We start from the raw sequence: 70,088 nt of genomic DNA, 5'->3' as shown, positions 1-70,088 counted from the left end.
TCAGTGTTTGCTTCTGTTTGTCACTAAATTCGGTGTGTGGTTGTAGAACTGACAGGAAATAAAGTGATAGTGGAAACTTCAGAATGGTATGAATTATACTGGCCTGTTGAATGGTTTTGGGTGCTAGAAATGTTGTCCTGTATAGTGTTTGTTGTTTCAATCTTTCAAGGAACATGGTAAGGGTGAAATTATACTGTAAATCTGGTTCAATACTTGATTCTTCTTAATTGCCTCTTTAAGTTTCTCCCTCCGTGCACATGCATACTGGCCTCGGGATATGCGTTTGCATGGGTCAAACGTATGCAACTATAATACAGCTAACCAAAAATATTTTCTTTGTAAGACCAATCTGCTTAGAGCTGTAAAAATTTATGCAAAACACATGTTTCTTCCCTTCACATGGTAGCTTTAGCCTTGAGAGAACACGGTTTGAAGATGGTGACAAGTTTGTTTACCTCAATTAAGTTGAATATGTACTTTTTCCCATATCATCCTTGTGCTTAACCTCCTGTTCAATCTAGATAAACGCAAAGCAAGCACAGACAACATGATGCAACAACCACCACTCAAAAAACTAGCTACTGATGGTGCAGTGGGAGCAATGCCAATGAACTCCATGCAAGTTGACATGCAAGGAGCTGCAGGTGGATTCTCCACATCTGTATCAATGTCCCACCAGTTACCAAAGGAACACATGTTAGGAAGGGAGGTCAGTGGGAAAATGGTAAAGGGGTCAACAGTTCTTGCTCAGGCGTGGAAAGAGGAGACAGACGCAGGACATCTAATGGCATCGTTGTTCGAATATTTTGGGGAAAGCGTGTTCTCCTTTACACCCAAACCAGAGTTGTCTTTCTTCTTGTGATTAATTTATTGTCATCGGTATTAAGAATGTGTGAATCATTTGTTTAACTCCGATTCTTGTGTTGTAGTTAAGAGTCCTGTAGGTTATCCATTTGTATGCATACAGAAGTTTTTCGGGGAATCTCAGGCCCTTAAGTAATAGACAGATTATACTTGCAGAACTTGCTTGAAACTTTGGCACCGTTCGTTTGAAGTGATGCTGACCCGAGAAGCGCGTGATTGACGGTAGAGATATGTCCACAGAGAATCACAATCATAAAAGGAAAATACAAAAAAGTAGCATAGAACTGCTGTTTTTAGCATGAAGGTTATGTGCTCTTGGATGGTGGTGTTTTTAACGTTCCTTCTGTCTTGCTCCCTTCCCCCCTTATTTCCTGGAATTCTACTTAATAATTTAATGGTGGTTATTGAAGCCACCTTTTTGCTGAAAACACCTTCATATACTTTGAATTCGTGTATTATCTACTAACCAAAGCAAGCAAAGAAGAATCGAGGGTCATACATAAATAGAGGTATGCAAAAATTACTTCCCCTTAACCAAAGTCACTCATCCAACTTAATCATAACGCGTAAGCCAAGTTTTACTTAAAACTTCGTGTTGCTTTGCTCTCAACAGAAACGTTTAACAAATGAAGTGAGGGTCAGAGGAATATGTCCGTGCGAGTCATTTCTGTACGATTTCTAACGTTGCTGTCGAGAGTCATCGTCATGTTTTCAATACTTTTTGACAATTTGGTGAAGCCAAAGTTTGCGTTGCTCCCATACAAGTATGTTTGGTTTGGCTTGGAACGTTATCTTTGTTGTTTCTTGTTCGTGTATGACTTCATATGGAATTGGAGATGCAGTTATGTGTTTGTCCCTGAATTCCAATTTCCAATTAGACCTAGAGAGTGGATTTTACACCAACCTTCCAATTAGGGAAAACTAATCAAAACACCCAAAATTATACACTTTTAATTATCACGACATGAAAGTATTATATGATTCTCAAAATACTCATCAGGACCATCAAATCACCTAGACAAAAGCATAAAGTTAATCTTCCCCACACTAAAGAAAGTGGTCCAAGAAGACAAACAAAAGTTAACATGCAGCAAGCTGTGGTCCATAACAAAGCAAAAAGCACCAGAATAAAGAAATTTCACTATTGGCAAAAAGTTTCAAAAATAGCTAAATTAAAAAACAATGACATCGATAGTTACTTTCAGAAATAGTTGTAAATAATTGTATACTTTTTGAAAAGTAATTTGTAGCTTAGCAGACCAATTTAATTTTGTGTATACAAGTAAGCCTTCTCTCCTTCATTTGATACCACCACACCACCTCAACCAGCATGTGAAGAAGCATACAGAGCAAACATCCCAAGTTTCTTAGCATCATTTCCATCTTTTGTAAACACTTGTTGTAAGTATTTTCCCTTGTAATCTTTTGTATATCAGTAAAACGGCAAGTTTACATATTCAAGCACTTTTCCAATCTTAAGCTTGTTTTTTTTTACTTTCTTTCCAGTCTTATGTCATTCGCTCGTCAAGAGTTAATATCTATAGAGAATCACAATCCTCCGACACAACATTCGCAAAATATATGTGTAGACATGAATTTAGCTGATATGCTCTTCAATGGTGGCTTTAATATGGTTTATATCAACACTCTGGTTGGCTTGTTACGCAAAAATGTTCTGTTTTCTGGATGGTTTGATAATCCACACAAGATTTGTGGCTCAAAATCAATGATTTTGAGCCATTTACCTTTGCACCTGATTCCTGGATATCGCTTGTATTAAATAAATAAATAAAATACAAAAACGGGTGGTATGCATCTGCACAGAAATCCACATTGGGATCAAAACTCAAGCTTCAATCTTTTTATTTTTGTTTTCAAATATAAAATATCCCCGATAACTTTTCTTCACATTTTCATGACAAAAAAAATGATTGAAACGTGTGATGTGTTCACGTATATTTGAGAGACCACTGATATAGCCAATCTCGAGTTCGTGTTTCTTGAAATTTTGTTACAAAACGCAGTGAAAGTAAAAGGTAGGAGGTGAAATAGATAAAAGGATTTGACTGAAAATAGTGACATGAAATCTCATAGATTGGAGCTTCAGTATCATTACATGGCAAAATGCACATGAGAATCAGAAAAATACAACCTGAATTAAAAGAAAAGCTTTCTCGGAGACGGTTTTGATGAAATGGTGGAGGGCGAGGTTGAGGACTTTAGGGGAAGGGGAATCCCTCTGCTTTCTTGACCCCCAGCAACCTTGTCAAGCAGCTTTGCTGCCTTGGGGTCTGTTAGTAGTGTCTTCTGAAATGACTGCGAAAAGCCTGTTGCAATAATAGTCACATGAAGCTCTCCGTTGTAGCGATCATCCACAACAGCCCCAAATATTATGTTAGCAGAAGGATCTGCCAAACTCGTCACGACCTGAAAATTTACAATAGTTTGCAGACTTCATTAGGCCAAGGAAAGGAGCAAAGAAAAAAGGGCTACCAGCACCAACCACAAGCAATAATTTACGACTTCCCCCTCATCTTCGAAAATGAAAATGTAGAGGTAGGAGAATTGATTCCCACTATGGGGAATGGATGATGTAAATCCTGAGGAGCTGGTTCAAGCTCACTAAAGTTACTTTTTCCCTCGTTCCATATAACTGAAGAGACCACTTTTCAATATAGTCAATGCTCTCATTAGATTAATATGGAAGCAGAAAATTTTCAGGGTCCCTTTCTTCCTTCAAGATTAAAGCATAAAACCCAGTAATGTTACCTGAGACACTCTGTTGACTTCCTGCAGGGTTATGTCCTTTCCACCTGTGATATTATACACAACGCCAGTAGCTGATTGAATTGAAGATCCAATCAGAGGAGCCAAAGTCGCCTGTTCAGCTGCTTCTTCTGCACGGTTTTTGCTCGAGGAAACACCTACTCCGAGCATTGCAGTTCCTGAATTTTTCATGACTGCCTTTACATCTGCAAAATCCACATTTACCAGTCCGGGTATCTACATATAAAGGAAACAGCACTTTAATTTGCCTGAGATTATCAGAAAAAATATTGCGGTACTATAATTTGATTCAGTAGAAAGAGAATTAGATTATTCTGAGAAACGGATTAGTTTCAGCATCTTGGTCTCTCTGTATTCGCAAATTATCATGTACTTCACCAATGATAACCTAATTTACAATAGTGCAAGGCTATAAATCAAAATAGTTGTCAATATTTGAACTCTTATATGTTTCAGCATCTCAAGATAGTACTTACTGTAATTATGTCAGAAATTCCTTGCACTCCCTGACGTAAAACATCATCAGCAAGAAGGAAAGCATCTTGAAGGGGTGTCTGCTCATCAGCAATATCAAGGAGGCGATCGTTCGGTATCACTATTAGAGTGTCAACATTTTTCTGCAACTTTTCAATGGCCTCGAATGCCTGGAAGAAGCCAATGAATGCATGTAAGATTACTCCCAATCCACATACTGCTCATAAGAAAACTCAATGATAACCGAATAAATTCTAGTTTTACTTTTGATTATGTAAACTAATAAATTTTCAATTATGGTTCAGAGCTGGGGAACTTGGAAATTATTTTGTTGGACCTAGGGCTCACCACCAGCAACAGAAGTACTAAGGTCACTTCAATTTCGGTTAATTTTAAATTGGTCAAAATGTTATGATGATCTTTCGATTTTTTTCATATGCTATGTCCTAAATAAATGACTGTAGCCAATGTAAAATGCAGTCTCATAAAGCAGTAAAACAGAAGACAACGTTCCAAACCACATAAAAGTTAACTAACAAGATGTGAACCGTAAGTAGTAACTAATAAGCTCATGGTATCATTCAATTGTCTTAAGCATACTTGGGAAGGAAACATTTGTTTTTATATTAATTCAGGAAAAGTGCACAAAACAATTATCGACAGAGATCCATTTATGCAGCTACAAAAATTCAAGATATAAATGAGGACCAAATTGACACCTGCCTGCAAAGATCTTTTACGCCCTTCAAAGCTGAAGGGGTAGGTAACCACACCAACAGTCAAATAACCTGCCTCTTTGGATATCTGTGCCACAATAGGGGCAGCACCGGACCCTGTTCCTCCACCCATCCCAGCTGTTACAAAGACAAGATCTGAGCCCTTTAGAGCATTTGAAATAGCTTCTTTTGATTCCTCAGCCGCTTGCTCCCCCAAAAGCGGATTCCCACCGGTACCTGCATCTCTGTCAAATCCATTAAAATCATAGGCCTCATAGAGAATATAACAAGTCCTCATCAGCGATACCATTAACCCCAACATTTATAGGTGTAAATACTAAATGTGATACTAAACTATAGTATATAAATACATACATCATGCACCGATATACATGTACACAGACCACAAAACTATGGCTTTCCCAGATCGAAAAGAGTGTGCCTGACCTAGTCCACGAGTCAAAAGCTCCCCAATTTGAAGCGGGTACTCAGCAGCAGACTGCAAGAGTGCCTGAGCATCCGTGTTTATGGCGTAGAAATCAACACCCTAATGTCAACAGAAGCAGCACACTTTCAGTAACCAATTAATTGCAAGTAATTGTCAAAGCATTGCTAGTAATACATTCAGAAAAATTCCTTTTTTAAGTGTAAATCACCAATTTTCAACGGCTTACTAAAGTTCGTCTTCTCAGTAAAATCAATCCAGTACCAGCAACAAGTAAAGAAATTTAAACTTTCAAGTTTTTGGCAACTAAAATCACAATTGGCTTTGTAAAGTAAACACAATTATAACACATTGCAAAAAAGACCCAAGAATAAATATACATGTTAATGAACATATTTATGCAGATTTACAACTGGGATTCAAACAAAAAACCCAATTACAGTCTCAGAGAAAGAGAGAGAGAGAGAGAGAGAGAGAGAGAGAGAGAGAGAACCCACATGTAAACCGCTGCCAATCATGCGATTAACGGCATTGTTGCCACCTCCGCCGACCCCAACGACCTTAATCTTGGCCGATTCCGTGGGCACAAAGGAACAGCTGACGACCCCAAAACGGGAACGCTTCCGTGGGCTACTTCTCTTGCCGCTCAGAGGAATGTATGTTCCGAGGGAAGGCAGTGCCTTGTGGTGGTGAAATGCTGCGGCAATTGAGGACGACGTCGTCGAGATTAGGTCGTTCGGGCTTGTCCATGCAGCCATCGTCGTTTTTCCGTTTGCTTCTCAGTGTCTCACCGTCTCACAGATTTACACAAATGAGGGTTGGGGTTTTTAGGGTTTTACAAAATTAGAAAGGTTTTTTTTATTAATATCCCACTGATTGTTGAATACACCATACTTAATATTTATTGTTAGATAACTTATATAAAATGGCTATTTAAATCTTAAAAAGTAAAGAAAAACAATTATTTTCTTACTATGCCTCAAATCATTTAAAACGATCCTAACCACCCATAAATTATATATAAGTTTTTATGCACCTGCACTCATATTGTGAGGGTAGTTTTGATTAGTAAGAGGGGTGTATTAACATATTTTTTAGTTTAAAAAATAAATGTAGGGTGTTTTAAATATACGAGGTGTATTCAACAATATTTGAAATGCTAATAAAACAACCAAAACGAATTTAAACCACATTAAAGAAAAAAATAAAAAATAAAAAGGGCGAACATCGTAGCGTAAGCTTGTAACTAAAAGCATGCCATTATAATGATGGGTTCTTTTATAAAAGTCAAAGATAAAAGAATCTTAACTAAAAAAGAATCCAGAGCTGAACTTGCTCAAACTTGTTCCATTTACTTCGCATTTATCCGTTTTTGAATATCTTGACATTGAAAAATGAATGAGGGTACATATAACATTTAACATGACGTAATGTAGAGCAACAATGCCAAACGAATTCGACGTTTACACTCCAACATTTACATACAAATCCAACACCAGAAGATACTAAAAACAATCAATTCGACTAAAACTTGATGTTCTCTGGAGCCAATCCATCATCCAAGTGCGAAGTAACCAAATGAGGCGATATATGCTTTTCGAAAAGCAACTTCACTCTCCTTCATTTAGAATAGGGACTATGAGTGGTTTCATTTGTGCAAGATATACAATTGCCCACCTAACAATGCCAAAGATTACAAATATATGATGTCAGGTTGAGTAAAAGGGTAGAAAATTAAATAACCGAATGCCATCTCTTGAGCTACACAGTAAGCCAAAAGGAAAAATTGATTGATATCATCGAGGAAACTTCATCCCATGAGAATTACACACAGAAATCATATCAAAGTTTAGAAAACGTAAACTCAACGGGCACCAATTCATCTAGTCTTTATATCTTTATAGCAAGGCCGGAGTGCAAGAAGGTTGACTCAAATAGGCATTAACTTATCATGCACAATAAGTCGATCACAAACTCTTCCTACGCTATCACTGCACCACATTACCGTCACCATTTTGCAGCCAACCTAACCAGGGAATAAAGGAGGGGTTTTTTTGTTCATTTCACTTGGAAAGATGATAGACAGCACAAGTACACTACCATGATGGGACACGTTGTCACTAGTGTGGGTGGATTGGCTGTTGCAATGAGTGAATGAACATACAGGCTAAGTTCTAAAGCCCCTCTAAGGAGGATTTTCTGTCTGAGGCATCCAATCAATGAGCTACACAACAATATTCTCATTTTCCCCCTCAATCCAGACGACTTAGTGCAGAATTTATGTTGACAACAAAATGGAAATAACTCTCTCGTCGAGCATAACTGGTTGTTCTGGATCTAGAGTCTGGACCAAAAATCTTACGTCTCACTCACTACTGAATTATCAAAAACCTTGCTACTGATGACGAAGAGATATATATATACGATAATATGTTACAGAAGAACTTACATCATCCAACAACAGATCGTTGCTGTAATAACCAATGTTAGATGGAACCTGCGTAAGAATATAGCATTCAGTATTTTGCACAAACAAGCATGATTTTATATCAAAAGAAACTGCAAGGAATTTTCTCAAACCACTCTTTATTTTAAAGGACGGCATCATATTCGTAAGCAGGCAAAACATAAAGACTCAATTAAACTGTGAAAGACAAATATTAAGCTATTTTTTTCGCAAAGAAATAGTAAAGACTACTTATCCTTATAAATGCTATCATTTTAAACAACATTGGATAACAAAGAACTAACAATCCGAGGCCAGGGGTCGTGAAGGCCCACACGTCAGTGGCTTAACTCTAAAGATGATCCCAGGTGGAATAAAGTTTCTGAGTCCCATTTACACATGAACCGGTTAGTTCCATGACTGAAAGTCTTAGTAAACACATATAAACCATTGAGACTAGACTACCCAATGATACTCAAAAATTAGCAAAAAACCAACTAAACAAATTTAACCAGTTTTCATAGAAGTTCGCCAGCATCGAAAAGCTTGGATCTTTGCATTACGAGATGTGCATAGCTCTCCAACATCAGATATCAAAATGAATGAGCAGTGACATAACCAATTAACTTGTAGAATAGTACTTGTAAGCAAATTTACATGAGTAAAAATTGCTTAGCTCCCAAATACAAAACATTCCTTAGGATCTGTGTGATCATATACCTAATAAATTCAGCGGCTAGATACATTTTGGTAAACAAAGAAAAAAAAAAAAAAGACCCAACATTTTAAGGGATATAGAGAGCAAAAAGGTGAAATTGGATGATGGGGAAACTTACAAATTAGCAGAGGGTCCTCTGTTGCAGCAAATTCTGGTACATAAGGACGCAATAATCCCAATCACAATGAAAATTAGGGTCGTAACTAAGAACCCCATGTTGGATTTCTCTTCGATCTTGATCCCACAAACACAAAAGTTCAATTTCTGCAATACAAGATTGAAACAACAAGGAATTCGAACGTGATTTAGGGTTTAATAATTGTAAAGGCTAATTTAGATAAACAGGAAAAAAATAAAGGCCAATGATTCAGCTTGAAAAAAGTAAATGGAAACCAACGGGGCTGTTTGGCTGCCGAGAAAATGTGGAAAAATAAATCAACGGATAGAAAATATTGGGATCTTAAAGTCGATTTGATGAATTGGGAACGCTGTCATTTGGAGGAAAACGAACATGGACCTTGAGACCCAAAAAAAAAAAAAAAAAAGAACTCGGAGGTTTAAGTCCAAATATAACTCGGGCTAAAAAGTAGTCCATTTTTAAATGGGCTTTGTGAACTCTCCGATATGGCCATGCTCTCAAGTTTTTTGTTTGGATAAAGTACAAAAAATTACCTCAACTATTGATATCACGACATTTTCATACCTCATCTTTTTAAAATGACAATGTCATATCTCATCTTACAAATTTGTGCCAATGTCATACCTCCGTCAGTTTTTCTGTTAAGTGCTGACGTGGCTAGATACTGGGGCCACTCACTAATCCAACTAGATTAAAATATAATTAAATATATTTTTTAATAATTAAAAATTAAAAAAATTAAAAATAAATTTTTTTTATATATAAAATTGTGGATTCACCCTCTCCCCTCTCTCTCTCTCGCCTCTCTTGTCTCTCTCTGGACACCCACATGCATCCCCAAAACTTTCCCACCCTTCCCATGCATCCCCCCCAACCTTCCTCCCCCTCACTCTTTCTTCCCCCCGCTCCCATCTTCTCTGTGCAACCTCTCCCTCCAAAAATTCTCCCATCTAGAGCCCTTTGACCTCTCCGTCTCCTACCTCTGCTTCGCCACTCTCCCGCCCCGCCACCCCTCCCTCTCAATCACCTACCTCGCCGTTAACCACAACCTCTTTTACGCCACATCGGGCCACGAGAAATGACTCTAGATCTCCCCTGCGTCGAGCCTAAAGATTTGGCGGGACTCAGATCTCCGCTGCGTCAAGTCGGTCAAGGCACATGAGGACGCCGTGAATGCGTTGGCAGTGTCGAACGACGGGACATTGTACACTGGGTTGACGGATTGTCGGATTTGGGTGTGGTCCAAACAGTTCAGCCTGTTCAGGGAAGACAGAAGCTAGGTGAGATCTAGGTTGGGTGGTTCTAGTTTTAAGTTTGGAGCGGGGTGGGATCTGGGTTGGGTTGTTCTAGTTTTGAGTTTGGGGAAGACGGGGAGCGAGAGGAAGAAAGGGTGAAGGGGAGGAAGGTTGGGGGGGACGGATGGGAAAGGTTTGAAGGATGCAGGTAGGTGTCCAGAGAGAAAGAAGAGAGAGACGAGAGAGAAAGAGGGTGGTGGAGGAAGGTTGGGGGGGGACGGGTGGGAAGGGGTTTTGGGGATGGAGAGAAGAGAAAGAGGCGAGAGAGATGGGGGAGAGAGAGAGAGAGAGAGGAGAGAAAGATTTAATATAATTTTTTTTTATTTTTTTAATTTTTAATTATTAAAAATATACTTAATTATATTTTAATCCTGTTGGATTAGTGAGTGGTCCCCACATCTAGCCACGTTAGCACTTAACAGAAAAATTAACAGAAAAACTGACGGAGGTATGACATTGATACAAATTCATAAGATAAGGTATGATATTGTCATTTTAAAAAATGAGATATGAAAGTGTCGTGACACTAATAGTTGAGGTAGTTTTTTGTACTTTACCCTTTTTGTTTTTATGTCAAATCGTCCCAAGTCTTTTATTTGAAGATTGAATTTGTAAACAAAATTTTGTAAACTAAATGATATAAAAGTTGACGATTGGATTATTACTTAAGTGTTGATTAACGAGCTTATTTGATGAAAGGATGGCGACCAATTTAGAGCAACATAGCAGCAGATGCTAACACAAAACAATAAAGAGGACATGGATGATCTGTTGCTGCTCGAAATTAAGTTACACACCATGTTCTGACAAACTAAAATTTCCATGATGCAAATGGATTGGCTTGAATTACTTAAGGGTCATTTATTAACTATTTCGTTTCCGTTTTTAGTTTTTGGTTTTCAGCTTTCTTTTTTCAAAATTGAAATCTTGTTTGGTTACTATTTTAAGTTTTCAGTTTAAAAATGAAACCTGAAAACTCGTGTCTTCAGTTGAGTTTTTATTTTTATTTTTTAAACTGAAAATTAAAAAATACTACCAAACAAAATTTTAGTTTCCAAACAACCCTTTTAAGTTAATATTTGGATTTTTAATACTTGTGAACAACTTTTAAATGCAGAGCAACTGGCATGATGCATTCTGCTATGCCATTCTTCAATTAAAAAAGTTGTGAGATTTTGTCACATGAATTTGTAGTAGTTTGAAATGTTGGAAATTAGTTTTTATTACAAGATTTCTTACCTGTTAAGTTTAGGATTTATTGCATATTGAGGATTATGTTGTGGCTTATATTTAACTGACAAGGGAGAGAGAGAGCACGATAGAGTGAGAGTGGAGAGAGTGGAATTCGGCCCCATTATTCTAGTTTCAACTAGAAAATAGTTTATGTCTAAGATTCTAATCTTCCATAGGGGTGATAGCCTCCTGAAAGTTAGAAACCTTCATCTTGGTACTCTCCGGTTCATCCACCTGCATAAAGTTTGATTCAAACTTCTTACAACGAGAATGATATTTAGCTACAACCTTCTGGAGAGCATGGCAAACACAAGACCAATGGTCCTTTGAACCACAGCAATAACACATGTATGCATTCATGGTTTCAGGTGTTTTGCCCTTATTCTTGAAGTTTGGGGCCTTGGGAGCAAGTTTAGGTGCTTTTGGGCTCAATTTCCTCCCTCAGATGGGCCTTGGCTCTGTTGACCTTGACAGGGTGGCTTCTGGCCGCCCCTACCACGCCTATGTTGGCGTTTTGGGAGTTGGTTTGTGTTGTAGTGTACTTCAGGCATAGCAGTTGCCCCAGTAAGTTGAGCTTGATGATTCTTCATCAACAGCTGATTCTGCTTTTCAGCGAGAAGTAAAACAAAGATCAAATTCGAAAACTTAGTGGACTTCTGACACCTATATTGTTGTTGCAGGGCAATATTGGTAACAAATAAGGTCGAATAGGTATTCTCCAAAAGATCATCTTCAGTCAAGTTCTTGTTGCAGAACTTGAGAAGTGATCGGATTAACTTCAGAATTATATTCATTCACAGACTTAAAGTCTTGAAAGCACAGATGCTGCTAGTCATGTCTTTCTTTAGGCAAGAAGATGTCCTTTTGGTGATTAACGCGATCAACCAAAGTGACCTAAAGTGCTCGTGGATCTTTTTCAACAAGGTACTCAGTTTGCAATGCATCATGAATGTGTCTTCAGATGAAAATCATAGCAGTGGCTTTATTAGCTTCACAAACAGAGTTGTCCGTCTTATCTTGAATGGCGGGACACAAATTCTTTGCGGTGAGGTCAAGCTTTACATCTTAGACCCACTTGAGGTAGTTTCTTCCAAATACCTCTAAAATGGTGAAGTCGAGTTTGTTCAAATTCGACATCTTCCTATCACAAAATAAATGGACAAGATGTGGTTAGTGTAATGGAGACAAAAAAATCAATCCATTCACATAGGAGTAGAACATATAGGTTCTAATAGACATGTATTGGTTTAAATTTACATGAAAAAAACTTTGGGTTTTCATGGGTGATGTTTTTAAGGAAAACTTCAGGTTTTCAAACAAGGCATGTTTCTTGAAACTTCAAGTTTCAAAATAATTATGAACTTCAGGTTCATATGTTCATACAGACAAACACAAATATATATATATATATAGAAAATATGCAAATAGATCTTCAGGTCAAGAATTATAATTGAATTAATTATTTGAACTTCGGGGCTAAATTAAAGTGTTGGTGAAAAATTATAAAACTCATAAGGCCTAAAAAAATAGGCATTTAGACTTGAGGCCCAAAATGATGGGCCAAAGCCCACGAGTGAACTAAGCAAGTTAATACTGTGAGATCCAGGCCCAAAATTGGGCTGGAGTATGCACGGGTTGATCAGGCCCCAAAAGAATTGGGCTATGGGCTCATTAGCAGCAAATGGGCTGCAGGAATAAGCCTAAAAAAAATAAGGGGCCCATACGAGCACTGATCATGTGCTGCAATGAGCAGGTCGGGGCTGTAAGCCCACTCGGAGGCGTGCTTCGGTGCTTCACGGTGTAGTGCACCAATGTTCCAACTTCGAGCTAGAATTTGGTGCGACACAGACACAGATACACCAACGACAGGCTAGGATCTGGTGTGACGTGAGTAGGGGACTTCGTAACTTTCGGGCTGGTGTCATGCTAAGGCCGCTGCATGTGAGCCCAAAAGAGAAAAAAGAAAAAAAAATTCTCAGGCCGAGTAGAAACCAAGGCCCAACTGGGCTCATATTTTAGCCAAAGAACACCCCAGCTTCGCTAGGTGTGGTCATCAAGGACGAAGGCTGGCACCGCTGCTTCAGGTGGTCGTGTTCTAGTCAAAATAACTCAAAACAAGTTATGATTTTGACATGTAACCTAGATGGTGTGACAGAGAAGATGTCGACGTCCAAAAACTAGGAAAAATCCTAGGATTTGAATATGGGTTTTCGAAATCCAGGGAGATTCATATGAATCTCGGCCAAAAACAAGGTCAACGAAGACTATAAGTTATCGAGGATGGCAGCCATGGTGGTTGGGCATGGCTGCAAGCCATGAGTGTGACGCCTTGAAGGGCATCGGGGTTTTTGGGTTGCGTTCCAAGGGCTCGGAGCTTCGGGCTCTAGTTGTGATGGGTTTAGGTTCGAAGAACCCAAAATAAAATTTTAATTTTTTTTCAAATTCAATTAATTCAATGTATATTTAATCAAATAATTTAATGCATGGACATATATAAGATGCAATTCATGGCAATATCAATTCACATAATTCAACAATTATGGATATAATGCATACATAATTTATGTAGAATCTAAAATTCGAAAAAAATGTAAAGTTGAGTTATGCATTATGGTGAATGTTCATACTATCACGCTGCAAAAATATCGAGATCAAAATCGTTGTTTTGAAAGAACCTGATTGTGTGATGATATTGATGAAATTGTTTGATGTAGAAAACTTCCACATCAAATTCCTAAGTGTAGCAGTGGGAGAGTGATGATAACGTGTTGTGGCCTATATTTAACTAACAAGGAAGATAGAGGGCACGGTAACGAAAGAGTGGATGACACACCCAGACCATAGTCAAGGCATGCTAGCCGTCACCCTAAGATGACGTAACCAAATAGAGATGTGAAGCATGCAAAATAAGGGTAAATTTAAACCAAAACTAACAATTAATTATTCTGAAGTAGCGAATGCGCAGTACTGGGAAGAACCCATCAAGCACAAATTTTCAGAGCTTAGATGACATAAGTAGTGCAGTCGAAACTAGTTAAGTACTTAATTTACAACTGAGAAAAATCCCTACATTATTTATGGATATGTCAGAACCGCAGGATATTCCTTGTACGCCACAAAATAAATTAGCTAACTAAGACCTGTAGGGGCGAAAAACAGAAGGGTGAGTGGGCAAAAACAAAGATTTATAAAACACATTTATTTTCTGAACATACTAACCCCTCGCCGTAAAACATGTATAATTTCCAGAAAATCATACTACATATAAGTATGAAATCAAATGCAAATCAACAGTAAATCCAGAAGTATGCCAAATCATAATATCTCAACACTAGTATAATAAAATCAGGTGCTCATCAATCTATGCTGACATATGAGTTCATGCAGAGGATTTCTGACATGAACAAGACTGAGTGTAATCATAATATACGCTTTAGTGATACAATCATGTGAAGACTGACATTATTTGCGGTCACATACGAGTCGAAGTTGCCTATTACAACCTGTACGACAGGACTGGCACCTACTTGGATCCAAGGCGAGCGTGTGGTGCGGATGTGAACATACATATGAAAGACTGGCCCTGGCCCTGGGCGAGCACTAACACCGGGTGTAACAATGTATGATGAGCCGGTAAAATGCATATGAACATGCCATGACAGTATATAAATCTCAACCACAAATTAACATTTCTAAAATTAAATAAAACATGGCATGATAGGCATAAATCAATCCAAAAGCATATGTGGAAACTATAAAGTTTACACACACACACACACACACACACACACACACACATGAAAATAAATGCCCACTCATTGATACGTCGATGGATCGTAGCCTCCTAGCCTCGCTTGTCCTCGTACCTCCTTGGGGTAATTCTCTCTTATATGTGAAACAACTAATAATAATTAATTAATAAGGACATATGCGAAAAAGCTAGGAAAACCCCCCATAGTTTGCTCAAACAATATACAAAAACATTCTCCATGAAGTCAAGGACCCGTACACGTCAAGCACACGCCGGCTAAAGGCAGGACGCTCCCTCACGTGGCACCTAGCCCATGGCCACACGCGCGTCCATTCGCAGGTTAAAGCTGATTAAACCAGGGAATATTTCGTCAGACTTGACGGAATATTCTGTTAAATAGTAATGGAATCTAACGGCGTCAGAATATTCTGTCAACTTTGATGAAATATTCTCCTTCTTCTTCGGTGATCCTCCGTCGTTGGCCGTCGTCAGCTGCCGGCAGCGCCACCGTTTGGTTTGTCGGATTCTGGAAAAACACGCCGGTTTCTGGAAAAAATATCAAAGCTTCATATCTTGCTCATTTCTCAACCATTTTCGACGCACTTTATATGGAAATGAAGCTCTTGAAGAGTAGAACAAGTTTGTACCTTTCAAAAGTCCAAAAAGTTGATGGAAATGGATTGAAATTAGCTCGAAGCTCTCGGACCAAATTTCGAATCCTTGAACCCGCTTGTTTCGACATTGACTAAGCTTTAACTTTAAACTAGGGACCTCGGGGAGTTGTGAGGATGCTTCCAAAACCTTGTAACACAGCTGAAAAAACATCGCGGGAAAACTCACCAAGTTGGAGCTTTTGAGTTGTTCCAAGTTAGACACTCAAAACTCGTCCACTTCGCGATTGATTGGTACGGATGTGTGTTGTGGGGATGAGAGGAGCACGATGGTAGTGTTTTAAAGGTCGATCTATGAGGTTTGATATTATTGTGTGTGTGTTGCAGAGGGAAAAGAGTCACAAGCGAGGGAGAGAGAATGAGAAGATGAGAAAGAAAGAGAGACAACTTTCTGATTGGGCAAAGAGAAGAGAGAGGGAGTTATGTTTGATTGGTTGAGAAAAGTGAGAAGAGAAATTGATTGGTGAGAAAAAGTAAGGCACGGGTTAGATTTTTAAAAAGAAAAATGATAGGGTCTTGTACAGCGGAAATCATGTGAAATCTAACGTGCCTTGTAAAAAATAGTGGTTTTCAAACACTGAATAATTAACACGCACGTGTACAAAATCTACCCATTGTTAACATAATTTAACTAAACGTAACTTTTTGGTTACAAAACCGTTTTGGGTCTAACTTGAGCTCACACGATCGTAACAATAAGTACTAATTAATTACAATAGCGAGAAAAATAAATTAAAAGCCGAATAAGTACGTCCACGTCAGTTTCCACTTTTGTCAAAAATGGCATAAACGTCAATTTACACACTTGGGGAGAAAATTACATAGAAAATTAGGGACAGGTCGTCACAGTGGAGAAAGATGTGTTTGTAGGGTTGTGTAGAGGATGTGTTATTCCCCCTACGCAGTGCCTTTATTTATAGTAATAAGGGAGAGAAGAATCATTCTCCTCCAAGGAATACAAGTCCTAACAGGGAAGAATAACTAGAATAAAATCTAATCTAAAATTTACACAATCACACTTAAATATAAAGTTTATAATAGATTAGGGTTTGTTTTGATTTATTTCATAGTATTGCTCATTTGTATTATTATAAATGGTTGTGCTACCTATACATCCTTTATACCTTCCACATACACTCTGTTAATTTCTATCATTTGATTCTCTTCAATTTATTCGATTCAACGGATAGAAATTGAGAAAGATGTGTAGAAGGTAAAACCGGGTTTGTAAATAACATAGGGTTCTCCATTTGAAGAAGAATAAAGAGTGTGAAATACTTTGTTTAACTTGATATCATCAGGCCACTTCATACTACGGTTTAGTGGTATTCCTCTTCACTTGTAAGTGAGGTTTTAGATTCAAGTGCAAAACATCCGTGATAATTATGATCTAGAGTTTTGGTTGTTTTCAATGCTAGGGAAACCAAATGTTTAAATTAAATTTGCAAACCAAATCAAGTCTCATCAATAAAAAAAAAATAATAAGCACGTTAATTAACACTTAAGTAATAATCCAATCATTAACATCCACATAATTTGATTTATAAAATTTGTCTCCATAGCATTACCATTTGGGTTATATGGGTTCGGATTTGAGTTATGCTAGATTTTTGTAGTTGCTTGTGCAGATTTTATCCGCTTTAACTTGGTTTTTTATAGATGTTATTTGTACAGTTATGTTAGATTTATACTTTGTACACGTTGTCTTTTTTTTTTTTTTGAAGAAGAAGAAGAAAAGAGACGGTAGCGATTTTATTCATAATATTAAGCAAGCATACAATCTTAAAGGAGATCATCCTGAATAGGAGTTGAAGGCACCTTAAACTAACAACTAGAAACAGTAGAAATTAAGGCCAACGTGGCCATTCTACGTGCCAATAATTTGACGGATTTACATATGTGACTCACTCTCGCAGAGATGAAGCTTCGTAGGCTAGTTTTAACATCCTCAATCAGTAAACCAGTGGCAGAAGAAAGCCCACAACTAGGGCTGCCAATAGCTCGAACCACTTGTAATGCATCACACTCTAGAACAACGTGCTGCCATTGTCTTTGAATAGCCGAATGCAATCCTTCACGAGCAGCTAGGATCTTAGTAGTGTAGGGGTTGGTCATGTTGGGAGTTTTGCAAGCGAAACCTCCAGTATAGCCACCTGCTTTGTTGTGAAAAACCACACTGATACCCCCGCACGTTGAATTTGCACAGAAAGAAGCATCAACAGTTTAATATTATATATATCAGTATGCAATTGTTGGTACTGAATAATCACACACAAACTGTAATAATCACGCACTGATGCAATTGCGGCAAATCGCTTGACAGACAAGCAATATTAAATAATTGCAGTTTACAAGTAACAGTATGCAGTTTACAAGTAATATTTAATAATTAATTGCAGTTTACGAGTAATATTAGATAATTGCAGTTTACAAGTATCAGTGTGCTGTATACAGGTAATATTTAATTATTAATTGTAGTTTACCAAGATAATCAACCTCAGACAATAATTGACAGATAAGCAATACTAAAAATGTTTTGGTACTGAATAAAATAAAGAAAATGCAAAGAGTCAAAAAAGCAATGGACGAAGGGCAAGTTTTGCCTTCTCAGAAATTCAATGACAGGACTTGAATAAAAATATAAAAAAAATGCACAGAGTCAAAATGCAACGACAGGACCCGAATAAAAAAAAAATGCAGAGAGTGAAAAAATGCAATGAACGACAGGACCCTAAAATTCCACTTTCAACACAGGAAAAACTACAATTCTTAGGGCTTCCAAGGTACTGTAGAAACAGATTGTAAAATTTGCAATTATATTACCACACCTTTACGGCTTTAGATTGTGAAATATATTGCAGAGATATACCAAATATTTATATGATCAAATATAACAAATAAAATGTATAATCATTATCAAATTTATGAAAATTAAATTAGGAAAAGGGAATAAGAATATTTAGTCTGTGAACCAAAGAGAGGCGCTATGTCGCTGCCCTAAAGTCGTAGACATCTCCCTACATGCAAGTTATGATGGTGCCTACAACTCCAAGATACAACCCAAAGCCTCATAAGATATCTGATCCGATATGCACGCCAACGGCAGACGGGATTACCAAGTAGTGATCAATTGCCCAAGAATTATAAAGTATGAATGTAAACTAACAAAGATGTGAGAACTGAGGAAGACATAAAAGTTTTGCATATTATGTTTTCTGTCTAAGGTTTCTTATTTAAAGAACTTCTCATACCCTTTTAGAAAAAGAAGTGTTATTGGCACTCCAAAATTCTCATTCTACACTCCTCACAAGTGTATTTTTCTTTCTAAATATATAAAGTTTGGAGTGTAGAATGAGAATTTTGGAGTGCCAATAACAATTCTCTTTAGAAAAGGATTATGACTCTTCAAATAAAACACAACTCTTAAATATTAAAAATAAATAAAATAAAATAAAAATAATTTTTGAATCTTTAAAATAAAATATAATTAAAATAATTAAAATAACCAACAGTTTATTGGTAAAAGCATTTGCACCCCCACTCAGGTAATTACTGTCCGTATTTTGATAGTTAATTATATCTTAGTGAATAGTAATTGTGCGAGTGCATTTTAACCTTTAAATGAATTGTTTAGACAATTGGTATAAAAATTATTTTTTTTAATGACAAAAGATAAAGGGATCTATGTTTAATTTGGGATCCGGCACTTGTCATTATCTGAAATTATAATTTTTTGTGAATATATTTTAAATTAGATTTTTAACCAATCTTGCAGCGACACATGTTGTGATCCTGTAAGAATTTAGATTTCCAATAAAATTTTAATCAATTTCGTCGCACTACGTGTCGCTATTTGTTCATAATCTTTGTGGATAAATTTCGATAAGATTTTCAACTAATCACAGCGTGCCACATAACATTATCTACAACCTCATCATTTTTTTTTCTCCATATAAACCCTACATCCAATCTAAACTCAGACACCAAAATCAAAATCTCTCTGAATTTTTCTTCATATTGTATAAATCTAGAGTTCTTACAATGTCTTCTTCAAGGGGATTGTTAGAAATCAAAGAGCAACATAAAAAATTAATTGAGCAAGAGAATGAATTGTTCGATTTCCAGGAGCAAGAAAATGAATTGTTCGAAATGGAAGAGCAAGAGGATGAACATAGAAGGAAAAGAGATGCACATACTTATCGTGTCGTGCAAGCTATGACGATAATCTGCAAACCCAGTTGTTCTTGAAACCTCAATAAAAGGAGAGAACAACGAGGTAAGTATGTCTTGAAAGTTTACTTAGTCCCCAATAGTGTCTACTATGATAGGTGACCCTTTGGGCCACCTGCATTTGTGCATACCTAATCATTATATATAACTCTTTGCAAATGAACATGTATATCAAATATCACTTTTTTATATCTTTAACCCTCTGTGTAGTTAACACGTATTTGAAACATCATCTTTAAAAATATTTAGTGAAACGAAAATTGAAATTGAATTCCATTTAATGACGGTACAGTTTGCTACGAAGCTAAAAACTGATGGGGTTGCCTAGAGTACGATGGGAACTTTGTAGATTTTGTGTGGTGGAAAAAGGTTTGTGGCGCTTGGCCCACATGCAGGAGAGGTTATTTGGGCTAAGGAGATTTCTTTCCGGATTCTTTTTGTTAGAATTTTGAAAATTTTCTAATCACATCCATTCATCGTATATCGTATGGTCAGAAATTATTATAAATTTTTTTATTTAAAATTAAATATAAACAGTAACTGACAAAAACTAATTACACGATATACGATAAACAGATATAAATTAAAGAATTCTGAAATCCTCACAAAGAAAATCCGGACATGATTCTATTTGGGAGATGGTCCACCTAATAAGTTAGGCAAAAGTACTATTTTACTGTCTATGTGTATTATTTTTATAGTAAAGATAAGATCTACATACATTACTGGCTATATTTTTATTAAAGATAGTATAAATAATTATACAAATAAAAAATATGTCTACTACTCAAATTAACGGGGTAGCTATAAGTTGTTTTATACGTGTGGGCCCTAAGAAACACGTAATCCGGTCTTCATACTCTATAATTTCTCCGCAAAGAGTAGCCTGTTCCATTTTAATAACAAAGAAAATATAGAAAACTAATAAAATATGTCTCACAATTTTTTTTATTCAAAAACACATAACGAACTTTTTTTTTATATTGAATTTGTTTCATTGAAAGTCAGGATTATACGAAAAAATATTATATTGAAGTTGGCTTCATTGAAAGTCGTGATTATAAGTTGAAATTTGCCTCATTCAACTACTTCTTCACTTACCGTCAATAGTTTTAGTTTTTTTAATTAGAAAGTAGCTTCTACGTGGGGCAGTAGAAAAAAGTAGAACTCTTTAAAAGGTTAGGATCTAAAGACACATTTTTTACATACATTTTTATGAGACTTGTTTTTTAATATTTTTTAAAGCATATAATAGAAATTGTTTAGGATTGAGAAAATGCTGGTAATTGATGAAGAAACAGTTGCTGGTAATTTATGAAGATACAATTACGGGTAATTTATGAGGAAACAGTTTTCGATAATTTATGAATCAAACTTCAACTTAATTATGATACCATCAATTGCGCCCAAATTCAATATAATTATGATAGTGTCATTGCTCCCTTGTTTTTGTCCTTGTAATTTAAAAATTGATTGAGTGTAATTGATTAAAATTTTGTTATGCGAGCCCTTTTCATCGAAGTTCCTTTATAAATATGAATACTTTAGATTCACAAACGAGAGACTTAAGAACAAGCCTTTTTAAAATTTCACTTCAAATTTCAAATTGGAGACAAGTGTGTCGTGGACTCATATTCATTCACATAATTGTCAATATTATTCATATTATAATCACGAATTTAACCATCGGTTGTGCCCTCATAATTATAAGGCTAAATCGGATTAATGATTCCCGTGGTGATAAGGCTAAATCGGATTAATGATTCTCATGGTGATAGGGTAGTTGGAAGATAGCTCTCGTGGTGAAAAAATTCTGATTTAAACCCTCATGGTAAAGTCCGTTATGATTCAAACCCAAAATTAACATTTCCATCAACTCTCTGTTAACTCATTCAACGTTCATAACCAAAAGGGATAAAAAAAAAAAAAAAAATCGATCTCATTCATCCAAGGCTATGAATTCTTTACTCATGCTTCGATTTCATTCAAAGCTCTTTGTCCATCAGAACGACTAGATTTTTTAAAACCAGCATGAGCCAATTCAAGTAACATTGAAAATCTTAGTTATCATTTTTTATGTGGAAACTTTAATTGAATTGCTTGTTTGTTAAATTAATAGAAAACTAGAGGCGATATTGGGAACGCCAAAACTCAAGATCTTAGCTGAATTTTTTAAAACAATTCTTCAATCTGATTGATAACGGAGAATCGGAATTGATCAACAGAAACTGGGTAACAATGAGATAGGTTTGAATGTTGGTGAGGAGTGATTCGGAATTGAAACCAGCTTTCAAAGTTTGGATATTTGTTCAGCAACAATACCATGACCAACGAAGGGAAGCTAAAAAGCTCGAGAGAGAGAGAGAGAAGTCTGGATAGACAATGAGAGAGAGGATGGATGCAGAGAAGCAGGTAGGACCCGGTGGGAGCGGGAGTCCAACATAGATTAGAGTCATTAGACTTTTGTATTCTGGCTTTTGATGTTAATAATCGTCATCTCATGCATCAGCTAAATGGGAAATTAACATCCCATAGGATTCTTGTAAATCAATCTCATGTAACTATTTTTACAGAGGAATGAAGCAAAGGAAATCAACGCTTCCAGAAATACTTTCACATCTTAGTTTGGTTTTCTACATAGATGTTAACAGAGAGTTGACAGAAATGTTACGTTTGAGTTTGAATTCTAACGGACTTCACCACGAGGGTTTGTATCCGAATTTTTTCACTACAAGGGTAATCAGAGGGTCATCTTCTGATTACCCTATTACCACATCGAATATTAATCCAATGCCTAATTATAAATACATTGAGTATGGGTTAACGATTTCACCAATAATTCATAATTAATGGAAAAAAACGTTTTGATCACATAATGCAAGCAGCATAAAAGGCTATAATCATGAAAAAAAAAATAACTACCAAATCACGAATCAAACCATAAAACATTCAAATACAAAACTATGACAACCGAAAACAGGCATATAGTATTAAAAAAAAAAGGAGTTTTAACGAAAAACCTGCGGTACTGTTCATTTTAACCAAAAACGACATTTTTACACTAAAAAGTCAAACCTAGTAATATACATTTTACCCTTTATTTTGTCATTATCGTTAAAACTCAAAGTTTTCAAACACTTTTCATTAGTTTTCCTTAAAAAAATATAAAGTGAGCTGGGGACAATTACGGTTTCCTCGCATTCGTCCCCATACATACCCAAATTCTCATTTTCATATAACCGTATTAAAAAATTTCGGTTTCCTAGCATCCGTCCCCATATATACCCAAATTCTCATTTTCATATAACCGTATTAAAAAATTTCAAAGTTGCTTGTTAAAGTCCAAAATGATAATTATACAATGTTTTAGCTCTTTAGCCATCAATCATACTTATCTTCTGATTAGGAAAAAGTTAATAAAAAAACTTCTCTCAATCTCTTTCGGACCACAATCTGGTTTGGTACTGAGGTGATTCTGAAAAAAGCTGATATCAAAAAAAGCTGGGAGCTGTTTTTGTGTTTGGTAAACATTCAGCTTCAGCTTTTTTTCACAGTTTTGGGTGAAAAAAAGCCAAAAACAAGAAGCTGCAAAACCAGCTTTGAAAAACTGGCTTTTTTTTCACATCTGTTTTATATAAAAGTTTACCAAACACTATAATACTGCTTTTTTTTTTCAAAAGCACTTTTACAAAAAAGTTTACCAAACACTCTGCTGCTTTATTTCACAGCTGCTTATTCTCACAGCACAGCAGAAGCAGCTTTTTTTCAAAGCACAGCAATACCAAACCAACCCCACCTCCCCCACTTCCCACTCTCTTACAAAGGTCTATAAATAGGGAGAGCCAAACCACATTATACTACACAGCAATCCTCTCTTATATACAACCTTCAGAAACCATTACTGTGCTTCCTTTGTATTAATATTGTTCGGAAAATTATGGCATCCTCAAGGACTTTTCTTCTTCTTGGCCTAGTCTTTGCTGTTCTCCTTCTCTCCTCTGAAATCTCAGCTCGTGAGTTTATTCTCCATTTTTTAACTAAAACTTGTTTAATCAGTAAGTAGAGCGAAGGAGTAAAAACATCATGTCCTCAAGTGCATGCCAAACAAAATTGTCTTCCAAGCAACTTGAACAATATATATCTTAATTGGTTGGAGAACGAAACATATATTGCTTCTAAGAACTTCTGAATCGATGTAAAAACATGCTGTTAATTATTCATTTTGTATGTACTGCTTGTGGCTTTTGTACGTGCATGCATATCTTGATTTTAGACCTTCATATAATTGTTAAGTGATGTATATATATTTCAACATTTTATTTCTTCTCTATTTGTAAAGTTCTACTCTCTTTTTTCACCCCTAGAGGACAGCGTAGAACAGGCCAGCGACCAAGCTAAAGGCCATGAGCATGGACATGACCACGGTCACGGAGGGCATGGACATGACCACGGTCGTGGAGGGCATGGACATCACCACGGTCACGGAGGTCATGGCCACGGCCATGATGGAAAACTGGGAGTTGCAGAGACTCAAACAAAGAATTAGCCAACCTCTTAGCGTCTATGTGTGTTGTAAGAGTCGTATAATATGCAATAAAGTTGTATTGGTTGAGTAGTTTATAAACTCTCAATCATATATAGGCAGCCTTTAAGCTTTATCTTGTATTCGCTTAATCGATCACCTTAGCATGTGTTCTCTTAATCGATCATTTTGGTATGTGTTGCGATGTGCTTTAATTTTCTCAGTAAATATTTGCAAAGTTAAAAATGTCAAGCATTTCAAGTCTACTATTAAGGAGTTTCTTTGGATACTCATCATTTTGGTGACAATATTTTTTTCGATTATTGGGCTTGTGATTTAAATTTGGGACATCTTCTAACATTAGGAAGTGAAGTACCACTTCAATACCATTAACTCGTTCGTCCGATCATTATTTGGTTAAAGAATTATTTTGTGCACTGTTGACAAGGGGTTTGGAAGCTCTAGCTATGGTAAAATAAGAAGTTAGCTGTTGAGCTATACAAATACACGCTATGAATGAGGTGGTGATTGTATTGTTGAAAGGTCCATACTAATTTTCAAATTCTAGTGGATGTATTCGAAACTATTAGTTCTTTTGTTTTTCTGCAAACAAATATTATGGAGGCAACAACTTTATAAAATGCATGGGTAGAGATTCTTAATCAATGACGTACAAACCTTTACTTATTTAGAAACCATTCTCAATACTTAAGGAACCCAAAATTCTACCATCATGGGAGATGTATGGACCAAACTGTTAACCTAAAATTCTAACCTATTTTGCTACCCTTTCTCGCCACTTTTCCTCTCTAACTCTAAGACTCACTCCAACCCTTGGGTTAGAACCTAAAATGTTCCCCCCCCCCCCCCCCCCCACCCAAAAAAAAACCCAAAAAAAAAAAAAAAAAAAAATTCTAATCTATTTTGCTACCCTTTCTTACCACTTTTCCTCGCTAACTCTAAGACTTACTCCAACACTTGCGTTAGAACCTAAAATGTCACCTTCCCTTCCCCCAAAAAAAGAAACTTGCTCCAACTATTTGGCCAAAAATCAGCTTTAGGCTAAAATTGATTTTTGGGCAAACTTAACCCAAGAAACCGACCAAAGTAAAGCCCCTACCCACTCTTGTGCATCGACGCGCCCATGAAATAGGTGAGCCGCAGCCAAGCAAAGTGCGAGATGCACGAAATGCGCCAAGGCTGACAATGCGCGAGCCCTAGGTTGACGCCAATGTCAGCCACAATCAATTAGCCCAACTACTATAACAATTTAAAAAAAAAATTATTTATATTAGGATAGTCTACGTAAATTTTATTTTTCAAACAATTATTTTAGACAATAAATTTTGACACACCCCGACCTGGAATGTCCACTTGGACTTCGAACCGAGCCGTGCTGGCCAACACCTGGAAGGTGACAAAGCCATAAAGTGTAGTGATGTGGAAAATGTGTATAAACTTAAACCTAAAAGTGCCTAAGTAATAGAGTGTGTGGTGAGCGGGAATGAACCTATTTCAAATGTGATGTCAGAGCATAAGTACAGTACAGTAAGATAGGGTGAGAATTATATCATCGAAGGTAATCGTCTACACCAAGATTTGCCAAGAATCCTCATCGACATGTAAGCTCAGCAATAAAACCTGGAGGGGCGAAAAACAAGGGTGAGTGGACCTAGAAACAAATCTTTGTAAAAAATCATTTTCAAAAACATAATAACCCCTCGTTGTAAAACCATTATAATTTCCAAAATATACAAACTACGTATAGTAAGAAAATACTTACCGTAGCCTGCAAAATCTCAAGAATTCATTATGGCATAATATCTCGTAAATAAGGGCATGACATCCATAATCACAAAATCTCACATAAGCAACATATCATATCGGGTGCTCATCGACACATGCTGACACACGAGTTGATGTAAGGGTATTCTGACATGAACAAGACTGGGTGTAAGAATAATATACATTGTAGTAATACAATCACGTGAAGACTAGCGCTATGTGGAGCACATACGAGTTAGAGTTGCCCATGGCAACCTGTATGACAGGACTAGCACCTACAATGGATCCAAAGTGAGCGTATAGTGCAATGTGCACATACACATGAAAGACTGGCCATGGCCCGGGCGAGTACCAACACCAGTGCAACAAACGATGAACAGATAACATCAATATAGTCATGCCACAACCATTCACCAATTCTAATCAATATCATACTATTCATGACCATAAATATAATCACGGCATCTCCTTATAGTAAGCTTACCTGTGCATCCCGTAGGATTATTTCATGGTAATTGCATAAAGAATTTATTAATGCTTGTATATATGGAAACTAACCAATATATATAAAGAAAAGACCCACTCACAGATCATGTCGTCGAGTCGAACCCGCCTTGTAGCATCGAGATTCTTTGCGATGCATTTCGCCTAGAAACGAAGCCATTTAGGTAAAATAATGTGCTAATGAAATTACGCGTTTTCGTACAAAGTATGGCTAATAAAAGAACTATCCTAAAATGGTCAAATTTTAGAAAATGGAAGGCGGATTCGGAATCAGCGCGTCGAAATGCGCTAAGGAGGGTCCCTGTCAAATTTTACAAAAAGTCAACGGTTAATCCTAAAAGTCAACCGATGTAAATATTATCTGGGATAACTCACTAATTAATATAGGCCCACTAAACCCTACCTAGTCTCTAGTACTACTGAGTTTAATATTTAAGATCAATTCGTAGCATATTGTCCAAAAGTCAAGTCTCTATCAAAGGTGAGGTCCACAACCCTACACAAGTTAATCTGGAACAACTGCCCATGGATTTCCGATCTGTAACATCCCAAAGTCCACACTATACTTCTAGAACAACATACTAAAACTTCCTTATAATCCAACGGTTGGATCTCCGCCAATCACAAATTTGGCGGTCAACATTGGATTTTACAAACTTTAGAAATTCAATTTAGGAAGATCCGTACTTTAGATTCCCGATTCATAAGTTCCAAATGTCTACAAATATTACGTACTATCACGTATTAAAGTTTGGTACCAATCCAACGGTCGGATTGTCCATTCATATAATAACCAAATGGCAGCCAACTAGGCGGTCCTCTGCGAAACTATATTAAAACATTAGGATTTCACTAAATAGATGTCAATTATGGAATCAGGGCATCAAATTAGCCTAGGATGGTCTGGTGGGGTCTCAACCCACGCGCCGCTGCACTTGGCGGCCGGCCACCCTGACTCGCCTGAAAAATCAACTATTTTCAAAAATTACCAAATTTCACAGAAATGAAGATCTCAATGAGTAGAGCAAGTTTTATACCTTTGGCCAAGTCCAATTTGACCGGGAAAATCCCCAATTTCACTCGAACTCGCCGCAAACCCTAGAAATGGGTGGCTTCAATTTACCTACGGTGTTCCACCGCCCCTACAATTGTTTGGGCTTTGTTCCAGGCCTCAAGAAGAGTCTAATGGTGGTGGAGATCAAAGAGATTGCATCTACAATTGGCGGATCGCCGCCTTGGGACTCACGGGGTTGTCGTCTCTGTACACCATGAAACGGGGCCAAATCCCATCGAATTGGAGTGGAAAATTAAAGAAGAATAGCCGGTGAGAAGTTTCCAGGTGGTGGCCTGGTGAAATTTGTCGAAAAATGGCCGGAGGAAATGGCGGAATCTCACGTAAGGTACCGGGTTTGAAACGGGTCACGGGTCTGGGCCAAGTTCCTCTCCTTCTCTCTTCCCTCCTTTCCCTCATTTCTTCCCTCCTTGGTTGGCCACTCTCTCTTTCTCTTCTTTTTCGATTGGGCCTCACTCTCCTCCTTTCTCTCCTTTCTCTCATCTCCCATTGGTCATCTCCTCACCTCTTTCTTTTGATTGGTCCGCACCCTCCTTATCTCTCATTTCTTTTCCAACTCAACCACACATGTGGCACAACAATTATTTGCTCCAGAAATTTGGAGCCTTCCAGAAAATAATCAATTGACCATTTTGTCCTCAACTTCCTACACTCTTTAAGAAGTTATATTCAAGTGTTGCTAGGGTTGTATTCCGTATCATTGATATGAATCTCAATTGGACTCTAAAATAGCCTTGTAAAACTACTTGCACTTGAAGGAAGAATTTGAAATGAAGAATCTTGACTTGAAGTTTGAGCATTGTTCATAAGTACTCCACCATAAATTAGTATACACCACGAAATTAAGAATGAAGAAGAATGTTGTTGATGATGATGTTTTAAAAAAAATTTGGTCTTAAGTTAGATTTGATCCAAATCTGATGCTTATTTCATATGGATCAAGTCAAATCTAACAAGCCGAATACGGGCAGGATCTGGTAGTCCAATTGTAAATGGATTCAGATATGAACTAAAGTATTCCGTCTGCAAATGTAGATATGTCCCTTGAAATGCCATCTTATACTATTAATCATGACAAACTACTTATTTTGACTTAGTTGTTGATCATTTACAATATCAATTTATTATTATAAGGAATCACAACTGAAAACCAATTTCTGTTTGGTTTAGTTAATGGTGCTTAATTACATTTTTCAAATAATTAGCAAAAGCCATCTACAACTATGACCACATTGCCACATATTGCGTAGAAACAAATTTTTATGACCTACTAGCTTGGTTATGTTGAGAGTTGTCCCATATCGGTGAGGGACAAGGTTTGTTATGTGCTTATATGGTCTTGGATTACTCCCCATATTGCTAATTGGTTTTATGGTTGAACCTCAATTTCATCATGGTATCAGAGTAGGTTGTCCTCGTGTGAAGCCAAATGGCCACACACGCTCCACGTCACCTAATTGTTGTCCACGTGTAGGCTTGAAAATCCGCCACATGTGTGGAGGCGTGTTGAGAGTTGTCTCACATCGGTGAGGGACAAGGTTTGCTATGTACTTATATGGTCCTGGGCTACTTCCCATATTGCCAATTGGTTTTATGGTGGAACCCTAATTTCATCATGGAATCAGAGCAGGTTGTCCTCGTGTGAAGCCAAATGGCCACACGCGCTCCACGTCACCATTTTGTGTTGTCCACGTGTAGGGTTGAAAATCGGCCACACGTGGGGGCGTGTTGAGAGTTGTCCCACATCGATGAGGGACAAGGTTTGTTATGTGTTTATATGGTCTTGGGCTACTTCCCATATTGCCAATTGGTTTTATGGTGGAACCCTAATTTCATCAAGTTAGATGGCTCATTTCTTACTTAATACATAGTGGTATCAACATATCATCAAACCAAACAAAGCATGCTTTGAAAGAGTTCAAACTACTCGAGGGAATTTGATATGTGTTAGGTAAAAATAGTTTTCGTTTACCACTCTACTGTGAAAAAATGTGGGTGTCCAAAGATCTACCCTCTCTTTCTCTAAACTTTGAAGGTCTATAAATAGAGAAAGCCAAACCACATGATATTCACTTCACTCTGCGATCATCTGTTACCTTCATAATTCTATCCCATCACCTCGTTTTGTTAATTATAAGCAAACATGGCGTCCTCAAAAACTTTTCTTCTACTAGGTCTTGTCTTTGCTGTTCTCCTTATCTTCTCTGAGGTTTCCGCTCGGGAGCTGACTGAGACTGCTCCTACTCAAACCCGTGAGTTTCTCGCTTTCTCAATTAAAATTAATTCTTGTTTCTTTTATTCGATTACGCATTTGTAAATTTTGCTAGGCACATTTTATTCATCATCCACAGATCATCGCAGGTTTTAACATGCATGCTACGAATTTTGACTTTAGTTTCCCACCTGTTTTCTTCTCGAACTTAAACATTTTTTGTTGGGAAAACGAGTAACTTGGGAACAGCCGGATGGTTAGTCACTTTGCATGCATCGGTAGTTACTGCTACTGCACTTACAAGGCTTAATTTTCAGTTTTTGATATCCAACTTAATTGTTTTCATTTTCAAGAGGAGAGCGTTGAAAAGGCTACCTATGGTGACCATTATCACGGATACGAGCATAAACATGGATACGGGCACGGACATGGAGGGCATGAGCATGGCTATGGAAATTGGGAACATGGCCATGGTTACGAGCACAAACATGGAAAGCATGAGCACGGCTATGGACATGAAGGCTATGGACACGGAGGCTACAGATATGGGCTGTGGACGTGGAGAGCATGACCACAGACATTGGAAGCAGCACGGGTATGGCCACGGACATTGGGAGCCCGGGCATGGCCATGGACATTGGGAGCCCGGGCATGGCCACGGCCATCACGGAAAACTCGTAGCTGGCGCTGCAGAGGCTGAATTAGAGAATTAGATATATGACCCTTCAATTTGCCTGTGGTACTGAAGCAGTATGCGTTGCAATAAAGATTTTCTAGTCAATAAAAGCAGTAGTCCATGAACTGTGCGCTTTGGATCTCACAAGATATCATGTCGTGCTGCGACGGGTCGAAAAATTTGTAAAAGCATTACTCTAGTCAATGAACGCGACATACCATACCCACAAATTCACACCATATCTCATGTAGCCCCAAACCCACAAATCCACACCATAGCTCATATCTACATTAAAAAAATGGTAATTTCGTAACTAAAACTAAATTCTCCCCTCAATTGCACTTATAGCCAAGCGTACCACCCCCCTCCAAATTTAGACTAGAGTAATTGTTATATACTGCAATATGCGATTTGATTTGTTATATTCGTGTTGTTTCGAATTAAGGTTCGGACCCCAGCTTGTGTGTTGTGTAGTACCATCGGACTTCAGTTTGGAACCTGTATCTATCCTCTGCAAATGGCGACAATGAAAAACTTCAACCGGAAAAAGGGAGGGGAAAAAATCAAGTACGTATTTGCAAGCTAAATGAATTGATGCTTTATGGGTGGAGACAAATTTGCAAACATCCTGTGTGGCCCAATTCTCTTTTTTTTTCCCCAACCAACTTGAGTTCTACAATATAGTAGTGATTTCAGCTCAATGAGTAGTTATTGAGCATGTCATGTGACACATGGGTTGGTATAAAAATTGAGACAGTAAATATTTATCACTCAAGTCGCGTTCTAAATATTTTAATTAAGAGAATCATCTTTATCAACTAAACATAGTAGGTTTCTTTTTCTTTTTTTTTTTTTTTTTTTTTTTTTAAAAAAAAAATTTAAACAGTTGCTCCTTAAACAAAGGGTATTATGGCATGGTAAGTTTAAGAGAATCATCTTTATCCTTCTACTAGCTAGTTTTTCTCTTTTTCCCGGTAACTACTTAGTTAACATCTCACACATGTAGAAAATGTGTATGGTGCTTCTAGTATCAACTAGTTTTCTACCTTATAAGAAATCTTGGACATTGTCAAAAAGAAAAAAACAAAAAAGAAGAAATCTTAGACATACGAAATACTGAAGTCAAGACTAGACTAGACCAAGACCTAGTTTGAGATTGTGGAGCTTTTAAAAACAACTTAAAAAAAAAAAAAAACTGAAACATTAAAAGAAATCTTGGACATACGAAATACTAAAGGGAGCTACTAGGCCCACTCGCCATTCTTATCTTCTCACCCACCCTATTTCCCCACCTCCGATTAAATTTGAAAACATAACAATACTATCTCTCCACCCACCTATATTCCTAAGTTACCCTTTAGTATATTTTAATTCATTAATTTTTTTTTTTCTTTTGCTAACATTGCATTTCCAAGAATGAAGGTGCCTTTGCTCTTGGAAGATTCATCGAGGATAATATTCTAATTACTCATGAAATCTTCTCATCATTTAAGGGCAAAAAAGGTAAGTATGGTGCTATGGCTATCAAATTAGATCTTGAAAAAGCTTATGATTTATTCACTGGGATTATATTAAATCTGTTTTAATAAGATTCGGATTCAACACTCATTGGATTAACCTCATTATGGAATGTACTACATCCACTTCCTTTTCTGTGTTAGTTAATGGTAAAGCTCATGGCTATTTTCATCCATTGAGGGGCATTAGACAGGGGGGACCCCCTTTTTCCCCACATACTTATTTTATGTATGAAACCCCTAATAAGACAAACAAAATTGGTGGGTCTCCTAGAAACAATGTTGGTCTGCTAACTACTCCTCAAGGGTTTAGAGTTACAAATCTGATGTTTGCGAATGACTGCCTGATCTTTGCTAAAACTACTAATACTACAGCTAGGAATATTGGTAAAGTGTTTAATGACTTTTCCTATACCTCTGGACAAAAAATAAACTTCTATAAGTCGTTGCTTTACTTCTCCAATAACACTCTAAATCATACTAGGAATGATATTGTCAATATCCTCAAAATCCAGCATATGGACAGATACTTAGGGAAAGACTTGTTAATGCTAAAGAGCCTATTATTAAGATCCATAACAAATTATCCGGTTGGAAGGCTAATACTTTGTCTAAGGCGGGGAAGTTTACTATCATTAAAGCAAACCTTTTGGGTGTTCCAAATCTTACTATGGCCTACTTTAAATGCCCTGAAAAGATTACCAAGGCTATAGATAGAGAGAGTAGGAAATTTTTGTGGGGAAAAGACTCCAAACTAAACCCTGTTACGTGGGACAAAATTTGCTTGGCTAAATTAGGTGGAAAGTCTTGACCGAAGATCAAAATTGGTGGGTCCAAATTGTTAAAAATAAGTATTTGAAAAATGAAGATTGTTTTAATAATAAATTAGACAAAATTATCATGTGTGTGGAAGGGTATCCTCAAGGCTAGGGAAGTTGTTAGGATGGGATTGAGATGGCTAGTCGGAAATGGAGAAAATATTGTTTTCTGGACCCATAATTGGTTTTTCCTTTCCCTCTCACCAATCTCTTATCTAGCACCTGACTAACTAATGTTGCTCATGACCTAAAAGTGAGCCAATTTATTGCTAATGGTCAATGGAATAGACAATTGTTATCTTCTGTGGTTGATGTTGATGTTGGTAACAAAATTTGTAGTATTCCTTTGCCATTAGCCTCTCAAAATGACTTATGCTATTGGGGACCAAATGCTGATGGTAAATTCCCTGTCAAGTCTGCAACTTGGATACAAAACTCTATCAATAACAATGTTAATTCTAGCAAGCTTCTTAAAACTAATGTAGAATCTTAGCTTGCCTCACAAAGTAAAAAACTTTAGTTGGCTTCTCATTTTGGGGAAACTCCAAACCAGAGACTGTTTGGCAAGATATATTAATAATATGCCTACTATTTGTCCTCCTTGTAACTCAAATGATGAAAGCATTAGCCATCTTTTTATTAACTGTGATTTTGCTGGACAGGCATGAAGCAGCCCCACTATATTTGACTCATTAAATATAAATCAAACCCATAATTTCAATGATTGGTTAATCTCCATGGACAGTAAAAACATTGACAATCTAAGAGAGTTGAATATGGCGCTCCTTATTTGTTGGCAAATTTGGAAAGAAAGGAACCTTGTCGTTTTTAAAAATAAAAATCTGAGTTACACTAGAATCGTGAATTCAGACGGCTCAGTAGTTAACTAGCAGGCTGCTTTTGGTTTTGTGATTAGAAATGAGAATGGTTCCTCTATCATTGCTGGGGCGCGTAGTGTTGGATAGAATACCATTAATGTGGCAGAATGTTTGGCGCTTCGTGATGGTCTCTAGATGGCAAACTTGAGAGGTTTTAAGCGCATCATTGTTGAAGGCGACTCTAAGTTGGTTATTAAGGCTATTCGTGGTGCCTATCATGCTCCTTGAAGACTGAGGACCATTCTTGCTGATATTTTACTGCTGGCGGGCTTCTTTGGGGATATTTGTTGGAAGCATGTCTTCAGATAAGCCAATTTTCTAGCAGATACTATCACAAGTGTTGGTTTCTTAGTTAATGGCTTCCATGTTTGGGATAAAACTATTTCATTGGCTGCCCGTCTAGCCTACCCATTTGATTATACTCAAACAGGTTTCCCTAGGGGCTTTTCTCTTTAATATAGTTTTTTTCCTTAAAAAAAATAAAAACAAAAATAGTTTGCCTTTTAACTAAAAAATATAACAGCAATAACAAACCGTAACTCAAACCCCTCACAGTCGTACAACACCTTAAAACCCCAAAACACACCAACAACACCACCCAATTCTTGGCCACACAAACACCACCGCCCAAATTCTCGACCATTGTGGAACTACCACGGTTCTGAACCATCCTTACCAAATAACAGTCGTGAACTAGTCAGGCGGACATGGCAACACCTCGTGAGGAAGAGAGAGAGAGAGAGAGAGAGGAGATAGATTGACGGAGTCGGGATCAATGCCGCCGTGCCGCAGAATGTGCAGCGGGTGTGGACTTGACAAATGGGGATCCGATGAGATTTTGATTGTTCTTTGTTTTTCATTATATTCACTTTTTATTTTTATAAAGAAAATCAGTAATATTTTTTGTTGGTCAACAATGACTAATGTTTTATGTGGTGAACTCTGGTTGATTGACCCTTTAGATATTTAGAGTCATTTTGCATAAGGGTGAATTTGCAATCGGTCGGATGGGTAAACGGTTGTCTGGTAGTGGTGGGTGGAGAAGGAAAAAAAGCCACAATCTCCCACCTGTATTTTCCTTTCAATTCAATTTTGTCGTCGAGTACAAGTCCGCGAGTATGATCTACAAAGCAAGCAAGCAAAATTGGTTTTACTTTTTGCTTTTTTCTCTGTTTTCTATTTTTATAAAAAAAAATTAATATAAGATATTTATATGATTTAATAATGATCGTTTAAATAGAAGAGGAAGAAAAAAAAATTAAAAAAAGAAAAAGGAGAATTCAACTCCTTGCATTAAAGCTTCTGGGAAAAAACACATCCTCAAAATTCACTCAACCGTCAATGCTTCTCCACCAACACCCCCTACCCATTACGAATCCGTACATATGATATGACTAAACACACAAGGTAGGTGCTCGATAATTACTCATCACCCCAATTAACTTTTTAAGTTAAGGTGGGTAGGAAAATAAGATAATGCAGTAAGAATGATACTACTATTTTAAACTACTCTTAATAACAGTAGAAAAACATAGAAAAGTAGAAGAATGGTCTACCAAGGTTCTAAAAAAAATGTTTTTTTTTTTCAAAACATAATGATTAGTGCCTATTTAATGAAAGCTTCAAATGACAAGTATACCCTCACATATTTTATAAACTACAATTTTTGATCCTACATTATTCTCTTTGATAATTATTATATTACATTAAATATCATATCATTTTTAGTCATTTAACATATTTACAACAATTTATATAAAAATTTGCCAAATACTCAAATATTTTTTTTTTTTATGTTAAAAGCACTTTTACAAGAAAAATTTTACTAAACACTCAACAACTTTATTTTACAGCTATTTATTCACACAACATAACAGAAACAATTTTTTTTTAAAACACAATAATATCAAACTAGCTCCAAATAATTTGATTCGCTTCCATTGTTTGAAACCCTTCCATTGTACACAAGTTTAAGAGGAGTCCTTTTACGACAAAAGTGCAAACTAAAGAAAATTTTTTGGATTCCCATGCTAACAGTTTAATGTCCTAAAGAAATGATCGGCCATGAAAATTGGTCCCATTTCAACTTTTGCTTTACAAATTCTACCAATTCCTTGCACTCCTCAATAGCTCTTGTATCCACGCCGTTCCTGACCAACGGTGGAAAGAACAACCAAGTCGCGGTGGCCACCACGAAAACGATGGTCAACGGTGTTGACACAACCCAATGCAGCCGCCACCTTCCACCCAACGCCTTCTTCACGCCGAACTCGACGACCAAACACACCCCATGAAGAACAAAGAACCACGTAACCTCCCAGGTGGGAGTCGCACGCGTCATGTAGAAGTATATGAGCTCGTGCATCAAACCCGATACCAAAAACGTGGCTAACACGGCCGGCAGGGGGGCCCATGCAGTCCCCAAGAAGGTCTCGGCCGCTGACCGCACGGGTTTGTGCACAGTCTGGCGCAACGTATTTGTTATCATAAGGTTCCACCTCCTACCCCAAAAATCTTGTAGCGAAGTTGAAAGGTAAGGCTCGTTGGACGGCGATTCGAGCTCGATTCCGAGAACCGCTCGCATCGTTGCGTTGGCTACGCCTACTAACACGTCCACAAAAAGATACAACATGCAACAATACTGACCTAATAGAATTCTGGGGTGCAAATATTTTTTATAGTCAGTTAGGGCAACCAATATGCCGAAAAGCAAGATTTTGGTTGGCAAATTCAGAGGCAACTTAGGGGTTCTTTCCAAATTTGGAAATAACTGTTGAGATGTTTTGATTGGGAGGCAAGCAGTGAAGATGAAGAGGATGAGGGAGTTTAGGGGTGGGTCAGATGAAAGTGGGCCATGACCAAAGGAGAAGAGGAGGAGCTTGAAGCTACCAACCCAGGTAATGAACATGGCAAACACTCCGGCGGGGAGGGCGGTGGAGAGAGAGAAAGGGAGGGTGGTGAAGAGGTAGAAAATAGGGAGGAGAGAGAGGAGCCTGAGTTTGCCTTTGGGGATTTTAGAAGCTATGAAATAGGTGTAGCAAAGAGAGGCAAAGATGGAAAGGCATACCTTGATTAAGCTCTTGATTTCTTCCTCCATTGATCCCATGATCGGTTGATTGATTGATACTCTTTTAATTTGTATCATCAAAGTTCGTTGCCATCACCTGCTCCTCAACCTATCTATCGGCTTACCTTATCATGAGCATACAAATTTTGTGTACTAGATTGCTTTCAAAAATATTAATAATATTATGATCATGACCTTCTCGCTTTTATCCTTCTTTTATAACTGTTTGTAAGGAGGTGAAATATGTACCAACCAAACAATGCGCCCTCATTACCCCCAAGAACATGCAAATTTTCAAGGCACCACGGGTTTACTGTGGGGTTGCAACGTTTGATTAAAAAGAGGCTTCCTACTTTTATTTTTAGTTATGTGCCCTTGTACTCTTCACAAAATATCACCTTACTTCTCATCCTCAATTATATTCTATTTCACCCCACTCATTTTTTATGTCTCATTTTGTTCCATTCCGTTAACTGAGTTGAGAAAAATGTTAAGGGCTTGGTCTTTTCACTTTTAATTTCCGATTTGGGACACTTGAAACTTCAAAATCACTCTAGCTTGAAAATCAAAAAGCCAAAAACCCCACAAAAATACTTAAATTTTCTCATATTAACAACTCTAAATTGTTTAATTTTCGCAAACTATAATTATAACTTTTTAACCTATTCCTATATTTATTGTTGAAATGACCAAAGGGTCCATTACACATTAGCGAAACTAACGGTTTTCCTAACTCAATTGGCGAAATTGGTAAGGGAAAACACAAAAGAACAGTGTATGAAGTGAAGTGAGACAAAATAAAATGTATGAAGTAAAACAAGATTTTATAAAGAATAAGAGGGGTAGCTGAAAATAAGCTTTAAAGAAAAGTTATTCGGTTCAATACCGAATATTAATCAAACTTCGAAGCCACCTTTGTGGAATACTATTTGCTTTGCACGGTCAATTGTGAGTGCTCGATTTTAAATCTTGATTCCTTTCATTAGTGCGAGGAATACAATGTCGGCATATTGCAACTCGCCAACACGGAATCTTGAGATGCGTAACCGAACTAGAAGAATATATAAGTGACAAATTAATGAGAAAAATGGTCCCAAAAAAAAAATTAATGAGAAAAATAGATTAATCGGGTGGACATCCAGTAGCACTCGGCTGAAGCCCATTATGGGCTGGATATCTTGATATCATCTAGCCTGAAGGATTATCAATGTGCTAAGAATTAAACCTTAACACCAATTACCCACCTTCGGCCCAAGTCCAATATTTCAGTCCCAACAGTTCTAAGAGAAAATTCATATCTTCATGTGATTTTTGTTTGGCTTTAATCGAAATGAATTATGAAAATGTGTCCTGTTGGTTGATTGTCAAAATCATTTCACTCCATATATTCTTCATGATCGTGTTACTATCTTGCAAAGCTTGAGGAGAAAGTAACTAACTATCGCGTTAGTGTCGTGCCCCTTCCACTCGTAGGTTGAAAAAAAATCGAGTATCAAAGCGCGGAAACAAAACTGCCTACTAGCATGTGCGTCTAGTTGATGAGTTTTGTAAGTCTTTATGTGCTCATTTCTATTAGTGTTATCCTGGCTTGGGAGCCCGAGAATTTTCTCAGTGGTGAATTTTGTCTCGCTAAATCCTATATCATGCGCACGTTTTATTTGTCTTTTAGGATATTTTGGTATGTGATGTGCATGCGAAAATTAAATTGAATTTGAATTTGAATTGGATTTTTAAGTTGAAACCTATTCACCCCTCTAAGTTAAACTAGTACCCATCCTAAAACATTCACAGATTTTGTAATGTCATTTACTTTGAAAAGAAGTTGCGCAAATAACACCCTGAATAAGCTCCCAAGAGTAATGTGACTCCATGCTATCCGTTAAATTAATAGGAATTTATATCACTAGTACAAGAGTTCTTTTTTAAGGACCATTTTGTAGTTCAAGCCTTCTGTGGCAGTTGTATCAGATTGGGGAGACAAAGTCCTAAGATTGGGAAGAATTTGAATCCGAAACATAGTGAAGTACGTGAATTCGTACTTCTTGAATCCCAACAATGACGGCTCTAAGTGGGCAGTCCAATTTTTATGAAGATCTTATGTATGACTATGAAGAATAAGACTTAGGGAACATAAAAACTCTGATTTACCATTTACAGTAAGACTTAGGAACTATGCATGAGCCGAAACCCAATAAACGTTGGGACAGAACAATGACACTACAACCAAATATCAATCTTCTATTAACGACAATTATATTTAACTCGCTAACACTTTTTTTCAAAAAGAAAGAAAAATCATATGGGTATTTCCATCTAATTACGCCCTAATTGTAATTTCAAAGGGCCGTTAGTTCGAACATCATATTGACATGGTTGCAATTAATCACAAGGTTCACAACGCAAAAGACATAAAAAAATTTGTCTGCCAATAGGAGCTTGGACCAAAATATGAAACGGTGGTTGTATATGCCAAAATATTTACGTTGTCATTTCTTGTAGTGACACTCGAATATTATTTTTCTAAATAAGCTTCTGAATTTAAATCTCATACACAACAATAAAAAGAAATAAAGTGTATGATGATACGTTTCATAAGAAAACACACAAATTGGAGCGATAGGTCTTTTTCATGACAGTAAGGGCATGTGTGCCTTGACAAAATCTACCATAACTGGATACTCATCTATAGCCTTGACATCCACGCCATTTCTCAGCAGCTGAGGGAAGAACAGCCAATTGGCTGTCACAGCCAAGAACCCCAACGTCAACGGCCCCGAAACCAACGGGTGAAACCGCCATCTCTCGGCCACCGCCTTCTTCACCTCCACCTCGATTGCCACGCACAACCCATGTAGCACAAAGAACCACGTCACTTCCCATGTAGGAGATACACGTGTGAGATAATAATAAATCACCTCATGCATTAGACCTGAGACTGCAAAAGCAGACATCAGAGCGAGAAATCGGGCCCACCGAAGCCCGACCACACGCTTCGAAATACGGAGCACTGGATCATACGTGGTAGGCCGTAGAATATTTGTGACCATGAGGTTCCATCTACGGCCCCAAAAGTCTTGAAGGGAAGTGGAAAGGTAAGGCTTGTTGGACTGCGGCTCGAGTTCAAACCTGAAAAGAGCTCGGGCTGGGGTCGCACACAGGGGCATTACAATTTCTAGCCCCAAGTACATGTGGCAGAAGTACAAGGCCAATATAACATAGGGGTGTAAACGTTGCCTGTAGTCGTATGACCTAACGACCAAAGCCAAAAGCAAGGCTTTTACAGCAAACAAAACCGACATTTTAGGCATGTTTGTAACAGTTTTACCAACTGGGTAATTTGGGTTCTCAGAGTTTGTGGGGTTTTGTATGATTTTGATGGGGAGGATAGCTATGGAGATGAACTGGAAAAGAGTTGGTGGGGGTGCACAGAGAGGACCAAGGTCAAAGGAGAAGAGGAGGAGCTTGAATATGCCAAACCAAACCAGGAAGAAGGTGGTGGGACCACCGAGGTGGAAGGAGTGGAGGTTGAAGGGGAGCATGATGAAGAGATAGAAGATGGGGAGGAGAGAGATGAGCCTGAGGATGCCCTTTGGGATTCTAGATGATATGTAGAAACAATAACACAGAGAAATGTTGGTTAAGATCCATACCTTGATGAAGTTGTTGGTTTCACTCTCCATTTCTCTAGTCTCCTTTTAAAATTCTATTCCCCTTCCCCTTAGCTTCCCCTGCTCTGGTCTCTTTTTCTTTCTAGAATTATATTCCCCTCTTTCCTTGGCTCTTTCTTTGGATCTGGCTTCTCTGCCCTCTCACTTTTCATAGGCTCTCATCTTCTTTTATTTGTGCGATTACAATTAAACTACAACAACATTTTATGTTACTATGATTTTGTCTTATTATCTCTATAAAAAATCAATATAAAATATTAACGTGGTTTAACCGTACAAAATAAAAAGGGCTGAGAATGTATGGGAAGTGGGAGAGTAGAGAAGCCGGATCCCTTTCTTTGGGCTGTCTCTAAGCCATGTTTGTTGGACCGGATTAGCTAGATAGGACAAGTCTAATCCAAATGGACACCTTAAATAAGAGGATTAAAAGAAAATTCATCTCCAATCACACGCTTATCCCGCTCATAGGAGCTCTTAATCCTAAAATTAGAGAGTAACAAAAGCTCCTGAGAGCTGCTGGCATTACTACTTTTGCTTTAACAGTATTAGATTAGAGAATAAGGTTTTGGTTGGAGATGCTCTAACAGCGGAGAATCTTGATTGTAACTAGAGATAATTAACCCATGTGAGCGTCTCATATATCACGTGATGCAGAGATATATAACTCATGTGAACATCTCATACATCACGTTATGCAAATATATCTTCGGTAACAAGGCAAACTCACTCATTCAGCCAAAACAAGAAAGAAAAATAGGATGGAACAACAAACTAGTAAAATATCATACGTTTCCGTTCAAGGAACAAAAAACTAATGAAGTGGCATGAAGTACAAAGTTGCGAAAACACTAGTATATAATATACACCAACATTTATTACTCTTAGGCACAAAAGGGAAAACACACTGATCAAATGGTACATGCTTTTACTCATTCAACCAACCTGCTGAATTTTGGTTCGAATAGCTTTGGTGAGGACCGGGAGCAAAACCCATGGAACCACCATGTTGACCGGGGCGGGGTGCCCTGGGATCAAAAGTGCCGTTGCTGCTGAACATGTGCGGTTCGTATCCTAAAGCAGGTTCAGATCCTAAGCCACCCATCCTCGTGTGGTTCAGTTCATCCAACCGAGGTGCATACCGCTGCATGGCGGACGTGTTCATCCTGTAAGATGACTCGGCTGTCGGACCAAGATGACTATGGCTGTAAGGAGATGAATACGATCCCATCTGTGCACTTACAGAATCCTGACCCACTAGATAATTACTTCTCAAAGGACCAAAATCTTGCTGACCATAAAGCCGAATCTGAGAACGTACGTCAGACTCCCTCCTAAATGGATCTTCTACCTCATTCAAGCATGGTCTATATCCAAGGGTATCCGATCTGTCTCTCATGTGGCCCACAAACGGTTCCTCCAAGTTTGTAGCCCTATAACCAGAACTGGGACCAGCGGACCATCTATGAGTCAGACTCAAGTAAGGCTCATCACTGCTCCTGGATAAGCTTCTTCTACCTCTGTCATCAGCTATGTTAACCTTTGTCCCACCATAAGTAGTTCCGTACTTCACGCTTGAACCAGAATTGCTAGGCTCAGAGTGCTGATCTCCTTTTTCAGCAGGCTCAATGCGTGGCAGAATTTCCCTGCATGTCTCATCAATGTTGTTACCATCCCCAGGACTCTCGTTGCCACCTATGTCACCACTGTTCTCACAGGAGCTTTCTCTGTGTTCCTCATTCACAACAACCCCACCTTCAACATCTTTGGGACTATCGGTTTTTATGCCATCATCATCAATCAGCATAGGTGCTTCACCATACTGATCATTATTACCTATTGACCGACCGTGATTTAGAGAGTCAGAATGCTCTTTCATATACCCTTGTGATGCAGACATGTGACCATGCTTTTGAGCTATAGCCTTGATGTCAGCAGACCAATCAGGACGACTCCAGAGATAGAGTGGTGGCGGCGTTACATTCCATTGATCCATTTGTTTGTCATTCACATCAACAGACCCCGGGAGATAAAAAGACTGAAAGGATACAAGTCACCAATTAACTCCCAATGTAAAATTTCTATTCAGATAATTAAGATTCAGCCTCTTGGACAAACACATACCTTTCCAGACAGAAACTGGTTATCCTCCCAAATTAGATCATATGGCGATTTCTTTTCATTTAACCTGATGAAAGACACAAATGTAAGGAACTATATACAAATGGAATTCCAGTTCAAAGGCATGGCCACATTGATGTATGCCTCTGTGTGTGAGAGAGAGAGATGAACAACAGCTAGCAGCTACCTTTGAGTTTCTGGTGGAACAATAAGAATAAGGAGCTTTGGATCGAACTCAAGAGCCTTGTCAATAAACTTGTTTGCCAGAGCTGCTTTAACTCCGAAAGGAGGGTTCAACCCCATGATCTGCTCAAGAAGCAAAGTTGCGGAGAGTGAAATTAACATAAAGGTTCAGAAATTCAAATGTCTTGATCAAATACAAACAAGCACCAAGTTCCTACCAATTGTGACCCTTTTGGTAACTCCTTTGGTTGTACTTTCATCCAATCTCTCTTCTCAAAACAGAAATCGTTCTGCCAAATGAAAATCCACATAAAACAATCAGTTTCCCAGTTTTTAAGTTTTAAGCCTGTAAAAATGCACGCACAACAGCCTTTAACCCAGCATTGGGATTGACAAATAGACACGATACAAGAGACAAAATTAATCACAATATCTTTTTTACTTAAAATGCGGATGAAAAAAGCAAGAATGAGCAATATAACTCCCGGTGCAGGTGATTTGAATTGCATTCTGCAGGAATTACAAACCTCATAAAAGCTAAGTCTGAAATACAGTAGGCATTAACAGTGGAAGCACAAATATGTTTGGCACTTGCATTTATCCCGTAGACAGCAAGCCTTTTCAGAACTCTTAATTTTCACTAATCACAATCTTACAGTTGAACATAGAAAAACAGAACTATTCATAAGCTTCAATCGATCCCCAATAGACCCCGTTGCACAGAATCAAAGCCTCTAACAAAAGGATAATGAGCCCCTCAACTACAAAAAATATATTATAAAATATATTGACCCTTAACTGACAAGGTATATGGTGAACAATGCAACCATGTATGCACATGTCATTGATAATATTACTTGTGGGGATTGACCAACATTAAGGACTTATATGAATGACTATTACCTTCGGTTGAATTAAGTCATAGTTTTTATAAAAGCAGTTCTTCCCCGTCTCTTCAAGCTTTTTCTTCATTACGATGCTGAAATCATTGGCACCACAACAGAAGTCCACTATCTGTTCATTGGAACCATAAGTAATCAGGTACTAACCAATCAACATTATTTTGAAGGCAAGGTAAGGAACATTGGAAAAAACAAATATGTAATAATAAAGAAACCAAGGCCAATCCTGCCTAACAACCTAAGCTTATGATCCAACATTAGTATCCCATTTAATAAGGAATCACAACAACCTCAATTCTCTTTCTTAACCATATAATATGCACTTTAGAACAAGAAGACAGTCATCCAACAAACAACTAGCTTATGACTTCTGTGGTGAATATATTTAGTACAGGTTCAACTGTGTAAAGTCAAACAAAAGTTCATAAACATCATCGTGATAAATTCTTCAGCAATAGATGTTTCTGTTGCAGTCTTGCAGGAAAAAAAAAAAAAAAATATGGTTCAATATTTCTTCTACGAAAAAAACAATTTTATTGATTCTAGAATCAGCACAAAATACCTTGGACCGCGTAGCCCCACTAAATAAAATACATCTAAAACAGCCAAAGTGGAAACTTTTAACTAACAGAAACGCAAAAGGCTGAATAGAAATATCTCCAGCCCAGCCAAGGAATAGTCCTCTGAAGTACACTAGATCATCCTTTTCCAAAAAAAAAAAAAAAAAAAAAAATTCTCTAAGAAGTGCAGCAATGTTCTTTAGTTTCCTAAATTAAGTAATTTCGTTGTTATATAGTTCCTTATCGTGATTACTGTACAAAGGGCTTGTCATCAATTTCGAAGCAAAACAATATTGTCCTAGATCACCTAAGAAAAGAAAGTGGGGAGTAAACCATTAATCTCCTTAAATTTTTCTTCTTCAAAAATAAATTTCCATGCTTCTGCTATCATAAAGATGTCAGGTCCTAGAAGTAGTTTCTGAAAAAACTCTGTTGATAAAAATAAGCTGCAAGCCTGCAACAGTTTCAATCATCATCATAATCCATGTCATCACAAACTTAGATGCTGAATATAGTATAATGATCTGTAGTTGAGTTGACCTCTAGGTGGACGGTCAAATAAAGCATTCAGGTGCTATGAAGCTTCTAAGGAAAAAAATAGACACCCAGGAAAAAAAGCCAGTCATGCAAATAAACAATTACGCATATAGTACCAAATAACATTTGAATTCAATTCAGATGCGCTTAATTAATTGATTCAATTCAGATCATTAAATATCACTAAGACAAACGAGAGTATCATCAAGGGCATAACTCAAAGAAACATCCAAAAGATATTTCATGTTAAAAGATATACAATGCACTCATATATACTATGTATTAAAATTATTCTCACAGATATAAGCATATAGATCCTTACCGTATCTCCATCTTTTACGTACCAATGCAGCCTATCAGCAATCTGTACATTAAAATCAAGCTTTTAGAATTCTTCAAGGATTCATGAAGCTCATAATACACGCTCAACGGCTCAAGATTAATGAAGTAAATGTGTGCAGACGAGATAAAAGGTAAAGCTATGTGAACGAGTAAAGCAAAAATGAACAACCATATAGTATATACAAACAGAGTTTAATTCGCAAAATGATTTGTGAAAGCACGAGTAAACCAAAATCCACAGCACTGAATTTTTTGGTGGGTGATATTCTTGTTCTTTTGTCTAACTGGTGGACCTATTGTCCAATAGTGGAGATTATTTTGCAACTTCTTGACTTTGTCTACTGATAAAATTTACCTTTCTTCTAAACAGAAAACAAACTCAAGAAAGAAATCCAAATGTCAATGTGGATCTAATTATCTTTAAAACTGGAGAAACCAAAACAAAACCACAAGTTTTTCAATGTCAAGATTATCTTAAGCATAAGCGACCATACCAAACATGAGTGGGGTGGACATGTTCATAAACGCAAGTTTCCACTGTTTTAATAATTCATTAAAACCCAAGCTGAGAAGAAAGTAGACGCAATAATAAGTTAGCAAGAGCGCTTTACAACTTTGAAATAGAAATAACTGAACACAACCAAATTACCTCTTCTAATTTGTCCACCTTTGTAAAATGACGACCAAAGGACGTGTAGCGCATTCCGTGCAAAAAAGGTGCAAGATATACTCTCAGCTTGTTCTGCATCAAAAATAAATCAACAAACTAATGGGAAACTGTACAACACAACCGTTTTCTGATGAACCTTTAGTACACATATTACGTGAATATAAAATCACATAACAAACTCAACCACAAAGAGAAAGAGAAAACAGGTAACAAAGAAAAATTAAGATGAGAGAGAGAGACAGAGAGAGAGATGCTACAAATATAGCACTTAGTATAGAGTGTGAGCACAAGGGATGCTACAAAAAGCTCACCGTTACACATTTTACATTTCAAGTGAACACAAGGACAGACTTGATGTTTCCTTAACATTTAAAAATGTAAAATGTCACAAACTTTGCTACAATGTATAGAATTCATTTGTGAATGGGTCTGTAAACATGTACCAATTACCAAATGACCAAATAGGCTTCCTTATCAAAGTGTGGACTGAAAGTAAACCAACTTTTTGTTAGAATTTGGTTTGTCATTTGTCAGAGTCCTATTTTGTGTAGGATTGTATTAGGAATGCTAAAGGTACACAGATTCTTGTACTCCAAGGATTAGGAGAGAATAACTTTCTTGTAAAATTAGATTGGGAATTCTGGAAGCAGAAATAGAGTAGGAATGCAAGTATTCTTCCTATCCCAACTAGAATAGGAGTCCTATAGGGTGCCTGGGTGCGGCAAGGGGCAAAAACACAAGAGAACAGAGAGACAACCGAGAGAGAGAGGGATTGGTTCTAGGGTTTACAAGAGTAATTTTTTCTCTATTATTAATTCAAAAAAGCCATGATTGCTCCACCCAGAGAAATCGCAATTGACATAGACAAAATTTCTGCCAAACTATTATAATCTTGTATATTTCTAGTTATTCATTCAAAAAAGCCTTGATTTCTCGACCCGAGTCAGAATTATAACACTTTGCCTACCCTAGAATAATGTGCATGAAGAATAATAGCTTACGCCAACCTTGTAAGGTTCAGTCAGCTCTGTACAGCTCAAGTTCTTAAATGTTCTTGGCTCGTTTGAGCTTGGCTTGTAAAGAAACTAGCCACTCAAATAAAATACTAAAGCTTGCTAGAAAATACAAGCCAAGCTAGTAAAAGATAGTGTCTAACTCAGATTTCATCACAAGGCAACTCTCTTTGAGTTGAGGTTGCCTCATGTATTTGTGCTACAGGTGTGAGGTCCGTATCCTTCATTTCTCTATTTAAAATTTATATTTGTTACATGATTCTTTATTTCTTTATTCACTTATGTATCTATATTTTCCTAGGGTCATTAAGTCAAGTCACACTTTAAGCTCATGTCCCGCATATGAGCCAAATTCAAGTTCAGCTTAAACTCATCCAAGCCAACCCCGTGCCTGGAACCAACATCCGACATCGTACTTAGAGCCCAGTTAGTCAAGCTAAGCTAAAACCCAGCAAATTACGTTTGAGCACTACAATACTCAGTTTAACTTGGCTAGGTTACAACCCTATACCTGAGCCACAAACCATCCGAATTAAAAGAATAGGCAAATAGCTGAGATGTGTAAGTGTAGTATACAAGGCACACAGACAACAAACATTAAAGCAGGAAACCTATTACTTAATACAATAAGAAGATGAATAATCTTTGCCTAATCATAAGTTGTAGGATAGTGAGACTGGAATAGGAAACCACCTTCCACTTGTAAATCTGGTGAACCACCTCAGGAGCGCAAACAGCCTCAGAATCTTCAGTACTGCATCCTTCCTCTAGTTTCCGTAACGCTGTTCGAACAGCCTAAAATACAGTGGATACATTACCAAGTGCATGATAAGAGAAATCATCAAAAGTTCACACTTGGTGCAGTGCAAAATAACAGTTAAGATTTTCCCATGGATGTACCTCAACTGAGCCTTCTACCTTTCCCAGTGTAATGTTCCTATCCACAGCATTTTTGGACGAGGATTGATGAGTTGATGGAACTGTGCGCTGCCGCTTTCTTATAACATCTTCCAGAGTTATTGAAGATGCGGCATCTTTCATTAAAGCCAGTAATCTGAATTGCAAGAAATAAATCAAAGAACTACACAAACTTTAAATTAAGATTGTCTGCAACTGTGGTAAATCCTTGAAAACTATCCAAACATATATGCGTGTGTGTGTGTGTGTGCATGCATGTGTAGAGAGGATAGAGAGGAGAAAGAGGGAGTAATACACACACACTCTCAAATATACTATCCCCTTAGAACTCGGTCACACATATTGGCATAAGCCAATTGATGGTTTTTGTTATTTTTATAAAAACTTGAAGAAAAACTAATGAGATGGAGATGATGGTACTAATGTTGGGGAAACCACTAGCCCAACCAAGATGGGTTTTTATGCACAATATTTTAACTTACTTTGGCTTTTCAAATTCTTGTTAGTTATTTACTACATTACCCCCATTATATTTAATAGTCTTTTAGAAAGTTGAATAGGGGAAGTTTTGGTATTTTGAATTGTCAACTTCAAGGCATTCTCCCTTATATATTGAATGAAGGAGGTAAAAGGGTGATCTCAAGCCAACAAGGCTCCCCGCTTTGCAGGGTTCGCGCGGGGGATGGGGTGGAACATCTATCGTACGCAGCCGTACTAGAGGTTGTTTCCACGACTCGAACCCTTGACCTTTCAGTCACAAAGGAGCAACCTATCCCTTGCGCCAAGGCTCACCCTCATATTAAATGAAAGATGTAATGCTATAAAAAATTGCAGTAACAAGTTACAATGTATAAACAAAACAGAATTGGTAAATAATTTAAATGAAGTTACCTCCTCTCTGTAGCTGCATCTAAAGATGGTGGTGCACTGATCAACGTTTTTGAGGCAGGATTACCTATTGCCAAACCACACTCCCCATCAGGTTTGCCCTGCTTACCTGACTTCACTTGATTAGACCTATTCATATAGGCATATAACTGATCACCCAATGAGGTCTTTTGTTCCTCAGCCACAGAAATCTTAGTTTCCTTTTTCAAAGCACTATTCGCTTTCACCTTTCTTGATGTATCTAACCCAGAAGGTAGTTTTTTACTAATTCTGTTACCACCCACTTTTGCAGCAGAAGATGACTTCAGCTTCTCTTTAGATATCGTAGGAGCAGTTTGGCCCCTACAGAATTCTTCAGCGGAAAGGCTTCTCTTATTTTTCACAGATTTTTCTCTATCTTGAAGGGATTCTAATGTCCGTTTTTTCTTTTTCCCTACAAAATCAGTCTTCTTTCGAACAAAACTGGTCCTCTTTTCTCCAACATCAGGGAATGTTACATGGTCCCTTATTGGCGTTCCAATGTCTTTAATTATCTCATGTTTTCTAATCCAAGGAAAAAGAAAAAAGCATTCAGAAAAATTAAAACAAACAAAATAATTAACAAAGCAGCTCACAAAAATAGTACTTACGTGCAATATATTAGTACACGGTTTGGTAATAGTCCTTCCCAAGCCCTTGGTGTTGTACCTTCATCCTCTTCGTCTTCCTCCTCATCTTCCTCTGTTTTCTCTGTTTTCTCAAATACAATATCCCTGGTACAAGCAATTCAAGCATAAACCAGCTATACACAGATAATAGACCAAAGCATGGTCTCCTAAAAGCATATTAAAAATAAAAACAAAATAGAACAATTAAGAAGATTACTCCGGCAAGCATTTCTTGTGGTAGGATTTGGGACAACGCCGACACACAGCAAACCGCAACTGAGGATTCTTCTTGTTCTCTCCTTGTTTACAAATGCAGCATTTATGAATCGGACATGTAAAAGATTCACCCATAGCAATTTTTTTCTCCAGTTCTTCAGCAGTGACTCCATTGTCTTTATAAATGAGTTTTGCAATGCAACGTGGATGGTAAAATTGACCACAGGTTGCAGAAACACAGGGGAAGACCTAACAGAAATGATAACAATGATTTACGTATACCAAACATAAGAATAATACTCTGATGACGACAATGACCGATGCTGACAATACAAAAAGCAGGAAAGGCAGAATAATACTCTGATGATAATGATGATATATGTATCTGTATGTAAATGAGTCCCTTCTATTGAGGGATCACTCGCATAATCTTATCAGAGGGACACCTCGAATCCCCCACTCCGGATTATATCTTAATGATTCAGAGTATTTTTCTTTCATAGATCATACTTGAAACAAAAGACAAACACTGCTCCAAGAAAACAATAAAATGACGACATTTAAATGAGTGGTTAAGCTACTTCCAATTTGGGTGTTTCATTGCAACGATGTTTTTTTGAGGACATAAAATTTAGACAGTTTGGATCATTGAAATATAATGCGGGGTGGGCACTACACAGGCATCCTCAATTAAGCTTATTTAACATATGACTAATCCTCCCAGATAGAATAAACAACGAAATGTTACAATGCCAGACCCACAAAAAAACAAATTGCTTTACTAAACCCTGTTTAACCAGTGGGTTCTTGAATGCAAAGGTGGTATTTGAAATGATTAATTTGCGTTGAGTTTGCACCTGATCGCTTTGCATTGTTGGAAATTGACTCATGAGGTTTGGTCAAAGTAAAAGAGCCCAAATAGTACATATGTGCATTGTGATTACCATTATAAGCATACCACGGATGCAGAGAGCCAAGTATTTCAAAGAAACTGTATTTCAGATAAAAGTACATGTTTTAGCTTCTCTTTAGGTTTCCACTTCCCAAGAGTTTAAAGTGGTACCACTCTCTCTATGATGAAGAACTACAAGGATAATTATTCATATTTTTATTCATCCAGATGATGTAAGGATAATTATCATTCTATGTGTCTCAAGTTTCCTATTACTAAAACACATTTCTTACTACAAAAACAACAACCAAGCTTCAAAGAACAAAAAAATTTAACCAGGAAAATAAATGGGTAAAGAACTCTTACTAAAACGACCATACTAAAATTGGTATCAGCACCAGGGAGATTCACTTAATTAACGCTGCGCAAGATGGAAAATGCTGGGAAAACAAAAGGGTACCCTAGTAGCAAGACTACACTGAGTAGAATGAAAATCAAGAAGGAGAAGAAAGCATAATATAAAAAATTAAAACAAATTCCAACAAGAAATGATGCTCAAAAGATGAAGAACTACAAGCACAAGATGAATGTCCTAACCTAAGATAGCATCATAAAAAGCACAACAAAAAGACATAAAAGGAAGTATGACCAAAGAAAAAGATCAACAGAGTGTAGCGGAATATTTTGAGCGAGTATACCTAACACTAGAAAATGAGCTCAAGCAGCTAAATGCAGAACAATATATCATGGTACCACACATACAAAGGAAAGAAAAAAAAAACCGCAGCACCCTTCCCCAAAATGAAAGGAACAAACAAAATAAGAAAACTGTAGACCAGTATTGCTTTGCTACTAACAATGTAGAAAAACTAAAACGTCCCTGGTTCTGAATTTATATACTTAAACTAATCAAGCTAGCATGTCCACAGCTATGAAGAAAAAATTCATACCTCAGCACCTGAAGATTTATCAGAGGAGCCTAGCTTCCCACAAGCATAGCACTGATGCTGTTTATACTGACAGTTCTTGCAGAAGAAGTTCTGAATCGCCTGCCAAGATCAAAACAGAGAATAAAAATAATCATAATATCAGTAACAAAAAGAAACAATCAAATGGAAATAAAAAAGTTAAAAAAAAGGGGATTCACAACAAAAGTGAGTAAGAAGAGCATACGTCTACTTCATCCTGGGTAAAGCCAAGGGTTTCACACATAGAATCCTCACCATCCTCTACAGTTGCGTGAAATGACCTTAGGCATCTCCCTTCACAACTACAGAGCAAAAAATATATATTTATGCAGTAACTTCTAGGAAATGAAGTTATTTAAAATATGCCGATATCATGACTATTGTCATAAGAAAGCCAACAGAGCATACCACAAAAGATCGCCACCATTATCACAAAACGCACAAACAGAATCAAACAGGTTATCATCGTCACTGGACTCGTCTTCAGCATCAATCATATCTTCTTCCATATCATCAACTATAAATCCAGGTTTTGTTGTAGCTTGAATGTCCTGAAAATCCAATGAGTTCACTGGCTCAAACACTATATCATGAAACTAAAAGAAACTTTAAAGAATTAAAGGATAAAAGTGTGCTAATGAAAGACAAAAACAAGTAAACGCTAGAAAATTACCTCATCATGCAGTTTCCTCTTGGTGGGCTTCTCTTCAAGAAAGTTGACCAAAAACTGTTCAAAACACAGTTTGTAATTTTAATTAACAATGCATAAACATAAAGACGGTTTGTAGTTCGTACAGAAGAATAAGAACAGGAAATAATATAAAGTGAAAACACAATGAAGCCAAAATTAAGTGAAAGAAGAGCAAGTACAGAGAAAGCTTGAATCTTAATAAAATTCAAATAGCAGAAAGTTTGCTTCGCCGTCTAAGGTTCACACATTCAGTTAATGAATAAGCAGGTAGTCCAGCTCAACATGTTCACACAAAGCTTCACAAATATAAGTTTCAATTTTGCATTTAAAACAAGAAGGGGGGAGGATGAAAGAGTAGTGGTTTGCCTGCTCCAAATTTCAGATTGAAAACCTATATTGAAGAATATCAACCATAACCACTGAGATAGCACATCTGAATAAAAAAAATATACAGTTACATTGATAAGAAAAGAAGCTAAACAGAACCTTGCACCTTGCTAATGCATCATCCCGTTTAACAGCTTCACTAATTAGGGGAATATAATTCACCAGGTCATTCTGAGAAGGCCTGACCTCATACGAGCTGCAAAATGAGGGAAACCGTCAAACCTCAGTTTAAGAAAATGAGCGAAAACAGAAGAGATGTTTAGAAGATCGAAAGATACCTGAAAACTTTAGATAAGTGATCCCACAGAGATTTGCCGGATGTCTCAGGATTTCTCCTCACATAGTGAAGGCACTGCACTGTTAGCAAGATTGACCTTATTACTTCCTCGAAACTCTTCCTCGGCTTCTGAAGCTTGAGCCAGTTATTTTCCTTAGAGAGCACCGCTATCTCAGGATCGACATTGGAAAGATCAAACCGCCATGCGATAACATGCTTATACAGTTTCTGAAGCCCATTATCGGCAGTGCCACGCACAAATATGTCCAGTTTCCTCCCATCTTGCCTCTCACCCTCACTCCACTGAATTGGCAAAACATGAAATGAGATGGGTTCGTCCTTGTCATCTACAAAATGGTAATTCGAAACGGATTGTGGCACCGCCTCTGCCTCATCGTCTGACGATTCCATGCCCCTATTCAACTCACACTACAATTTACACCTAAACATGTAATCAAACAATGAACTTTAAAAATGCAGAGCACTAACAGAGAGAAATCACAGTGCAAAAATCAACATGCGGTAGAGGGAGATAAAAGGTACAGAATCAAATTGGGATTTGGGTTCTAGGGCTAGGAGAATTATCTGGAATTCTTGAAACCAAAGTCGAAATTGGATTAACGAATTTGATAATATTGCTTTTAATTTGAAACCTAAAAAGCAAAATTAGAAAAAAAGAAACTGGGAACTGAAGAATTGTGAACCTGATCGGATTGACAGAAAGAAAGAAAACCCTAACTTCCTCCTCAAACGCTCTCAAATCCTCAATCAGCTTCCCCAATTTGCTTGCGATGAGGAAAATTATGAATGGGAAATCATGAACGAATCAGTTTACTCCGGGCTCAGTCTAGCGCAACGACATGTCGTTTAGAAATGATGAGGGATGAGGCTGATGACGCACGTAGTCCTTTAAGGTAGCGTTTGGTACGCGGGACGGGACGGAACAGAGTAGGACGAGGCGTTCCGTCCCACGTTTGGTGCGCCTAAAATGAGTGGAACGTGCTGTTCCACGGAACAGATTTTGGATGATTTTTTGTTCCACACCCCCACCATGGAACGGGTTGTTCCACGTCTGTGGGACAGAAATTTCCAATATTTTTAGACAAAAATGCCCTTGGTCTTTTTCAAAATTTACAACTTCAAAATCAGTTAACAAACCCTAAAAACAAAATCTCTTCTTCTCAGCCGTTTCTCTTCACCTCTGCATCCCTTTTCCCTTCGCAACCTTCCTGCTCATCTTCATCCCTTTCCCCTTCGCAACCTTCCTGCTCATCTGCCGCCAAACCCTAACCACAAAACCCGCCTCCACTGCCTCCGACTTCGTCCGCACCCTTTCCACCGCCGCCGCCGTCGCCGAAACCTACGACGACCCAGATGGAGTTTCAATGAAGGGAATCAGGAAGAACCTTGATATGGTTGTGGTGAATGGTAGCGAGGAGAGACGTTACCCCGGAAATTTGAGTCTTTCGTTTGCTTATGTGGAAGGGGAGAGCTTGTTGATGGGGTTGAAGGAAGTGGCGGTGTCGAGTGGGAGTGCCTGTACCAGTGCGAGTTTGGAGCCCTCATACGTGTTGAGGGCTTTGGGGGTGGATGAGGACATGGCTCATACTTCTATTCGGTTTGGGATTGGGCGGTTCACAACGGAGGAGGAGATTGACCGGGCGGTTCAGCTGACGGTGCAGCAGGTGAAGAAGTTGAGGGAGTTGAGCCCGCTTTATGAGATGGTGAAAGAAGGGATTGATATCAAGAGTATTCAGTGGTCTCAGCATTAAGGAATTTGGTAGAGGAACTGGGTGAAGCAACGACTCCATTTTACAAGTTCAATAAAATTCTTGTCGACTCCATTTAACTTGAAATGATACCAAATTCTATCATTCAAATTTATCACATAAGACTTATTCACGTCAAACTTATTATCCAGAACCAAATGTTTTCACATCTGAGACAGAGATGACAACATGGAGAAGGGAGAGAGAGAGAGAGAGAGGGTAGGGGGGGTGTTGAAGAAGAAGAGGGTCCACATATTGGTTTCGAAGAATGGCTCTCAGACAGGCTTTGGGAGTGGGACTGGAGTGCACGTTTTTAGGGTGTAGAGAGAGTGCGAGAGACGAGAATTGAATTGGGGTAGGGACTAAAAATTGAATTGGGGTGTGGGTTTTGTAATTTGCACAATAAAATTTGATGGGTTTGTGGTGAAAATTCGAATGGAGGTGTAGAAAACGGGAAAAATTACAAATTTTAAAGGGGTTTGCATGTGAAACACAACATATACCTATTAAAATTTGGACCAAGAAAAACAAATAATGGATAATAGTGTTCAAATTTGAACAACTTAAAAAAAAAAAAAAGAGTCATGTCCCGTTCCGCCCATAAAATTGTACCAAACAACAGCGGAACATGGGTATTTTAGTCATTTTAATCTTTTGGTTCCGTTCCGTCCATGTGCTACCAAACGCAGGACGGAACAACCGTCTTGTTCCGTCCTGCGCGTACCAAACATAACACAGAACATCTGTTCCGTCCCGTCCCGTCCCGTTCCATCCCGTCCCGTCCCGTCCCGTCCCGTCTGCGTACCAAACGCTACCTAAACGCACGACTCATGACGCACGTAGTCTTTAAACGCACGACTCATGACGCATATATGAAAATAAATATGTACTTTTAAAAATGTTATTTTTGTCACTTAATTGTACTATCATTTTCTTTTTTAGTGATGTTATTTTCATTCCAATATTTTATCTTTCTACTCACTTTTTAATGAATTTTTAAGTACAAATTTGTCCATTTGCAAAATGAATAATAAGAACATTAATTATCTTGTTTTGCTTAATTTAACAAAAAAAAAAAAAAAGTTAGGCATAGGAGACAATTTGTCTACCTTAAACCCTAACTCATATTTTTATCTCTTTTCATTCAAATAAAGTAAAAAAATATCAATGGACTTAGAAGACGACTTTTTTATTGAACAAATGGAAGATGACGCTTTTACGGAAGAAGTAGAAGATTATGTTTCCATTGAAAAGGTGGAAGAATAATTTGCGTATTGTATTTTTGAATTTGTCGTTGTCGAATTCTTTTGAATTTGGATATCTTTGTCATTTCCATTTAAATTTGCAGATTTTACTAGTTTTCATTTACATATTATTTGTTATATTTTTTTAAGAGACAATTTTATAATTTCATAAGTATGTATGTATTAAAGGTTATTTTGGGAATAACAGTGCGTGGCGAAATAGCATTTTAAATTTTTAACTTTTTAACGTGGGTGGGATTACAACGTGAGTGAGAAAATAAGACAATAGTGTGAGTCTAGTAGCTCTCTTCTTTTTTTTTGCAATCTTTTTAAATTCTTATACCATCTCCAAGTTTAACCCTTAAAACCTAAAATTTTTAATCCAGAAATATGTTTTCTACACGGCTATCACAACGATCCGTCGGTCCCTCAATTCACTCCACCACCAGCCTAAAAGAGCCCTAATGAAGAAAAAAAACGAAAATGACGGGATACTTCGGGGAATTACATCGCTCTTTGATTTGAAGAATAAGGCCTACGAGCTCTCCAACCCTTTTAAGTTAAAATTTTAGTCCAAAATTATTAAAGAATGAATTTAGGATTAGTAACTTATTAAAAAAAAAAAAAAAATTATGTAGGCAATCCAAATTTAATTTTATGAACATTTTGACCTAAAAATATTTAAATTGTTCGATAAATATTAAAAAATCACTAAACCGACACTATGAAACTCATGGAACACTATAAAAGAATATGAAACACATGAAAGAATTCTTTTCTTTAATTATTTTAACCGTTGGATTTAAATTTGGATCGTTAAATTTTTTATTTATCGTTAGATTTGATCATATTGGATCTTAGCCGTTGAATTCAATAAATATATAAATTTTAAATTTTAAAAATATATATACATATATGGTGGGCCAACCCACTAACCCAGGTAAAGTTATGGTTTAAATTTACCCCAACAAATGAGTTTGGGGTTAAAACTCATATTTGGCCCAAGGATTGGAGCAAGTTGAGGTAAGTTTAGAACCTAAAATTTTAGTTTTACTCCAAGGATTTGAAGTTCCATTATAAAATGATTTGTCAAATCTAGAGAGTATTTCAATTACTTATAAGTCTAAATTTGATTTAGTTGCATTCCTTGTAACTATCGTCATTGCATCATCATCGTCCATCTTTGATCTTTGATATCCCTTAAGTGCCTTAGAGCATCCCTGATTTGGAGCCTCGTGTCATCGTCGATGCCATTTTCGACGACCGGAGTCGGGAGATAGAGACATCGAGTTGGGATGAACAAGAAGGATGGGGACAAAGGATGAGCTTGACTGGTTGCACCGCTGCCAAACCCAGACTCTGAGATTAAGATTCAGAGAAAGAGAAGGTTACTGAACGAGTAAAGTATAGAACAGGTCGGTTCGGGGACTCGGGTTCTAAACTTATGGAACCGCCCCGCCTCGCCCCGAACCCACTCCGAATCGACAATACCCGCCCAGACCACGGGTTTTGTACTCGTTTGCCCAGCCGTTGATCTTTCACCCTCACTTTAAGGGGGGCAAAGAATAGCAAAGAGAGCAAACCCTAGCCTCTATCTCCATGTACATTGTAACCCTCAATTTACATAGTGAAACTGAATCGACACTGGTGCAGACGTAGCCCCATCTTGGGTGAACCACGATATATCTTTGTATTCTTGTGTATTTGTGTGATTCACGATCGGATTTACGTTAGTCCAAGATCGACCCGATTTTATGCATCAACATATTTCTTGCAGAAGGCTTAAGGTGTGATATCGGCTTTGAAAAGTTACATATGGTTCAATAGAATAGCCAATGGATCAGAAAATGAGAATAAAATCCGAGGTGAAAATAAAACAAAGATAAAAACAGTTGAATCAAATTATTTTAAGCAACAAAAATTAGGCTAATCTTTATTGTGGTGGTCTACGTTGTTGGCAACTAGCTGGATGGTGGAGTCTAAAGTAAACTAGGAAATTTTTTAATTTTATCCCAAATATGATTTAGGCAATAACTACTGTGACCAAGCAAGCATTCATTCTCAACAGCCGATGTCCATTACATATCCTAAGTTATCTAAAAGATAGGTAAGGATATGAAATGCTAAAACAATGACTAATTACATGTTACAACTAAAAATGATAATGGAGGAAGCTAAACATACCTTGCACCTCGCTAAGGCACCATTCCGTTTAATAGAATCCTTTATTAAAGGTGTGTGATCCGCCAGATCATTCGGAGAATGCTTGACGTCATATAAGAACAGTCAAACTTTGCGCTAAAAGTAGCAAAACAGAGGTAGCAAACGGTGGTTGTTGTGAAAGCTACCTGAAAACTTTAGACAATTGAACCTACAACGATTTGTAGGATGCTTTAGGCTTACAAATAAAGGTGAATAGCACTAGACCGTAGTACTAAGTGACCACATTCAACTCTATTGTTTAAAGTAAATAAAATCTAAGTAAGATGTATATTGCAAATTTTAAAAACGACATTGATTGATCTTCAACATCTAAGATGTGTCAATTTCATGGACCATTTTTTATTAAAAAAGAGTTATAAAAATAATGTGCATGCCACCTTAAATCAGTAATCTCATGCCCTCCAAATCAGGAATTTGATCAACTATGGGACTAAGGAACTAAGAATGAAAACTTGATCAACTAAGTTTCCTACTACCTCGATTCCTCATTCTTGATAAGTAAACATGTCGTTAGCGCCCTCGAATGAGGTTAAAGTTCTCATTAACGCAAACGGGTTTGATATAAGCACTTTATCGATACGAAAGAGCCAAACTTACAACAAAATTCAACTGTCATTCTTCCAGATTAGTAACAAAAAGTTCTCCAACATATGCTCTTTTCTTTTACATTTCATTTCACCTCTTGCACTTCACTCTCTTTTATTTTCTTTCCATTTTTTACCTCACCCACCAATCAAAAAAAATATCTTGTGAATTACATCGTCTCTGGAATGACGTAATTACTGTAAAAAGAAAGTTACTATCTACATAGTGGAAGTAATTTACAATGTCGTCCTTTTTTTTTTATTTTCTTTCAACCTGTGACTCTAACTCTGTTTACAACCAAACATATTTTTATGGAGCTCTCTTAAGTCTATTTACGCCTTTCCTTCAACCTACTTAACAGCTATGCACCCTCCTTCCCCTTCCACCCCGATCCCGCCTCCCAGAGGAGTGTTGCTGCCATCATTCTCAACCTGTGTAGTGTCTGAGGCAGTGTCGTCGATGCTCAAGTTTGAAATTTCACCGCCAAGGGAAGAACAGCTTTCATCCTCTCCGCTAATAGATGTTGCCGGTGACACGTCAACAGGGGATGGCAATCTTTCTGTGTCATCAACTGGTAGTTGCAGACTCCAAAACATAATGCTGGCTGTTAGTGTCAAAAGCATCTTCTGATTCACCTGCAATAACATCACAATAATGACTCGATGTTAGTTGAAACTGCAGTTTATGAAGTTATATGAAACCCAAAAGTTGTGCTTGTCTATAAAGTTCAAGGGCACGTCGGTATTTTTTTCTCTAAAACGCAAAACTTCAAAATATTCGGCCACAAACCATACTCGATTAAAATGGTGTGACAATATCATTCTAATAAACCATGCACGCCATCAAAATGATGAGAAGGTGTCACTACTTTAGTCTCTAAGTATTAAATGAGGTAAATCAACAAAAGAAACATTGCAGTTGGAGTCATTCGTTACCTCCATGATGTCCTCAGGCAACAAGAATATGGAACAGCCAAGCTTCCGTGCAACGCTGACTATGTATGTAGCATTCAACTTCTTTTCATCAGCTATCATGGCACCCAAAAAAGCACTTTTTCTCATTAGTACTTTACTCAAACTTGGCCAATTGGTCAAAGGCCATTTCTTGCTCAGCTGAAAACGATGTTGCAAAGAAGCTTACCACTTTCACCCTTAGTAACAAGGTTCCAATTGACAACTCTAGGCTCCACAGCACTGAGAAGCTCGAGAAAGAAAATCCCGTTTGACAGGCTCTTATCCTGGAAAAAAATCCCAGGTTTCAGGATACAACATAGAAACATCTCTAGAATTATGACTGCGCTTAAACTTAAAAATGAAAACAGGTTTAGTCTGTTTGAACCTTAAAACTCTCCATTTGAGAAGTTCTGCCTGTGCTTCTGACTTTGTTGTTAGCCCACTTTAAAATATCAGTGTCCGTCATCTCCTTTCCTTGGGAGTGAGATCTTAGATTTTTCAAAAGTTGAAGCATATTAAACCTCATCAACTGCCATAGGAATGCTGAAAAAAAAGGAAAACAAACTTTAGTATTTAACAACAAATTCTCAATAAACAAAGAGATGACGAATAATCCAATTCAACAAAAGGAGAAAACATTTTATTTATTTATTAACTGCAAGTAGCAAACAACTAGACATCATTTTATTCTTGAGAATAGAAAACGAAGAAGTTTAACATAAAGTCAGATTGTCACCCTCTGAAAACAGATTTATGTACTTTATTAATAAACTACATCATGCAACTCCATTGCAGAACTCAAATAAAACTGAGGTAGTCAGTGAAATCAATAGAAGATAACAAGAGCCAGCAACGAATAAAATTCAATGTAGTATTTATCCAGTTGCTGCTAAGCTCAAAAGCAAAGGGACTAGGAAGGTGCACACAAGGACATATTGATGAGTGAAAATTACCAAGTATGAGTTTCTTGTTTCCCTGCACAATATCATTTCCAGCTACATTCACCAGCGAGAATTTCAGTTGCTTTCCAATCCTTACAACTTGATTGCAATTCTCCACTTTTCTAAACGGCATTCTAATTGGAGGCTTTGATGCTTGCTTCCAGTTAACTGAACCTGGTGAAACCTTATCGAGTACTTCTAATAGTATCCATCTGCATACAAGAGTTATAAAAGTAAATCCCACATATAAGAGGCTTGAGAAAGCGAAAATCATAAATTACTCAGGAAAAAGCAATGTAACTATCTCTGTCAATTGTCAAATAAACTAAATAATTTTGGCGACATGCAACTCTTCTCGCATGTTTTAATCATAATCAACAACTTTTTGAAATATAGAAAACTTTTCAAGTTAATGACTGTTTCTTACCCATTTCTCACATCCTCAAACACATTATTAACATAACTACCAATGCCTAGACTGTTGATCCACAGCCGGAAGCATCTCTCTTCTCTTGATGTTTGCACATCGTCTGTCATCATCTCTGCAAAAGAAATTTTCTTGCTGTCTGTAGAGAGGCCATTCCTGCACACGGACATGGTATATTCAAACAAAATACCAAAATTATCAAGTAAACACACGCACACACACCCAGAGACAGAGACACGGAGCAGGGAGGGTAGGGAGGGGAGAGGGAGGGAGGGAGTATGACAAGACCAAAATCTAGGCTACTAGAAGGACGTGATTCCATCAAATTCTTTTGACAACATATCATATGCAGAATTGTATGCCTATGCTTATCCTCAAAATTCTCTACCTAATTAGTTCCATCCCATATAATACGTCTTTCGTAAAACAAAACAAAAATAATACAAAGTTACTTTCTGACTATAAAAGATAGTGATAGTTCATTTCCAACCTTTCATGGAATATTTGTGCCACAAATGCCAGATTTAAGTTTGAAGAACCCTCGAGAATGTCTTTTGGAGTCAAGTATCTTTTGCAGTTCATTCTCTCAGCATGATCAAGAACCAACTTTGCCCTTTCATTGGGTTTGGCATCCAATGTAGCGGGATTGCAGTGTTCTGGAGCAAGAACATTAAGTAGGTAAGCATAAGCTTCTCCATCCTGTGCTTGGATTACAAATCATGGAAAAATAATCAGATGGTTTAAAGGTCAATTCAAATTGTGAGAAACCAATAATGAAACAGCGGTAGTAAGCAGTGAACTGCAAGTTCTGATTGAATGAATTATGAAGGGGCTAAGTGAGGAAAGAGGATATCACTTGCAAATATTTAAACCAGAACAAATCTCATTAACAATACTAGTCCTTCACTCTCTTCTATACCAGGACAAATATATTCTGCGTTATATTACCTGTTCTATAAATCAATCAGATCATTTCTTTTCCAAGTTAGTTTGCGTTGGAGAAATAACCAATCGTATTAAGAATGCTAAATTCCTTACCACCTACCCGCAAAAAGAGAGAGAGAGAAAAAAACCACAAGAGGAATAATTATGGCACTGCTACTGTGCTAGATGTTCCTAGATATACAAGAGGAATGATAAAATACCTTCACGTCAGAAGAAAAGTTTGAAACAGGTTTCTTGTAGCCTGCTTTTTCGAGGTGAAAATTCATCCATTTCAACAAGACCTTCTCAGGGGGTAAACTCAAAAGCTCTTCAACATCCTGTGACATAATAATACAAGAGAAAGAAAGTCCTTAACAAATTCTTCTTTTCCAAGAACTTATTAACTACAAAGTTTTCAAAGATAAGACTACGTGAAAAAATTCCAAACTGGATAACCTTGCTATCATCCACCAATTCTACAAGCTGAGGTGTCTTCTTAAGATTAAGATCTGCCAACAGTTGGATCTGAAGTTTCCATATTGGTTTCATGCAAAAAAAAAAAAAGTGGAAAGAGTCAACTATATGAATCAGTACTCCAACTTGCTTAATTTCTCTGTGGTTATGCTAAATTTAGTGTCAAAAATAAACTTTAGTTACCTACCTTTATAATTTGCGAAATCAACCCCAATACCAGATGAGGCTGCAAATAAAAATAACCAAAACAAAAATTTAGTATCCAAAAATACACACCAAACTAGTTTCAGAACCAAAATTTTAAACGTACTCTTCCTTCAATCAGGTCCTGTGTGCCAATGTTAACCACTGTGCAGCCAATGGCCTTGGCAGAGTTGAGGCAAAGAGTATGGTTCTCATTCCTCTCCCATGGGTTGAGAACCCTTTTGGTGTTAATTGCTCGTTCATCTATTGTCCCAGGCACAGCAACATTTATAAGCTTGCTGCATTTGATCAATTACATGAATTTAAAAAAAAAGAATTAAAAACAGCTTTAACTGACATAACTGCATAGACATTAATAAACTGAACCCTGCTTAAATACCAGAGGAGAACTCCATCTTTTGCAAGGTGGAATAGGTCATTTGTAGCTGGGTCTAATGGGAGAAACTGCTTTAGAAATGGGTCATCCCCAAGATAGCTGTTTATGTGAGCCACATAAGATGCTCTCTCAGATTCACTTATTGTATGAAGGAGGGTGGTTGTAGTGGCCTTCAAGAATGATGAAGAGTTCTTTGAACCACCCGATTTTGCTGTTGTTTGCCCTTGCAAAATTAAGAATGCCTGTGCAATTTGTGCAAAAATTAATATGTGAAATCCTATAAATTCCCTTGTAAATGTAGCAAATTACATGCAACGGCTTACACACCTAACTACACAATAAGCAGAATGAAAACATAAAAAAACATTTCTTCTGATCTGGGACTTCTTTCGATTAAAAAGGGTGGTATAGTACTATGATACAACAAACTGCCACACTTATTCGAATCTAGAGAGGGCAACACACATATGCAGCCCTGCCCCTGCATCAAGCAAGCTGTTTCTGCAATTTGAAGTTTTAAACCAACGACCTCCAATCGTTATGCTTATACCTACTTTGTTCAGCACTACGATTAACTCAGTAACATGCATGGGGGAGTGAGTGTGTGAATGTGCGTGTGTGCGTGTGAGAGAGAGAGAGAGAAAGAGAGAGGGGGGGGGGGGGGGGAAGAAAACAAAGAAACAATATGAATCACCTTAAGGAAGGATTCAAAATCAATCTCGTCGCTGAAGTCAGACTCCAACCCGCTTAAGCTACCTCTGATCTCCTCCTCAGAATACATTTCTCTAAATGCCTTTAATTTCATCATTAAAGGTGGCAAATCTCCAGCCAAAACTTTACCATTCTGATTCTTCACTGAATTAAACTGAAAAGAAAGCCACATATTAAAGAAAAACCATCACATAACATCCAAAAATCCCAAACGATATCAAAATTCAGACTCTTGTACACTTTAAACATCAACTGGCTAGGGAACAAATTATACATACTTTGGATTCTAGACTGCGAAGCTCAACCTGCGTGAACTGGCTTTGAAGCGATTGATCCATAATGTGAACACCCACATAACTTGACATCTCCACCAATTACCAAGTGGAGAAGAAAACGATTTCTCAGTTTTTGAAATCTTCCTCAGATTTCACTGCTGGAGAAAAATCTAGTATGAATATATCAAGCAACAATTCATTAGTCTCCAGAATCAGAAACACAAAGCAAGGCAGCCTAAATTGTGCTCTATAAAATCACCAACCTATCCTACTCTGTCAAATCCATCATGATGAATATGCCAAATTAAGGCATAAACTTAATTACTGAACCAACGGAATAACGATGAAAATGACAAATCGGAAATCTAAATCCGAATCAGAAATATATTTTCTGCATTGAAGCACCAAATCTAATAAAACAGTAAAACAAACAACATCAACATGTTAAAACATCCAGTGGAGTACAATTCTGAGTCTGTTCATCCTCTGACATGCTAATCATGAACAAAAACAAAGAAAGGTAAGGATTTTGAATCAAACCCAATAAACAAAACGCAGAAGTGATCAAAACCCGAAGTCCAAGTACCAGTAAATATCAAACGCAGAAGTGCTTCTGTTCTTAAAAGTGCTTTTTCAAGAACAAAGTTTGCAAACGAATCAAAACCCAATAAAGAAAACGTGAAATCTACGGCAACCCAGAATTCCATACCTCCAGAAAATCAAGAACATGCACTGAAACCAATGCCCAAATGGATCAATTACTTAGTTCCCCTCAGAACATCGGTGCCCGAGAACCATCCAACACGTATAATGCAGAAAACAGAGAGATGAGTTTGAGAGAGAGACAGGATCGATTTTCCTTCGTGGGGGAGCAAAGTGCGAGAGAGAGAGAGAGAGAGAGGTGTATGGTAACAAGGACGGACCCGCTGAGAGTCCATACCAAGACAGCCGAGAGTTTACTGTCTCCGAGAACCCGAATCACGCAGCGATTTGCGTACGCGCGCGTGTACGTTTTGGTTTGGTGGACTCGCTCGTTCTGTTTTACAACGCAGCGCGTGGGTGTACACCTGTTTGGTGTCTTCTTAAACCACTTTTGGAGACTTTTTGGACTCTCTCTCTAATTTCTGTATTTTTATTTATTTATTTTTCATTTTTATCCTTTTCTGTTTTTTTTCTTATCACAGAATTTTGGTGACACATAACACACATGTGTCCATCAAATACCAAAGCATGCCATTTTTGAAGATCAGGTTGGGGCAGGGATCCTAGGCATGTTGTTGTTGTTATGGTTGTAATTGTTTTTTTTTTTTTTTTTTTTAAAAGATGACAACCGGTAGCAACTTATGGTTATTCATTTCTCTTGAGGATCGGAAAGACTTATAGAAACATTTCAACCTCGTTCTAACCACAAATCTGTCTTTCTAGGCATGTTGTTGGATTGATATAGATTAGAAAAATATACACGGAACGCATGACTTATCTTTTATTTAGACGTTAATGTATAACGTTTTAAGTTAACATATATTTGTGTTTTTTGGTACTCACTGTAGGTCAGGTAGAAAAAATTATGTTGAGCAGTCATAAGACTCATAACAGGTCGATTTATATGCCAACGGCTACGAATCCAAACAAAACCTGTGACTCTGTGAGTTAACGTCGGAATAAGGGAATTTTGGTAGTGACAAAAGTTTCATATTAAGGACTTAAATTGAGAGGGAAATGTTAGGACATTTATTTATTATTGTATTAATTGGCGCAAGTATTGAATCAAAGGCTTTGTATGGGTAGTTGAATTGGCACTTCTTTTGGTAATTGGCATGACTATAACTTTGTGTTGAGACTTGGGAGTTCGGAACCACGTTAACTGGTATAGCGGTAAGAGCGTGAACTATGGCTTTTTAATAAATAAGAAAATGTGGGAGGTTCTAAGTTTAATGTTCCGAGCTGGTGATCTTCTTGATTGTAGCTACGGACAATGTGAAATTCTCCATGATCTCTCTGGGCCCGGAAGAGATGGATAAATGTAGTTTACCACCAATTGTCCTTTTTTTCTTGAAAAAAAAGACTTGGGAGTTTGGTGCTATGGATTTTATGTTTACGTATTAAAATTATAATTAAATACTCATATTGAAAATACAAAGCGAGATCTAGAATTATCAATAACAACATGCAAAATTTGTCAGCTGAATATGCTTCTAGAAAATAATTAATCTATGAGACTATTTTGTCTCAAAAGAAAACAATTCTAGAGTTACCAAAAAATTAATTTTGGGTGATTGAAGTACTAATTAAGAGAGTTTTTATTTTTAGTATGAAATATTTTTTTGTGTATTTTTCTCTTTGTATTTGTGTATTCATGTAAGATACCACATCGCCCAAGGGAGTGAATCTTGTAAGTCGTATATGTATATTCTCATCTCTACCTAGCATGAGGCCTTTTGGGAGCTCACTGGCTTCGGGTTCCATGGGAACTCTGAAGTAAAGCAAGTAGCGCGCAAGAGCACTCCTATGATGGGTGACCCACTGGGAAGTTCTCATGTGAGTTCTCAGAAACAAAAACCGTGAGGGCATGGTCGGGGCCCAAAGCAGACAATATCGTGCTATGGTGGAGTTAAGTCTGGGATGTGACAATTTTGTATCAGAGCCTAACCATGGTCGTGGTGTGCCGACAAGGAGTGGTCGGGGCCCAAAGCAGACAATATCGTGCTATGGTGGAGTTAAGCTCGAGGATGTGACAATTTGGTATCAGAGCCTAACCATGGTCGTGGTGTGCTGACAAGGACATCAGGCCCCTAAGGGGGTGGATTGTAAGATCCCACATCGCCCAGGGAAGTGGATCATGTAGGCCTTATATGTATATTTCCATCTCTACCTAACACGAGGCCTTTTGGGAGCTCACTGGCTTCGGGTTCCATAGGAACTCTGAAGTTAAGCGAGTAAAGCGCGAGAGCACTCCCATGATGGGTGACCCACTAGGAAGTTCTCGTGTGAGTTCCTAGAAACAAAAACCGTGAGAGCGTGGTCGGGGCCCAAAGCGGACAATATCGTGCTATGGTGGAGTTGAGCCCAGAATGTGGTGAGGGTTCGGGCCGGGATGTGACAATCCAAGAGTGAACAATGATTTTATTTAAAGTGCTAATAATAATTTCCGTAATTAATCAGGTAAAACACAATGGTATTGGTTATCATGATTCTAAAGGAAACTAGTTAGTGACTTCGCTGAAAAAACTCATAGAGACACATTTCAACCTCCTCACGACTGTTATTTTATGATTCACCAGTGCCAGGAATTAGTAATCATGATATGAATCTTGATTGTTATTCTTACTTGGTGACAAAGAAGTAATGGGTAGAGGGTTGAGCAAGGCAGATAGATACATCAAAAGTAGACCAAACGTAGATCTAGATGGTAAATAATTGAAGCTTTGTATAGTATAATTGTAAATTAATGTATTACCTGCCATTTTTCATGAATTGATTGATAAGTATAAAAATGGTTCACTGAAGGCCCCATGTTTGCATGTCAACTTTGTACAGATATTTGGTGTGTCCCAGCTCCTCCTTTGAAGTAAGTTACAATCCAATGAGAAAATATAACATAAAATATGGACCAGGAAAAGTGATCCTTTGGTGATTAAAATAGTAAACTCTTATAGGAAGTTCGTGGTCTCCACAACTTCTCTTCCCTTCAAGAGATTGGTTGCTAAGGATGTGTTATACACACTTTTTTTTTTTTTTTTCTCTTACTTCTGACGTATTTTTTTAATTTTTTATCGTCAGAACGAATAAATTAAAGAATATCAAATGACAAAAATTAATAAAAGATGTGTAAGAACTAAAAACGGGTGTATGAATATTACATTCTTTTTTAAATCTCTTTAGACAATGTACTTTTTCAAACTTTTTTATTTTGTGGTCACCAATTGTACAAGAGACGAACTTACCTACAATACAATATGTACGTTTTTCTCTTATTTCTCGTTTCGTGTGATAAATATGGGTGTACATTTAAATCAGTAAACAAGTATCAAGTGAGCCAACAAACTAAAGAAAAAATTGATTTCACCTAAATTGGTTGCTTATTTTCGGGTGTAGCAAATGGAGTCCACCCTTTTAATTTAGGAAGTTTTAACGAAATACTTCCGGTACTGTTCATTTTTAACGAAAAACTACATTTTTACCTTTCCCTAATACTATTCACTAAATATTTATTTGTCATTTTTCATTAAAATTAAAGTTTTTTTTTTTTTTTTTACTTTTCATTAGTTTTCCTTTTAATTTATAAGCACATTTCAAGCATGTTGTTCTCTTCATATAATAATAGCATTTGCCTACACACTTTGTATGTATGAACATATTTTTTTAGAAAATGAGAGAGGGAGAGAGAGAGGGAGAGAGAGAGAGAGAGAGAGAGAGAGAGAGAATGTGAGGGGAGTGAGAGGTTTTTGTTTTTGGTTTATTTATTTATTTATTTTAAATATTAGAGATATTTTAACAACACCTGTAGGTGAGACTTCAATAAAAAACAGTAAAATTTAGACATGTGAAATTACATTATTGCCCATCATTTTTTTTGTGTGATAGAATACTAAATTGTCTTTTCACCCTCTTTTAGTTGGCAAAGAGATTTCATTAATTAATAAATATATACACCTTAAGCTTATTTGCTAAAGCAATTTTTTCACGTTATAATAACAGTTTAATTTGAAAAATAGACAAACTAAAGTTGATCAATAACGCATATGAAATTGTACACTAATTCACAGTAAAGACGAAGGAGGAGAGTTTAATTATGAGATGCAGTGAGTTAAAGATAAATATTTTAACTATGAGAGATGATATTGATTGATCAATCTCTCAAACTCAATAATAGTAGCGATTCTGCTCCCTCATGAAAAACGAAAAAAACAAAAAACAAAAAAAAAAAACCAAATAATAGTCCAGTCTTTTGATAAAATAAAATAATAGTCCAATCTTTGGATTAAAAAAATACAAATAATACTTGATAAAAATTTTGAGTCAATCAGTTGCTTCCATGTCTTTGGAGAAACGAATTATGTCACTGACAGTTTAACAACTTTAGGGCACTCTTAGTATTCATAGGAAAGTGTTATTGACATTCTAAAAATCTCATTCTATACTCGTCACAAATATATTTTTCTTTCCTAATATAGAACGTTTGAAGTGTAGAATGAGATTTTTGAAGTGCTAATAACAATTTCCTATCATATTGTATTTGGCTTAATTCTGTTGTTAGTTGTGCAAAAATAAAAGCCTCGCAGTTTGATAACTTCTTGTACTGAATGTCCTAGAGACATTTTTGTATAATTTTATTTTCCTTCTAAAAATAAAAGATTTTTTTTTTTTTTTTGGTCAGGTTACACTGACATTCATTCGTCCCCTTAATTAAGTAGTAGCCACCGCCCACGACCGACCGCTGCATCATTCCCATATTCCTGCTCATGTGCAAGCCACCACGGCATCCCAGTTTTTCTTTTTAAATGCAATCTTGGAGTTAATTCACTCCTTAGATTGAAATGAAATATGATGATACCAAAAAGATAAAAGAGTAAGGAGAAGAATGGTATCTTGCATAGTTGCATTGATGCATATATACACACAAAATGAACTCTAGTAGACAGCATGATATAATAGAACTTCGATATATTATAACTTCAATTGCAAGTGGCGTTTACTATAGTGATGGAAAAATGTTGAGTCCTTACCTGACGGTTTGAGTTTAAATTTCGTCGGTAACTAATTTAATATCTATTCTAATAAAGTTTATGTTTGACAAAATAAAAAATTAATAACTGTTGCAATCTTATTGGATTAGGAATGTGATTGTGTAAATCTAAGTATATATGTGAGTATCTAGTTTCTTCCTATTAGGAGTTGATTACCTATTAAGAGATGTAATTATAAAAGGGTAAGGATTTTACCTATCATACTACTATAAATAAAGGCATAAGGGGTGATACAACACACACCTCAAAATTAAATCTCTCTCTTCTCTCTTGTTGCCGCCAACCCCTCTCCCTTTTTGTCCTTTATATAGTTCAGTTAAATAGGCTTACAACATGTTATCAACACGCTATTGTCAGAAGCTAAGGAACTGAAGGATCGTAGGAGGAGGCTATCTTTTACAAATTCAAAGGTTTTCAATTGTTTTATGCCAATTAAGTTCTTCTAAAATAAATTAAGATATTTGAAAAAACCTTGAAGCATGAAAACATTACCCATGATGCATAAACCCCTTATATTTATATTTTCTTCCAATTATAT

General features: G+C 37.2%; 9 protein-coding genes and 1 long non-coding RNA gene across 10 annotated transcripts in view; 4 read left to right on the top strand and 6 right to left on the bottom strand.

The window, feature by feature from the left end:
* The window catches only part of LOC103951428 (transcription initiation factor TFIID subunit 6), a 7,046-nt gene extending 6,024 nt beyond the window's left edge, over positions 1-1,022 (top strand). The window contains exon 13 of the mRNA XM_009362790.3: positions 522-1,022. Within this exon, the coding sequence (XP_009361065.2) occupies positions 522-862 (341 nt within the window). The 3' untranslated portion in view covers positions 863-1,022. The remainder of the gene's footprint in view (positions 1-521) is intronic.
* A 1,903-nt stretch (positions 1,023-2,925) lies between these two features.
* On the bottom strand, positions 2,926-6,153 carry LOC103951429 (cell division protein FtsZ homolog 1, chloroplastic). The gene is made up of 6 exons (XM_009362791.3): positions 5,784-6,153; positions 5,289-5,388; positions 4,849-5,078; positions 4,128-4,295; positions 3,634-3,867; positions 2,926-3,291 (listed from the first exon to the last, which is right to left on the bottom strand). The coding sequence occupies exons 1-6, from the start codon at positions 6,042-6,044 to the stop codon at positions 3,022-3,024; spliced, it is 1,263 nt and encodes a 420-aa protein (XP_009361066.2). The 5' UTR covers positions 6,045-6,153; the 3' UTR covers positions 2,926-3,021.
* Positions 6,154-6,613: 460 nt separating this feature from the next.
* On the bottom strand, positions 6,614-9,002 carry LOC103951430 (V-type proton ATPase subunit e1). The gene is made up of 4 exons (XM_009362793.3): positions 8,848-9,002; positions 8,569-8,714; positions 7,736-7,783; positions 6,614-6,963 (listed from the first exon to the last, which is right to left on the bottom strand). Exons 2-4 carry the CDS (start codon positions 8,664-8,666, stop codon positions 6,897-6,899), a joined length of 213 nt encoding a protein of 70 aa, XP_009361068.1. The 5' UTR covers positions 8,667-8,714; positions 8,848-9,002; the 3' UTR covers positions 6,614-6,896.
* A 14,563-nt stretch (positions 9,003-23,565) lies between these two features.
* LOC125472192 lies at positions 23,566-24,557 on the top strand. The gene is made up of 2 exons (XR_007254112.1): positions 23,566-23,782; positions 24,134-24,557. It is a non-coding gene; the product is annotated as an uncharacterized LOC125472192 (long non-coding RNA).
* A 5,192-nt stretch (positions 24,558-29,749) lies between these two features.
* LOC103951435 (cold and drought-regulated protein CORA) lies at positions 29,750-30,945 on the top strand. Its single transcript, XM_048573281.1, has 3 exons — positions 29,750-29,904; positions 30,218-30,413; positions 30,457-30,945. Exons 1-3 carry the CDS (start codon positions 29,796-29,798, stop codon positions 30,575-30,577), a joined length of 426 nt encoding a protein of 141 aa, XP_048429238.1. The 5' UTR covers positions 29,750-29,795; the 3' UTR covers positions 30,578-30,945.
* Positions 30,946-35,665: 4,720 nt separating this feature from the next.
* On the bottom strand, positions 35,666-36,859 carry LOC103951434 (probable long-chain-alcohol O-fatty-acyltransferase 5). The gene has a single exon (XM_009362797.3). The coding sequence runs from the start codon at positions 36,857-36,859 to the stop codon at positions 35,792-35,794; it is 1,068 nt and encodes a 355-aa protein (XP_009361072.2). The 3' UTR covers positions 35,666-35,791.
* Positions 36,860-39,319: 2,460 nt separating this feature from the next.
* LOC103951433 (long-chain-alcohol O-fatty-acyltransferase-like) lies at positions 39,320-40,676 on the bottom strand. Its single transcript, XM_009362796.3, has one exon. It carries the CDS (start codon positions 40,498-40,500, stop codon positions 39,448-39,450), a length of 1,053 nt encoding a protein of 350 aa, XP_009361071.2. The 5' UTR covers positions 40,501-40,676; the 3' UTR covers positions 39,320-39,447.
* Positions 40,677-41,247: 571 nt separating this feature from the next.
* On the bottom strand, positions 41,248-53,561 carry LOC103951431 (protein ENHANCED DOWNY MILDEW 2). Its single transcript, XM_048573272.1, has 19 exons — positions 53,402-53,561; positions 52,699-53,139; positions 52,520-52,616; positions 52,016-52,069; positions 51,751-51,893; positions 51,548-51,644; positions 51,325-51,423; positions 49,484-49,731; positions 49,249-49,371; positions 48,623-49,162; positions 47,714-47,867; positions 47,507-47,608; positions 45,780-45,872; positions 45,111-45,152; positions 43,693-43,803; positions 43,008-43,079; positions 42,794-42,912; positions 42,610-42,673; positions 41,248-42,523 (listed from the first exon to the last, which is right to left on the bottom strand). The coding sequence occupies exons 2-19, from the start codon at positions 53,106-53,108 to the stop codon at positions 41,414-41,416; spliced, it is 3,678 nt and encodes a 1,225-aa protein (XP_048429229.1). The 5' UTR covers positions 53,109-53,139; positions 53,402-53,561; the 3' UTR covers positions 41,248-41,413.
* A 124-nt stretch (positions 53,562-53,685) lies between these two features.
* Positions 53,686-54,496, top strand: LOC103945604 (cysteine desulfurase, mitochondrial-like). Its single transcript, XM_048573307.1, has 2 exons — positions 53,686-53,767; positions 53,883-54,496. The coding sequence occupies exons 1-2, from the start codon at positions 53,686-53,688 to the stop codon at positions 54,467-54,469; spliced, it is 669 nt and encodes a 222-aa protein (XP_048429264.1). The 3' UTR covers positions 54,470-54,496.
* A 4,030-nt stretch (positions 54,497-58,526) lies between these two features.
* LOC103951436 (fimbrin-1) lies at positions 58,527-64,738 on the bottom strand. Its single transcript, XM_009362800.3, has 15 exons — positions 64,513-64,738; positions 63,807-63,973; positions 63,512-63,682; positions 62,821-63,059; positions 62,548-62,719; positions 62,425-62,463; positions 62,220-62,288; positions 61,985-62,101; positions 61,330-61,538; positions 60,840-60,995; positions 60,425-60,624; positions 59,857-60,014; positions 59,659-59,755; positions 59,454-59,545; positions 58,527-59,153 (listed from the first exon to the last, which is right to left on the bottom strand). The coding sequence occupies exons 2-15, from the start codon at positions 63,891-63,893 to the stop codon at positions 58,869-58,871; spliced, it is 2,091 nt and encodes a 696-aa protein (XP_009361075.2). The 5' UTR covers positions 63,894-63,973; positions 64,513-64,738; the 3' UTR covers positions 58,527-58,868.
* Between the last annotated feature and the right edge of the window lie 5,350 nt (positions 64,739-70,088).

Source organism: the organism of the source record quoted next, unplaced genomic scaffold (genome assembly GCF_019419815.1).
Source record: "Pyrus x bretschneideri cultivar Hongxiangsu unplaced genomic scaffold, Pyrus_bretschneideri_v1 Contig66, whole genome shotgun sequence".
Classification (NCBI taxonomy): Eukaryota; Viridiplantae; Streptophyta; class Magnoliopsida; order Rosales; family Rosaceae; genus Pyrus; species Pyrus x bretschneideri.
Note: the sequence above shows the minus strand (reverse complement) of the source record. Positions and strands in the feature narration are given on the sequence as shown.

Bases quoted from the DNA above. Each gene is read 5' to 3' on its own strand.
- LOC103951431 (XM_048573272.1), bottom strand. From the start codon at position 53,108: ATGGAATCGTCAGACGATGAGGCAGAGGCGGTGCCACAATCCGTTTCG. The intron at 52,070-52,519 runs GTTCTGTTTAGC...TGTTTTGAACAG, and splicing joins ATGCATTAGCAAGGTGCAAG to TTTTTGGTCAACTTTCTTGA. The intron at 42,913-43,007 runs GTAGGAACTTGG...CTTCTTGAGCAG, and splicing joins TACCAAAAGGGTCACAATTG to ATCATGGGGTTGAACCCTCC.
- LOC103951436 (XM_009362800.3), bottom strand. From the start codon at position 63,893: ATGTCAAGTTATGTGGGTGTTCACATTATGGATCAATCGCTTCAAAGC. The intron at 61,539-61,984 runs GTATTTTATCAT...ATCCAAGCACAG, and splicing joins ACTTTTCTTCTGACGTGAAG to GATGGAGAAGCTTATGCTTA. The intron at 59,756-59,856 runs GTTCAAACAGAC...ATTTTTTTCCAG, and splicing joins CTCAAATGGAGAGTTTTAAG to GATAAGAGCCTGTCAAACGG.
- LOC103945604 (XM_048573307.1), top strand. From the start codon at position 53,686: ATGAGTGGAACGTGCTGTTCCACGGAACAGATTTTGGATGATTTTTTG. The intron at 53,768-53,882 runs GTCTGTGGGACA...TCTTCTTCTCAG, and splicing joins CATGGAACGGGTTGTTCCAC to CCGTTTCTCTTCACCTCTGC.
- LOC103951435 (XM_048573281.1), top strand. From the start codon at position 29,796: ATGGCGTCCTCAAAAACTTTTCTTCTACTAGGTCTTGTCTTTGCTGTT. The intron at 29,905-30,217 runs GTGAGTTTCTCG...TTCATTTTCAAG, and splicing joins GACTGCTCCTACTCAAACCC to AGGAGAGCGTTGAAAAGGCT. The intron at 30,414-30,456 runs GCTGTGGACGTG...TTGGAAGCAGCA, and splicing joins CACGGAGGCTACAGATATGG to CGGGTATGGCCACGGACATT.
- LOC103951433 (XM_009362796.3), bottom strand. From the start codon at position 40,500: ATGGAGAGTGAAACCAACAACTTCATCAAGGTATGGATCTTAACCAAC.
- LOC103951430 (XM_009362793.3), bottom strand. From the start codon at position 8,666: ATGGGGTTCTTAGTTACGACCCTAATTTTCATTGTGATTGGGATTATT. The intron at 7,784-8,568 runs GTAAGTTTCCCC...ATTCTTACGCAG, and splicing joins AGAGGACCCTCTGCTAATTT to GTTCCATCTAACATTGGTTA. The intron at 6,964-7,735 runs GTAAGTTCTTCT...TGGCATTGTTAG, and splicing joins ACGATCTGTTGTTGGATGAT to GTGGGCAATTGTATATCTTG.
- LOC103951429 (XM_009362791.3), bottom strand. From the start codon at position 6,044: ATGGCTGCATGGACAAGCCCGAACGACCTAATCTCGACGACGTCGTCC. The intron at 5,079-5,288 runs GTCAGGCACACT...ACAGAGATGCAG, and splicing joins GCTTTTGACTCGTGGACTAG to GTACCGGTGGGAATCCGCTT. The intron at 3,292-3,633 runs GTAACATTACTG...GTAAATTTTCAG, and splicing joins AAGTCAACAGAGTGTCTCAG to GTCGTGACGAGTTTGGCAGA.
- LOC103951434 (XM_009362797.3), bottom strand. From the start codon at position 36,859: ATGGGATCAATGGAGGAAGAAATCAAGAGCTTAATCAAGGTATGCCTT.